Raw genomic sequence first — 72,089 nt, 5'->3', positions numbered from 1 at the left:
GAACACACAAATTGCGTCGCGATTCAATACATCGTCCTCCGGCCGACCTGTCTCCAAGGGTCTATTGCTGCCTCGGGCACCTTATGGTCGATCTCCTGTGAGTCTAGATTTTCGAATCCGACGCAAAAATGACAGTTAATTGTAACGTTCAGAGCCTGTTAATGACGATGGAACACACAAATTGCGTCGCGATTCAATACATCGTCCTCCGGCCGACCTGTCTCCAAGGGTCTGTTGCTGCTTCGGGCACCTTATGGTCGATCTCCTGTGAGTCTAGATTTTCGAATCCGACGCAAAACTGACAGTTAATTGTAAGGTTCAGAGCCTGTTAATGACGATGTAACACACAAATTGCGTCGCGATTCAATACATCGTCCTCCGGCCGACCTGTCTCCAAGGGTCTATTGCTGTCTCGGGCACCTTATGGTCGATCTCCTGTGAGTCTAGATTTTCGAATCCGACGCAAAACTGACAGTTAATTGTAACGTTCAGAGCCTGTTAATGACGATGGAACACACAAATCACGTTGCGATTCAATACATGATCCTCCAGCCGACTTGTCTCCAAGGGTCTAGTGCTGCCTCGGGCACCTTATGGTCGTTCTCCTGTGAGTCTAGATTTTCGAATCCGACGCAAAACTGACAGTTAATTGTAAGGTTCAGAGCCTGTTAATGACGATGGAAGACACAAATTGCGTCGCGATTCAATACATCGTCCTCCGGCCGACCTGTCTCCAAGGGTCTATTGCTGTCTCGGGCACCTTATGGTCGATCTCCTGTGAGTCTAGATTTTCGAATCCGACGCAAAACTGACAGTTAATTGTAACGTTCAGAGCCTGTTAATGACGATGGAACACACAAATCACGTTGCGATTCAATACATGATCCTCCAGCCGACTTGTCTCCAAGGGTCTAGTGATGCCTCGGGCACCTTATGGTCGTTCTCCTGTGAGTCTAGATTTTCGAATCCGACGCAAAACTGACAGTTTATTGTAAGGTTCAGAGCCTGTTAATGACGATGGAAGACACAAATGGCGTCGCGATTCAATACATCGTCCTCCGGCCGACCTGTCTCCAAGGGTCTATTGCAGCCTCGGGCACCTTATGGTCGATCTCCTGTGAGTCTAGATTTTCGAATCCGACGCAAAACTGACAGTTAATTGTAACGTTCAGGGCCTGTTAATGACGATGGAACACACAAATTGCGTCGCGATTCAATACATCGTCCTCCGGCCGACCTGTCTCCAAGGGTCTATTGCTGCCTCGGGCACCTTAAGGTCGATCTCCTGTGAGTCTAGATTATCGAATCCGACGCAAAACTGACAGTTAATTGTAACGTTCAGAGCCTGTTAATGACGATGGAACACACAAATTGCGTCGCGATTCAATACATCGTCCTCCAGCCGACTTGTCTCCAAGGGTCTATTGCTGCCTCGGGCACCTTATGGTCGATCTCCTGTGAGTCTAGATTTTCGAATCCGACGCAAAACTGACAGTTAATTGTAACGTTCAGTGTCTGTTAATGACGATGGAACACACAAATTGCGTCGCGATTCAATACATCGTCCTCCGGCCGACCTGTCTCCAAGGGTCTATTGCTGCCTCGGGCACCTTATGGTCGATCTCCTGTGAGTCTAGATTTTCGAATCCGACGCAAAACTGACAGTTAATTGTGACGTTCAGAGCCTGTTAATGACGATGGAACACACAAATCCCGTCGCGATTCAATACATCGTCCTCCGGCCGACCTGTCTCCAAGGGTCTATTGCTGCCTCGGGCACCTTATGGTCGATCTCCTGTGAGTCTAGATTTTCGAATCCGACGCAAAAATGACAGTTAATTGTAACGTTCAGAGCCTGTTAATGACGATGGAACACACAAATCCAGTCGCGATTCAATACATCGTCCTCCGGCCGACCTGTCTCCAAGGGTCTGTTGCTGCTTCGGGCACCTTATGGTCGATCTCCTGTGAGTCTAGATTTTCGAATCCGACGCAAAACTGACAGTTAATTGTAAGGTTCAGAGCCTGTTAATGACGATGTAACACACAAATTGCGTCGCGATTCAATACATCGTCCTCCGGCCGACCTGTCTCCAAGTGTCTATTGCTGCCTCGGGCACCTTACGGTCGTTCTCCTGTGAGTCTAGACTTTCGAATCCGACGCAAAACTGACAGTTAATTGTAACGTTCAGAGCATCTTAATGACAATGGAACACACAAATCGCGTCGCGATTCAATACATCGTCCTCCGGCCGACCTGTCTCCAAGGGTCTATTGCTGCCTCGGGCACCTTATGGTCGATCTCCTGTGAGTCTAGATTTTCGAATCCGACGCAAAACTGACAGTTAATTGTAACGTTCAGAGCCTGTTAATGACGATGGAAGACACAAATCCCGTCGCGATTCAATACATCGTCCTCCGTCCGACCTGTCTCCAAGGGTCTGTTGCTGCTTCGGGCACCTTATGGTCGATCTCCTGTGAGTCTAGATTTTCGAATCCGACGCAAAACTGACTGTTAATTGTAAGGTTCAGAGCCTGTTAATGACGATGTAACACACAAATTGCGTCGCGATTCAATACATCGTCCTCCGGCCGACCTGTCTCCAAGGGTCTATTGCTGTCTCGGGCACCTTATGGTCGATCTCCTGTGAGTCTAGATTTTCGAATCCGACGCAAAACTGACAGTTAATTGTAACGTTCAGAGCCTGTTAATGACGATGGAACACACAAATCGCGTCGCGATTCAATACATCGTCCTCCAGCCGACTTGTCTCCAAGGGTCTAGTTCTGCCTCGGGCACCTTATGGTCGTTCTTTGTGAGTCTAGATTTTCGAATCCGACGCAAAACTGACAGTTAATTGTAAAGTTCAGAGCCTGTTAATGACGTTGGAACACACAAATTGCGTCGCGATTCAATACATCGTCCTCCTGCCGACCTGTCTCCAAGGGTCTATTCCTGCCTCGGGCACCTTATGGTCGATCTCCTGTGAGTCTAGATTTTCGAATCCGACGCAAAACTGACAGTTAATTGTAACGTTCAGAGCCTGTTCATGACGATGGAACACACAAATTGCGTCGCGATTCAATACATCGTCCTCCGGCCGACCTGTCTCCAAGGGTCTATTGCTGCCTCGGGCACCTTATGGTCGATCTCCTGTGAGTCTAGATTTTTGAATCCGACGCAAAACTGACAGTTAATTGTAACGTTCAGAGCCTGTTAATGACGATGGAACACACAAATCCCGTCGCGATTCAATACATCGTCCTCCGGCCGACCTGTCTCCAAGGGTCTATTGCTGCCTCGGGCACCTTATGGTCGATCTCCTGTGAGTCTAGATTTTCGAATCCGACGCAAAAATGACAGTTAATTGTAACGTTCAGAGCCTGTTAATGACGATGGAACACACAAATCCCGTCGCGATTCAATACATCGTCCTCCGGCCGACCTGTCTCCAAGGGTCTGTTGCTGCTTCGGGCACCTTATGGTCGATCTCCTGTGAGTCTAGATTTTCGAATCCGACGCAAAACTGACAGTTAATTGTAAGGTTCAGAGCCTGTTAATGACGATGTAACACACAAATTGCGTCGCGATTCAATACATCGTCCTCCGGCCGACCTGTCTCCAAGGGTCTATTGCTGTCTCGGGCACCTTATGGTCGATCTCCTGTGAGTCTAGATTTTCGAATCCGACGCAAAACTGACAGTTAATTGTAACGTTCAGAGCCTGTTAATGACGATGGAACACACAAATCACGTTGCGATTCAATACATGATCCTCCAGCCGACTTGTCTCCAAGGGTCTAGTGCTGCCTCGGGCACCTTATGGTCGTTCTCCTGTGAGTCTAGATTTTCGAATCCGACGCAAAACTGACAGTTAATTGTAACGTTCAGAGCCTGTTAATGACGATGGAAGACACAAATTGCGTCGCGATTCAATACATCGTCCTCCGGCCGACCTGTCTCCAAGGGTCTATTGCAGCCTCGGGCACCTTATGGTCGATCTCCTGTGAGTCTAGATTTTCGAATCCGACGCAAAACTGACAGTTAATTGTAACGTTCAGGGCCTGTTAATGACGATGGAACACACAAATTGCGTCGCGATTCAATACATCGTCGTCCGGCCGACATGTCTCCAAGGGTCTATTGCTGCCTCGGGCACCTTAAGGTCGATCTCCTGTGAGTCTAGATTATCGAATCCGACGCAAAACTGACAGTTAATTGTAACGTTCAGAGCCTGTTAATGACGATGGAACACACAAATTGCGTCGCGATTCAATACATCGTCCTCCAGCCGACTTGTCTCCAAGGGTCTATTGCTGACTCGGGCACCTTATGGTCGATCTCCTGTGAGTCTAGATTTTCGAATCCGACGCAAAACTGACAGTTAATTGTAACGTTCAGTGCCTGTTAATGACGATGGAACACACAAATTGCGTCGCGATTCAATACATCGTCCTCCGGCCGACCTGTCTCCAAGTGTCTATTGCTGCCTCGGGCACCTTATGGTCGATCTCCTGTGAGTCTAGATTTTCGAATCCGACGCAAAACTGACAGTTAATTGTAACGTTCAGAGCCTGTTAATGACGATGGAACACACAAATCCCGTCGCGATTCAATACATCGTCCTCCGGCCGACCTGTCTCCAAGGGTCTATTGCTGCCTCGGGCACCTTATGGTCGATCTCCTGTGAGTCTAGATTTTCGAATCCGACGCAAAACTGACAGTTAATTGTAACGTTCAGAGCCTGTTAATGACGATGGAACACACAAATCGCGTCGCGATTCAATACATCGTCCTCCAGCCGACTTGTCTCCAAGGGTCTAGTGCTGCCTCGGGCACCTTATGGTCGTTCTTCTGTGAGTCTAGATTTTCGAATCCGACGCAAAACTGACAGTTAATTGTAACGTTCAGAGCCTGTTAATGACGTTGGAACACACAAATTGCGTCGCGATTCAATACATCGTCCTCCGGCCGACCTATCTCCAAGGGTCTATTGCTGCCTCGGGCACCTTATGGTCGATCTCCTGTGAGTCTAGATTTTCGAATCCGACGCAAAACTGACAGTTAATTGTAACGTTCAGAGCCTCTTAATGACGATGGAAAACACAAATCGCGTCGCGATTCAATACATCGTCCTCCAGCCGACTTGTGTCCAAGGGTCTAGTGCTGCCTCTGGCACCTTATGGTCGTTCTCCTGTGAGTCTAGATTTTTCGAATCCGACGCAAAACTGACAGTTAATCGTATGGTTCAGAGCCTCTTAATGACAATGGAACACACAAATTGCGTCGCGATTCAATACATCGTCCTCCGGCCGACCTGTCTCCAAGGGTCTATTGCTGCCTCGGGCACCTTAAGGTCGATCTCCTGTGAGTCTAGATTTTCGAATCCGACGCAAAACTGACAGTTAATTGTAACGTTCAGAACCTGTTAATGACGATGTAACACACAAATTCCGTCGCGATTCAATACATCGTCCTCCAGCCGCCTTGTCTCCAAGGGTCTACTGCTGCCTCGGACGCCTTATGGTCGTTCTCCTGTGAGTCTAGATTTTCGAATCCGACGCAAAACTGACAGTTAATTGTAAGGTTCAGAGCCTCTTAATGACAATGGAACACACAAATTGCGTCGCGATTCAATACATCGTCCTCCGGCCGACCTTTCTCCAGGGGTCTAGTGCTGCCTCGGACACCTTATGGTCGTTCTCCTGTGAGTCTAGATTTTCGAATCCGACTCGAAACTGACAGTTAATTGTAACGTTCAGCGCCTGTTAATGACGATGGAACACACAAATCGCGTCGCGATTCAATACATCGTCCTCCAGCCGACTTGTCTCCAAGGGTCTTGTGCTGCCTCGGGCACCTTATGGTCGTTCTTCTGTGAGTCTAGATTTTCGGGTCCGACGCAAAACTGACAGTTAATTGTAACGTTCAGAGCCTCTTAATGACGATGTAACACACAAATTGCGTCGCGATTCAATACATCGTCTTCCGGCCGACCTGTCTCCAAGGGTCTATTGCTGCCTCGGGCACCTTATGGTCGATCTCCTGTGAGTCTAGATTTTCGAATCCGACTCGAAACTGACAGTTAATTGTAACGTTCAGCGCCTGTTAATGACGATGGAACACACAAATCGCGTCGCGATTCAATACATCGTCCTCCAGCCGACTTGTCTCCAAGGGTCTATTGCTGCCTCGGGCACCTTATTTTCGTTCTTCTGTGAGTCTAGAATTTCGAATCCGACGCAAAACTGACAGTTAATTGTAACGTTCAGAGCCTGTTAATGACGATGGAACACACAAATCGCGTTGCGATTCAATACATCGTCCTCCGGCCGACCTGTCTCCAAGGGTCTATTGCTGCCTCGGGCACCTTATGGTCGATCTCCTGTGAGTCTAGATTTTCGAATCCGACGCAAAACTGACAGTTAATTGTAACGTTCAGAGCCTGTTAATGACGATGGAACACACAAATCGCGTCGCGATTCAATACATCGTCGTCCAGCCGACTTGTCTCCAAGGGTCTAGTGCTGCCTCGGGCACCTAATGGTCGTTCTCCTGTGAGTCTAGATTTTCGAATCCGACGCAAAACTGACAGTTAATTGTAAGGTTCAGAGCCTGTTAAGGGCGATGGAACACACAAATTGCGTCGCGATTCAATACATCGTCCTCCAGCCGACTTGTCTCCAAGGGTCTAGTGCTGCCTCGGACAGCTTATGGTCGTTCACCTGTGAGTCTAGATTTTCGAATCCGACGCAAAACTGACTGTTAATTGTAAGGTTCAGAGACTCCTAATGACAATGGAACACACAAAACGCGTCGCGATTCAATACATCGTCCTCCGGCCGACCTGTCTCCAAGGGTCTAGTGCTGCCTCGGGCACCTTATGGTCGTTCTTCTGTGAGTCTAGATTTTCGAATCCGACGCAAAACTGACAGTGAATTGTAAGGTTCAGAGCCTGTTAATGACGATGGAACACACAAATTGCGTCGCGATTCAATACATCGTCCACCAGCCGACTTGTCTCCAAGGGTCTAGTGCTGCCTCGGGCACCTGATGGTCGTTCTTCTGTGAGGCTAGATTTTCGAATCCGACGCAAAACTGACAGTTAATTGTAACGTTCAGAGCCTGTTAATGACGATGGAACACACAAATTGCGTCGCGATTCAATACATCGTCCTCCAGCCGACTTGTCTCCAAGGGTCTAGTGCTGCCTCGGACACCGTATGGTCGTTCTCCTGTGAGTCTAGATTTTCGAATCCGACGCAAAACTGACAGTTAATTGTAAGGTTCAGAGCCTCTTAATGACAATGGAACACAAATATCGCGTCGCGATTCAATACATCGTCCTCCGGCCGACCTGTCTCCAAGTGTCTATTGCTGCCTCTGGCACCTTATGGTCGATCTCCTTTCGAATCCGACGCAGTTAATTGTAACGTTCAGAGCCTGTCAATGACGATGGAACACACAAATTGCGTCGCGATGCAATACATCGTCCTCCAGCAGACCTGTCTCCAAGGGTCTAGTGCTGCCTCGGACACCTTATGGTCGTTCTCCTGTGAGTCTAGATTTTCGAATCCGACGCAAAACTGACAGTTAATTGTAAGGTTCAGAGCCTCTTAATGGCAATGGAACACACAAATCGCGTCGCGATTCAATACATCGTCCTCCGGCCGACCTGTCTCCAAGGGTCTATTGCTGTCTCGGGCACCTTATGGTCGATCTCCTGTGAGTCTAGATTTTCGAATCCGACGCAAAACTGACAGTTAATTGTAACGTTCAGAGCCTGTTAATGACGGTGGAACACACAAATCACGTCGCGATTCAATACATCATCCTCCAGCCGACTTGTCTCCAAGGGTCTAGTGCTGCCTCGGGCACCTTATGGTCGCTCTCCTGTGAGTCTAGATTTTCGAATCCGACGCAAAACTGACAGTTAATTGTAAGGTTCAGAGCCTGTTAATGACGATATAACACACAAATTGCGTCGCGATTCAATACATCGTCCTCCGGCCGACCTCTCTCCAAGTGTCTATTGCTGCCTCGGGCACCTTACGGTCGTTCTCCTGTGAGTCTAGACTTTCGAATCCGACGCAAAACTGACAGTTAATTGTAACGTTCAGAGCATCTTAATGACAAAGGAACACACAAATCGCGTCGCGATTCAATACATCGTCCTCCGGCCGACCTGTCCCCAAGGGTCTATTGCTGCCTCGGGCACCTTATGGTCGATCTCCTGTGAGTCTAGATTTTCGAATCCGACGCAAAACTGACAGTTAATTGTAACGTTCAGAGCCTGTTAATGACGATGGAACACACAAATCCCGTCGCGATTCAATACATCGTCCTCCGGCCGACCTGTCTCCAAGGGTCTGTTGCTGCTTCGGGCACCTTATGGTCGATCTCCTGTGAGTCTAGATTTTCGAATCCGACGCAAAACTGACAGTTAATTGTAACGTTCAGAGCCTGTTAATGACGATGTAACACACAAATTGCGTCGCGATTCAATACATCGTCCTCCGGCCGACCTGTCTCCAAGGGTCTATTGCAGCCTCGGGCACCTTATGGTCGATCTCCTGTGAGTCTAGATTTTCGAATCCGACGCAAAACTGACAGTTAATTGTAACGTTCAGGGCCTGTTAATGACGATGGAACACACAAATTGCGTCGCGATTCAATACATCGTCCTCCGGCCGACATGTCTCCAAGGGTCTATTGCTTCCTCGGGCACCTTAAGGTCGATCTCCTGTGAGTCTAGATTATCGAATCCGACGCAAAACTGACAGTTAATTGTAACGTTCAGAGCCTGTTAATGACGATGGAACACACAAATTGCGTCGCGATTCAATACATCGTCCTCCAGCCGACTTGTCTCCAAGGGTCTATTGCTGCCTCGGGCACCTTATGGTCGATCTCCTGTGAGTCTAGATTTTCGAATCCGACGCAAAACTGACAGTTAATTGTAACGTTCAGTGCCTGTTAATGACGATGGAACACACAAATTGCGTCGCGATTCAATACATCGTCCTCCGGCCGACCTGTCTCCAAGGGTCTATTGCTGCCTCGGGCACCTTATGGTCGATCTCCTGTGAGTCTAGATTTTCGAATCCGACGCAAAACTGACAGTTAATTGTAACGTTCAGAGCCTGTTAATGACGATGGAACACACAAATCCCGTCGCGATTCAATACATCGTCCTCCGGCCGACCTGTCTCCAAGGGTCTATTGCTGCCTCGGGCACCTTATGGTCGATCTCCTGTGAGTCTAGATTTTCGAATCCGACGCAAAAATGACAGTTAATTGTAACGTTCAGAGCCTGTTAATGACGATGGAACACACAAATCCCGTCGCGATTCAATACATCGTCCTCCGGCCGACCTGTCTCCAAGGGTCTGTTGCTGCTTCGGGCACCTTATGGTCGATCTCCTGTGAGTCTAGATTTTCGAATCCGACGCAAAACTGACAGTTAATTGTAAGGTTCAGAGCCTGTTAATGATGATGTAACACACAAATTGCGTCGCGATTCAATACATCGTCCTCCGGCCGACCTGTCTCCAAGGGTCTATTGCTGTCTCGGGCACCTTATGGTCGATCTCCTGTGAGTCTAGATTTTCGAATCCGACGCAAAACTGACAGTTAATTGTAACGTTCAGAGCCTGTTAATGACGATGGAAGACACAAATTGCGTCGCGATTCAATACATCGTCCTCCGGCCGACCTGTCTCCAAGGGTCTATTGCAGCCTCGGGCACCTTACGGTCGATCTCCTGTGAGTCTAGATTTTCGAATCCGACGCAAAACTGACAGTTAATTGTAACGTTCAGGGCCTGTTAATGACGATGGAACACACAAATTGCGTCGCGATTCAATACATCGTCGTCCGGCCGACATGTCTCCAGGGGTCTATTGCTGTCTCTGGCACCTTAAGGTCGATCTCCTGTGAGTCTAGATTATCGAATCCGACGCAAAACTGACAGTTAATTGTAACGTTCAGAGCCTGTTAATGACGATGGAACACACAAATTGCGTCGCGATTCAATACATCGTCCTCCGGCCGACCTGTCTCCAAGTGTGTATTGCTGCCTCGGGCACCTTATGGTCGATCTCCTGTCAGTCTAGATTTTCGAATCCGACGCAAAACTGACAGTTAATTGTAACGTTCAGAGCCTGTTAATGACGATGGAACACACAAATCCCGTCGCGATTCAATACATCGTCCTCCGGCCGACCTGTCTCCAAGGGTCTATTGCTGCCTCGGGCACCTTATGGTCGATCTCCTGTGAGTCTAGATTTTCGAATCCGACGCAAAACTGACAGTTAATTGTAACGTTCAGGGCCTGTTAATGACGATGGAACACACAAATTGCGTCGCGATTCAATACATCGTCCTCCGGCCGACCTGTCTCCAAGGGTCTATTGCAGCCTCGGGCACCTTATGGTCGATCTCCTGTGAGTCTAGATTTTCGAATCCGACGCAAAACTGACAGTTAATTGTAACGTTCAGGGCCTGTTAATGACGATGGAACACACAAATTGCGTCGCGATTCAATACATCGTCCTCCGGCCGACATGTCTCCAAGGGTCTATTGCTGCCTCGGGCACCTTAAGGTCGATCTCCTGTGAGTCTAGATTATCGAATCCGACGCAAAACTGACAGTTAATTGTAACGTTCAGAGCCTGTTAATGACGATGGAACACACAAATTGCGTCGCGATTCAATACATCGTCCTCCAGCCGACTTGTCTCCAAGGGTCTATTGCTGCCTCGGGCACCTTATGGTCGATCTCCTGTGAGTCTAGATTTTCGAATCCGACGCAAAACTGACAGTTAATTGTAACGTTCAGTGCCTGTTAATGACGATGGAACACACAAATTGCGTCGCGATTCAATACATCGTCCTCCGGCCGACCTGTCTCCAAGGGTCTATTGCTGCCTCGGGCACCTTATGGTCGATCTCCTGTGAGTCTAGATTTTCGAATCCGACGCAAAACTGACAGTTAATTGTAACGTTCAGAGCCTGTTAATGACGATGGAACACACAAATCCCGTCGCGATTCAATACATCGTCCCCCGGCCGACCTGTCTCCAAGGGTCTATTGCTGCCTCGGGCACCTTATGGTCGATCTCCTGTGAGTCTAGATTTTCGAATCCGACGCAAAAATGACAGTTAATTGTAACGTTCAGAACCTGTTAATGACGATGTAACACACAAATTCCGTCGCGATTCAATACATCGTCCTCCAGCCGCCTTGTCTCCAAGGGTCTACTGCTGCCTCGGACGCCTTATGGTCGTTCTCCTGTGAGTCTAGATTTTCGAATCCGACGCAAAACTGACAGTTAATTGTAAGGTTCAGAGCCTCTTAATGACAATGGAACACACAAATTGCGTCGCGATTCAATACATCGTCCTCCGGCCGACCTTTCTCCAGGGGTCTAGTGCTGCCTCGGACACCTTATGGTCGTTCTCCTGTGAGTCTAGATTTTCGAATCCGACTCGAAACTGACAGTTAATTGTAACGTTCAGCGCCTGTTAATGACGATGGAACACACAAATCGCGTCGCGATTCAATACATCGTCCTCCAGCCGACTTGTCTCCAAGGGTCTTGTGCTGCCTCGGGCACCTTATGGTCGTTCTTTAGTGAGTCTAGATTTTCGGGTCCGACGCAAAACTGACAGTTAATTGTAACGTTCAGAGCCTCTTAATGACGATGGAACACACAAATTGCGTCGCGATTCAATACATCGTCTTCCGGCCGACCTGTCTCCAAGGGTCTATTGCTGCCTCGGGCACCTTATGGTCGATCTCCTGTGAGTCTAGATTTTCGAATCCGACTCGAAACTGACAGTTAATTGTAACGTTCAGCGCCTGTTAATGACGATGGAACACACAAATCGCGTCGCGATTCAATACATCGTCCTCCAGCCGACTTGTCTCCAAGGGTCTATTGCTGCCTCGGGCACCTTATTTTCGTTCTTCTGTGAGTCTAGAATTTCGAATCCGACGCAAAACTGACAGTTAATTGTAACGTTCAGAGCCTGTTAATGACGATGGAACACACAAATCGCGTTGCGATTCAATACATCGTCCTCCGGCCGACCTGTCTCCAAGGGTCTATTGCTGCCTCGGGCACCTTATGGTCGATCTCCTGTGAGTCTAGATTTTCGAATCCGACGCAAAACTGACAGTTAATTGTAACGTTCAGAGCCTGTTAATGACGATGGAACACACAAATCGCGTCGCGATTCAATACATCGTCGTCCAGCCGACTTGTCTCCAAGGGTCTAGTGCTGCCTCGGGCACCTAATGGTCGTTCTCCTGTGAGTCTAGATTTTCGAATCCGACGCAAAACTGACAGTTAATTGTAAGGTTCAGAGCCTGTTAAGGGCGATGGAACACACAAATTGCGTCGCGATTCAATACATCGTCCTCCAGCCGACTTGTCTCCAAGGGTCTAGTGCTGCCTCGGACAGCTTATGGTCGTTCACCTGTGAGTCTAGATTTTCGAATCCGACGCAAAACTGACTGTTAATTGTAAGGTTCAGAGACTCCTAATGACAATGGAACACACAAAACGCGTCGCGATTCAATACATCGTCCTCCGGCCGACCTGTCTCCAAGGGTCTAGTGCTGCCTCGGGCACCTTATGGTCGTTCTTCTGTGAGTCTAGATTTTCGAATCCGACGCAAAACTGACAGTGAATTGTAAGGTTCAGAGCCTGTTAATGACGATGGAACACACAAATTGCGTCGCGATTCAATACATCGTCCTCCAGCCGACTTGTCTCCAAGGGTCTAGTGCTGCCTCGGGCACCTGATGGTCGTTCTTCTGTGAGGCTAGATTTTCGAATCCGACGCAAAACTGACAGTTAATTGTAACGTTCAGAGCCTGTTAATGACGATGGAACACACAAATTGCGTCGCGATTCAATACATCGTCCTCCAGCCGACTTGTCTCCAAGGGTCTAGTGCTGCCTCGGACACCGTATGGTCGTTCTCCTGTGAGTCTAGATTTTCGAATCCGACGCAAAACTGACAGTTAATTGTAAGGTTCAGAGCCTCTTAATGACAATGGAACACAAATATCGCGTCGCGATTCAATACATCGTCCTCCGGCCGACCTGTCTCCAAGTGTCTATTGCTGCCTCTGGCACCTTATGGTCGATCTCCTTTCGAATCCGACGCAGTTAATTGTAACGTTCAGAGCCTGTCAATGACGATGGAACACACAAATTGCGTCGCGATGCAATACATCGTCCTCCAGCAGACCTGTCTCCAAGGGTCTAGTGCTGCCTCGGACACCTTATGGTCGTTCTCCTGTGAGTCTAGATTTTCGAATCCGACGCAAAACTGACAGTTAATTGTAAGGTTCAGAGCCTCTTAATGGCAATGGAACACACAAATCGCGTCGCGATTCAATACATCGTCCTCCGGCCGACCTGTCTCCAAGGGTCTATTGCTGTCTCGGGCACCTTATGGTCGATCTCCTGTGAGTCTAGATTTTCGAATCCGACGCAAAACTGACAGTTAATTGTAACGTTCAGAGCCTGTTAATGACGGTGGAACACACAAATCACGTCGCGATTCAATACATCATCCTCCAGCCGACTTGTCTCCAAGGGTCTAGTGCTGCCTCGGGCACCTTATGGTCGCTCTCCTGTGAGTCTAGATTTTCGAATCCGACGCAAAACTGACAGTTAATTGTAAGGTTCAGAGCCTGTTAATGACGATATAACACACAAATTGCGTCGCGATTCAATACATCGTCCTCCGGCCGACCTCTCTCCAAGTGTCTATTGCTGCCTCGGGCACCTTACGGTCGTTCTCCTGTGAGTCTAGACTTTCGAATCCGACGCAAAACTGACAGTTAATTGTAACGTTCAGAGCATCTTAATGACAAAGGAACACACAAATCGCGTCGCGATTCAATACATCGTCCTCCGGCCGACCTGTCCCCAAGGGTCTATTGCTGCCTCGGGCACCTTATGGTCGATCTCCTGTGAGTCTAGATTTTCGAATCCGACGCAAAACTGACAGTTAATTGTAACGTTCAGAGCCTGTTAATGACGATGGAACACACAAATCCCGTCGCGATTCAATACATCGTCCTCCGGCCGACCTGTCTCCAAGGGTCTGTTGCTGCTTCGGGCACCTTATGGTCGATCTCCTGTGAGCCTAGATTTTCGAATCCGACGCAAAACTGACAGTTAATTGTAACGTTCAGAGCCTGTTAATGACGATGTAACACACAAATTGCGTCGCGATTCAATACATCGTCCTCCGGCCGACCTGTCTCCAAGGGTCTATTGCAGCCTCGGGCACCTTATGGTCGATCTCCTGTGAGTCTAGATTTTCGAATCCGACGCAAAACTGACAGTTAATTGTAACGTTCAGGGCCTGTTAATGACGATGGAACACACAAATTGCGTCGCGATTCAATACATCGTCCTCCGGCCGACATGTCTCCAAGGGTCTATTGCTTCCTCGGGCACCTTAAGGTCGATCTCCTGTGAGTCTAGATTAATGAATCCGACGCAAAACTGACAGTTAATTGTAACGTTCAGAGCCTGTTAATGACGATGGAACACACAAATTGCGTCGCGATTCAATACATCGTCCTCCAGCCGACTTGTCTCCAAGGGTCTATTGCTGCCTCGGGCACCTTATGGTCGATCTCCTGTGAGTCTAGATTTTCGAATCCGACGCAAAACTGACAGTTAATTGTAACGTTCAGTGCCTGTTAATGACGATGGAACACACAAATTGCGTCGCGATTCAATACATCGTCCTCCGGCCGACCTGTCTCCAAGGGTCTATTGCTGCCTCGGGCACCTTATGGTCGATCTCCTGTGAGTCTAGATTTTCGAATCCGACGCAAAACTGACAGTTAATTGTAACGTTCAGAGCCTGTTAATGACGATGGAACACACAAATCCCGTCGCGATTCAATACATCGTCCTCCGGCCGACCTGTCTCCAAGGGTCTATTGCTGCCTCGGGCACCTTATGGTCGATCTCCTGTGAGTCTAGATTTTCGAATCCGACGCAAAAATGACAGTTAATTGTAACGTTCAGAGCCTGTTAATGACGATGGAACACACAAATCCCGTCGCGATTCAATACATCGTCCTCCGGCCGACCTGTCTCCAAGGGTCTGTTGCTGCTTCGGGCACCTTATGGTCGATCTCCTGTGAGTCTAGATTTTCGAATCCGACGCAAAACTGACAGTTAATTGTAAGGTTCAGAGCCTGTTAATGACGATGTAACACACAAATTGCGTCGCGATTCAATACATCGTCCTCCGGCCGACCTGTCTCCAAGGGTCTATTGCTGTCTCGGGCACCTTATGGTCGATCTCCTGTGAGTCTAGATTTTCGAATCCGACGCAAAACTGACAGTTAATTGTAACGTTCAGAGCCTGTTAATGACGATGGAAGACACAAATTGCGTCGCGATTCAATACATCGTCCTCCGGCCGACCTGTCTCCAAGGGTCTATTGCAGCCTCGGGCACCTTATGGTCGATCTCCTGTGAGTCTAGATTTTCGAATCCGACGCAAAACTGACAGTTAATTGTAACGTTCAGGGCCTGTTAATGACGATGGAACACACAAATTGCGTCGCGATTCAATACATCGTCGTCCGGCCGACATGTCTCCAGGGGTCTATTGCTGTCTCTGGCACCTTAAGGTCGATCTCCTGTGAGTCTAGATTATCGAATCCGACGCAAAACTGACAGTTAATTGTAACGTTCAGAGCCTGTTAATGACGATGGAACACACAAATTGCGTCGCGATTCAATACATCGTCCTCCGGCCGACCTGTCTCCAAGTGTGTATTGCTGCCTCGGGCACCTTATGGTCGATCTCCTGTCAGTCTAGATTTTCGAATCCGACGCAAAACTGACAGTTAATTGTAACGTTCAGAGCCTGTTAATGACGATGGAACACACAAATCCCGTCGCGATTCAATACATCGTCCTCCGGCCGACCTGTCTCCAAGGGTCTATTGCTGCCTCGGGCACCTTATGGTCGATCTCCTGTGAGTCTAGATTTTCGAATCCGACGCAAAACTGACAGTTAATTGTAACGTTCAGGGCCTGTTAATGACGATGGAACACACAAATTGCGTCGCGATTCAATACATCGTCCTCCGGCCGACCTGTCTCCAAGGGTCTATTGCAGCCTCGGGCACCTTATGGTCGATCTCCTGTGAGTCTAGATTTTCGAATCCGACGCAAAACTGACAGTTAATTGTAACGTTCAGGGCCTGTTAATGACGATGGAACACACAAATTGCGTCGCGATTCAATACATCGTCCTCCGGCCGACATGTCTCCAAGGGTCTATTGCTGCCTCGGGCACCTTAAGGTCGATCTCCTGTGAGTCTAGATTATCGAATCCGACGCAAAACTGACAGTTAATTGTAACGTTCAGAGCCTGTTAATGACGATGGAACACACAAATTGCGTCGCGATTCAATACATCGTCCTCCAGCCGACTTGTCTCCAAGGGTCTATTGCTGCCTCGGGCACCTTATGGTCGATCTCCTGTGAGTCTAGATTTTCGAATCCGACGCAAAACTGACAGTTAATTGTAACGTTCAGTGCCTGTTAATGACGATGGAACACACAAATTGCGTCGCGATTCAATACATCGTCCTCCGGCCGACCTGTCTCCAAGGGTCTATTGCTGCCTCGGGCACCTTATGGTCGATCTCCTGTGAGTCTAGATTTTCGAATCCGACGCAAAACTGACAGTTAATTGTAACGTTCAGAGCCTGTTAATGACGATGGAACACACAAATCCCGTCGCGATTCAATACATCGTCCCCCGGCCGACCTGTCTCCAAGGGTCTATTGCTGCCTCGGGCACCTTATGGTCGATCTCCTGTGAGTCTAGATTTTCGAATCCGACGCAAAAATGACAGTTAATTGTAACGTTCAGAGCCTGTTAATGACGATGGAACACACAAATCCCGTCGCGATTCAATACATCGTCCTCCGGCCGACCTGTCTCCAAGGGTCTGTTGCTGCTTCGGGCACCTTATGGTCGATCCCCTGTGAGTCTAGATTTTCGAATCCGACGCAAAACTGACAGTTAATTGTAAGGTTCAGAGCCTGTTAATGACGATGTAACACACAAATTGCGTCGCGATTCAATACATCGTCCTCCGGCCGACCTGTCTCCAAGGGTCTATTGCTGTCTCGGGCACCTTATGGTCGATCTCCTGTGAGTCTAGATTTTCGAATCCGACGCAAAACTGACAGTTAATTGTAACGTTCAGAGCCTGTTAATGACGATGGAACACACAAATCACGTTGCGATTCAATACATGATCCTCCAGCCGACTTGTCTCCAAGGGTCTAGTGCTGCCTCGGGCACCTTATGGTCGTTCTCCTGTGAGTCTAGATTTTCGAATCCGACGCAAAACTGACAGTTAATTGTAAGGTTCAGAGCCTGTTAATGACGATGGAAGACACAAATTGCGTCGCGATTCAATACATCGTCCTCCGGCCGACCTGTCTCCAAGGGTCTATTGCAGCCTCGGGCACCTTATGGTCGATCTCCTGTGAGTCTAGATTTTCGAATCCGACGCAAAACTGACAGTTAATTGTAACGTTCAGGGCCTGTTAATGACGATGGAACACACAAATTGCGTCGCGATTCAATACATCGTCGTCCGGCCGACATGTCTCCAAGGGTCTATTGCTGTCTCTGGCACCTTAAGGTCGATCTCCTGTGAGTCTAGATTTTCGAATCCGACGCAAAACTGACAGTTAATTGTAACGTTCAGAGCCTGTTAATGACGATGGAACACACAAAAGGCGTCGCGATTCAATACATCGTCCTCCAGCCGATATGTCTCCAAGGGTCTAGTGCTGCCTCGGGCACCTTATGGTCGTTCTCCTGTGAGTCTAGATTTTCGAATCCGACTCGAAACTGACAGTTAATTGTAACGTTCAGCGCCTGTTAATGACGATGGAACACACAAATAGCGTCGCGATTCAATACATCGTCCTCCAGCCGACTTGTCTCCAAGGGTGTAGTGCTGCCTCGGGCACCTTATGGTCGTTCATCTGTGAGTCTAGATTTTCGGGTCCGACGCAAAACTGACAGTTAATTGTAACGTTCAGAGCCTCTTAATGACGATGGAACACACAAATTGCGTCGCGATTCAATACATCGTCTTCCGGCCGACCTGTCTCCAAGGGTCTATTGCTGCCTCGGGCACCTTATGGTCGATCTCCTGTGAGTATAGATTTTCGAATCCGACTCGAAACTGACAGTTAATTGTAACGTTCAGCGCCTGTTAATGACGATGGAACACACAAATCGCGTCGCGATTCAATACATCGTCCTCCAGCCGACTTGTCTCCAAGGGTCTAGTGCTGCCTCGGGCACCTTATGGTCGTTCTTCTGTGAGTCTAGATTTTCGAATCCGACGCAAAACTGACAGTTAATTGTAACGTTCAGAGCCTGTTAATGACGATGGAACACACAAATCGCGTTGCGATTCAATACATCGTCCTCCGGCCGACCTGTCTCCAAGGGTCTATTGCTGCCTCGGGCACCTTATGGTCGATCTCCTGTGAGTCTAGATTTTCGAATCCGACGCAAAACTGACAGTTAATTGTAACGTTCAGAGCCTGTTAATGACGATGGAACACACAAATCGCGTCGCGATTCAATACATCGTCCTCCAGCCGACTTGTCTCCAAGGGTCTAGTGCTGCCTCGGGCACCTAATGGTCGTTCTCCTGTGAGTCTAGATTTTCGAATCCGACGCAAAACTGACAGTTAATTGTAAGGTTCAGAGCCTGTTAATGGCGATGGAACACACAAATTGCGTCGCGATTCAATACATCGTCCTCCAGCCGACTTGTCTCCAAGGGTCTAGTGCTGCCTCGGACAGCTTATGGTCGTTCACCTGTGAGTCTAGATTTTCGAATCCGACGCAAAACTGACTTAATTGTAAGGTTCAGAGACTCCTAATGACAATGGAACACACAAAATGCGTCGCGATTCAATACATCGTCCTCCGGCCGACCTGTCTCCAAGGGTCTAGTGCTGCCTCGGGCACCTTATGGTCGTTCTTCTGTGAGTCTAGATTTTCGAATCCGACGCAAAACTGACAGTTAATTGTAACGTTCAGAGCCTGTTAATGACGATGGAACAAAATGGCGTCGCGATTCAATACATCGTCCTCCAGCCGACTTGTCTCCAAGGGTCTAGTTCTGCCTCGGGCACCTTATGGTCGTTCTTTGTGAGTCTAGATTTTCGAATCCGACGCAAAACTGACAGTTAATTGTAAAGTTCAGAGCCTGTTAATGACGTTGGAACACACAAATTGCGTCGCGATTCAATACATCGTCCTCCGGCCGACCTGTCTCCAAGGGTCTATTGCTGCCTCGGGCACCTTAAGGTCGATCTCCTGTGAGTCTAGATTTTCGAATCCGACGCAAAACTGACAGTTAATTGTAACGTTCAGAGCCTGTTAATGACGATGGAACACACAAATCGCGTCGCGATTCAATACATCGTCCTCCAGCCGACTTGTCTCCAAGGGTCTAGTGCTGCCTCGGGCACCTAATGGTCTTTCTCCTGTGAGTCTAGATTTTCGAATCCGACGCAAAACTGACAGTTAATTGTAAGGTTCTGATCCTGTTAATGACGATGGAACACACAAATTGCGTCGCGATTCAATACATCGTCCTCCGGCCGACCTGTCTCCAAGGGTCTATTGCTGCCTGGGCACCTTATGGTCCATCTCCTGTGAGTCTAGATTTTCGAATCCGACGCAAAACTGACAGTTAATTGTAAGGTTCAGAGCCTGTTATTGACGATGGGACACACAAATTGCGTCGCGATTCAATACATCGTCCTCCAGCCGACTTGTCTCCAAGGGTCTATTGCTGCCTCGGGCACCTTATGGTCGATCTCCTGTGAGTCTAGATTTTCGAATCCGACACAAAACTGACAGTTAATTGTAACGTTCAGAGCCTGTTAATGACGATGGAACACACAAATCGCGTTGCGATTCAATACATCGTCCTCCGGCCGACCTGTCTCCAAGGGTCTATTGCTGCCTCGGGCACCTTATGGTCGATCTCCTGTGAGTCTAGATTTTCGAATCCGACGCAAAACTGACAGTTAATTGTAAGGTTCAGAGCCTGTTAATGACGTTGGAACACACAAATTGCGTCGCGATTCAATACATCGTCCTCCGGCCGACCTATCTCCAAGGGTCTATTGCTGCCTCGGGCACCTTATGGTCGATCTCCTGTGAGTCTAGATTTTCGAATCCGACGCAAAACTGACAGTTAATTGTAACGTTCAGAGCCTGTTAATGACGATGGAACACACAAATCGCGTCGCGAATCAATACATCGTCCTCCAGCCGACTTGTCTCCAAGGGTCTAGTGCTGCCTCGGGCACCTTATGGTCGTTCTCCTGTGAGTCTAGATTTTTAGAATCCGACGCAAAACTGACAGTTAATCGTATGGTTCAGAGCCTCTTAATGACAATGGAACAATCAAATTGCGTCGCGATTCAATACATCGTCCTCCGGCCGACCTGTCTCCAAGGGTCTATTGCTGCCACGGGCACCTTAAGGTCGATCTCCTGTGAGTCTAGATTTTCGAATCCGACGCAAAACTGACAGTTAATTGTAACGTTCAGAGCCTGTTAATGACGATGGAACACACAAATTGCGTCGCGATTCAATACATCGTCCTCCAGCCGACGTGTCTCCAAGGGTCTATTGCTGCCTCGGGCACCTTATGGTCGATCTCCTGTGAGTCTAGATTTTCGAATCCGACGCAAAACTGACAGTTAATTGTAACGTTCAGTGCCTGTTAATGACGATGGAACACACAAATTGCGTCGCGATTCAATACATCGTCCTCCGGCCGACCTGTCTCCAAGGGTCTATTGCTGCCTCGGGCACCTTATGGTCGATCTCCTGTGAGTCTAGATTTTCGAATCCGACGCAAAACTGACAGTTAATTGTAACGTTCAGAGCCTCTTAATGACGATGGAACACACAAATTGCGTCGCGATTCAATACATCGTCCTCCGGCCGACCTGTCTCCAAGGGTCTATTGCTGCCTCGGGCACCTTATGGTCGATCTCCTGTGAGTCTAGATTTTCGAATCCGACGCAAAAATGACAGTTAATTGTAACGTTCAGAGCCTGTTAATGACGATGGAACACACAAATCCCGTCGCCATTCAATACATCGTCCTCCGGCCGACCTGTCTCCAAGGGTCTATTGCTGCCTCGGGCACCTTATGGTCGATCTCCTGTGAGTCTAGATTTTCGAATCCGACGCCAAACTGACAGTTAATTGTAACGTTCAGAGCCTGTTAATGACGATTTAACAAAATGGCGTCGCGATTCAATACATCGTCCTCCAGCCGACTTGTCTCCAAGGATCTAGTTCTGCCTCGGGCACCTTATGGTCGTTCATCTGTGAGTCTAGATTTTCGGGTCCGACGCAAAACTGACAGTTAATTGTAACGTTCAGAGCCTCTTAATGACGATGGAACACACAAATTGCGTCGCGATTCAATACATCGTCTTCCGGCCGACCTGTCTCCAAGGGTCTATTGCTGCCTCGGGCACCTTATGGTCGTTCTCCTGTGAGTCTAGATTTTTAGAATCCGACGCAAAACTGACAGTTAATCGTATGGTTCAGAGCCTCTTAATGACAATGGAACACACAAATTGCGTCGCGATTCAATACATCGTCCTCCGGCCGACCTGTCTCCAAGGGTCTATTGCTGCCTCGGGCACCTTAAGGTCGATCTCCTGTGAGTCTAGATTTTCGAATCCGACGCAAAACTGACAGTTAATTGTAACGTTCAGAGGCTGTTAATGACGATGGAACACACAAATTGCGTCGCGATTCAATACATCGTCCTCCAGCCGACTTGTCTCCAAGGGTCTATTGCTGCCTCGGGCACCTTATGGTCGATCTCCTGTGAGTCTAGATTTTCGAATCCGACGCAAAACTGACAGTTAATTGTAACGTTCAGTGCCTGTTAATGACGATGGAACACACAAATTGCGTCGCGATTCAATACATCGTCCTCCGGCCGACCTGTCTCCAAGGGTCTATTGCTGCCTCGGGCACCTTATGGTCGATCTCCTGTGAGTCTAGATTTTCGAATCCGACGCAAAACTGACAGTTAATTGTAACGTTCAGAGCCTCTTAATGACGATGGAACACACAAATTGCGTCGCGATTCAATACATCGTCCTCCGGCCGACCTGTCTCCAAGGGTCTATTGCTGCCTCGGGCACCTTATGGTCGATCTCCTGTGAGTCTAGATTTTCGAATCCGACGCAAAAATGACAGTTAATTGTAACGTTCAGAGCCTGTTAATGACGATGGAACACACAAATTGCGTCGCCATTCAATACATCGTCCTCCGGCCGACCTGTCTCCAAGGGTCTATTGCTGCCTCGGGCACCTTATGGTCGATCTCCTGTGAGTCTAGATTTTCGAATCCGACGCAAAACTGACAGTTAATTGTAACGTTCAGAGCCTGTTAATGACGATGGAACAAAATGGCGTCGCGATTCAATACATCGTCCTCCAGCCGACTTGTCTCCAAGGGTCTAGTGCTGCCTCGGGCACCTAATGGTCTTTCTCCTGTGAGTCTAGATTTTCGAATCCGACGCAAAAATGACAGTTAATTGTAACGTTCAGAGCCTGTTAATGACGATGGAACACACAAATCCCGTCGCCATTCAATACATCGTCCTCCGGCCGACCTGTCTCCAAGGGTCTATTGCTGCCTCGGGCACCTTATGGTCGATCTCCTGTGAGTCTAGATTTTCGAATCCGACGCAAAACTGACAGTTAATTGTAACGTTCAGAGCCTGTTAATGACGATGGAACACACAAATCGCGTCGCGATTCAATACATCGTCCTCCAGCCGACTTGTCTCCAAGGGTCTAGTGCTGCCTCGGGCACCTAATGGTCTTTCTCCTGTGAGTCTAGATTTTCGAATCCGACGCAAAACTGACAGTTAATTGTAAGGTTCTGATCCTGTTAATGACGATGGAACACACAAATTGCGTCGCGATTCAATACATCGTCCTCCGGCCGACCTGTCTCCAAGGGTCTATTGCTGCCTGGGCACCTTATGGTCGATCTCCTGTGAGTCTAGATTTTCGAATCCGACGCAAAACTGACAGTTAATTGTAAGGTTCAGAGCCTGTTAATGACGATGGGACACACAAATTGCGTCGCGATTCAATACATCGTCCTCCAGCCGACTTGTCTCCAAGGGTCTATTGCTGCCTCGGGCACCTTATGGTCGATCTCCTGTGAGTCTAGATTTTCGAATCCGACACAAAACTGACAGTTAATTGTAACGTTCAGAGCCTGTTAATGACGATGGAACACACAAATCGCGTTGCGATTCAATACATCGTCCTCCGGCCGACCTGTCTCCAAGGGTCTATTGCTGCCTCGGGCACCTTATGGTCGATCTCCTGTGAGTCTAGATTTTCGAATCCGACGCAAAACTGACAGTTAATTGTAAGGTTCAGAGCCTGTTAATGACGTTGGAACACACAAATTGCGTCGCGATTCAATACATCGTCCTCCGGCCGACCTATCTCCAAGGGTCTATTGCTGCCTCGGGCACCTTATGGTCGATCTCCTGTGAGTCTAGATTTTCGAATCCGACGCAAAACTGACAGTTAATTGTAACGTTCAGAGCCTGTTAATGACGATGGAACACACAAATCGCGTCGCGAATCAATACATCGTCCTCCAGCCGACTTGTCTCCAAGGGTCTAGTGCTGCCTCGGGCACCTTATGGTCGTTCTCCTGTGAGTCTAGATTTTTAGAATCCGACGCAAAACTGACAGTTAATCGTATGGTTCAGAGCCTCTTAATGACAATGGAACACACAAATTGCGTCGCGATTCAATACATCGTCCTCCGGCCGACCTGTCTCCAAGGGTCTATTGCTGCCTCGGGCACCTTAAGGTCGATCTCCTGTGAGTCTAGATTTTCGAATCCGACGCAAAACTGACAGTTAATTGTAACGTTCAGAGCCTGTTAATGACGATGGAACACACAAATTGCGTCGCGATTCAATACATCGTCCTCCAGCCGACTTGTCTCCAAGGGTCTATTGCTGCCTCGGGCACCTTATGGTCGATCTCCTGTGAGTCTAGATTTTCGAATCCGACGCAAAACTGACAGTTAATTGTAACGTTCAGTGCTTGTTAATGACGATGGAACACACAAATTGCGTCGCGATTCAATACATCGTCCTCCGGCCGACCTGTCTCCAAGGGTCTATTGCTGCCTCGGGCACCTTATGGTCGATCTCCTGTGAGTCTAGATTTTCGAATCCGACGCAAAACTGACAGTTAATTGTAACGTTCAGAGCCTCTTAATGACGATGGAACACACAAATTGCGTCGCGATTCAATACATCGTCCTCCGGCCGACCTGTCTCCAAGGGTCTATTGCTGCCTCGGGCACCTTATGGTCGATCTCCTGTGAGTCTAGATTTTCGAATCCGACGCAAAAATGACAGTTAATTGTAACGTTCAGAGCCTGTTAATGACGATGGAACACACAAATCCCGTCGCCATTCAATACATCGTCCTCCGGCCGACCTGTCTCCAAGGGTCTATTGCTGCCTCGGGCACCTTATGGTCGATCTCCTGTGAGTCTAGATTTTCGAATCCGACGCAAAACTGACAGTTAATTGTAACGTTCAGAGCCTGTTAATGACGATGGAACAAAATGGCGTCGCGATTCAATACATCGTCCTCCAGCCGACTTGTCTCCAAGGATCTAGTTCTGCCTCGGGCACCTTATGGTCGTTCATCTGTGAGTCTAGATTTTCGGGTCCGACGCAAAACTGACAGTTAATTGTAACGTTCAGAGCCTCTTAATGACGATGGAACACACAAATTGCGTCGCGATTCAATACATCGTCTTCCGGCCGACCTGTCTCCAAGGGTCTATTGCTGCCTCGGGCACCTTATGGTCGATCTCCTGTGAGTATAGATTTTCGAATCCGACTCGAAACTGACAGTTAATTGTAACGTTCAGCGCCTGTTAATGACGATGGAACACACAAATCGCGTCGCGATTCAATACATCGTCCTCCAGCCGACTTGTCTCCAAGGGTCCAGTGCTGCCTCGGGCACCTTATGGTCGTTCTTCTGTGAGTCTAGATTTTCGAATCCGACGCAAAACTGACAGTTAATTGTAACGTTCAGAGCCTGTTAATGACGATGGAACACACAAATCGCGTCGCGATTCAATACATCGTCCTCCAGCCGACTTGTCTCCAAGGGTCTAGTGCTGCCTCGGGCACCTAATGGTCGTTCTCCTGTGAGTCTAGATTTTCGAATCCGACGCAAAACTGACAGTTAATTGTAAGGTTCAGAGCCTGTTAATGGCGATGGAACACACAAATTGCGTCGCGATTCAATACATCGTCCTCCAGCCGACTTGTCTCCAAGGGTCTAGTGCTGCCTCGGACAGCTTATGGTCGTTCACCTGTGAGTCTAGATTTTCGAATCCGACGCAAAACTGACTTAATTGTAAGGTTCAGAGACTCCTAATGACAATGGAACACACAAAATGCGTCGCGATTCAATACATCGTCCTCCGGCCGACCTGTCTCCAAGGGTCTAGTGCTGCCTCGGGCACCTTATGGTCGTTCTTCTGTGAGTCTAGATTTTCGAATCCGACGCAAAACTGACAGTGAATTGTAAGGTTCAGAGCCTTTTAATGACGATGGAACACACAAATTGCGTCGCGATTCAATACATCGTCCTCCAGCCGACTTGTCTCCAAGGGTCTAGTGCTGCCTCGGGCACCTGATGGTCGTTCTCCTGTGAGGCTAGATTTTCGAATCCGACGCAAAACTTACAGTTAATTGTAAGGTTCAGAGCCTCTTAATGACAATGGAACACACAAATCGCGTCGCGATTCAATACGTCGTCCTCCGGCCGACCTGTCTCCAAGGATCTATTGCTGCCTCGGGCACCTTATGGTCGATCTCCTGTGAGTCTAGATTTTCGAATCCGACGCAAAACTATCAGTTAATTGTAACGTTCAGAGCCTGTTAATGACGATGGAACACACAAATTGCGTCGCGATTCAATACATCGTCCTCCAGCCGACTTGTCTCCAAGGGTCTAGTGCTGCCTCGGACACCGTATGGTCGTTCTCCTGTGAGTCTAGATTTTCGAATCCGACGCAAAACTGACAGTTAATTGTAAGGTTCAGAGCCTCTTAATGACAATGGAACACAAATATCGCGTCGCGATTCAATACATCGTCCTCCGCCCGACCTGTCTCCAAGTGTCTATTGCTGCCTCTGGCACCTTATGGTCGATCTCCTTTCGAACCCGACGCAGTTAATTGTAACGTTCAGAGCCTGTTAATGACGATGGAACACACAAATTGCGTCGCGATGCAATACATCGTCCTCCAGCAGACCTGTCTCCAAGGGTCTAGTGCTGCCTCGGACACCTTATGGTCGTTCTCCTGTGAGTCTAGATTTTCGAATCCGACGCAAAACTGACAGTTAATTGTAAGGTTCAGAGCCTCTTAATGACAATGGAACACACAAATCGCGTCGCGATTCAATACATCGTCCTCCGGCCGACCTGTCTCCAAGGGTCTATTGCTGTCTCGGGCACCTTATGGTCGATCTCCTGTGAGTCTAGATTTTCGAATCCGACGCAAAACTGACAGTTAATTGTAACGTTCAGAGCCTGTTAATGACGATGGAACACACAAATCACGTCGCGATTCAATACATCATCCTCCAGCCGACTTGTCTCCAAGGGTCTAGTGCTGCCTCGGGCACCTTATGGTCGTTCTCCTGTGAGTCTAGATTTTCGAATCCGACGCAAAACTGACAGTTAATTGTAAGGTTCAGAGCCTGTTAATGATGGAAGACACAAATTACGTCGCGATTGAATACATAGTCCTCCGGCCGACATGTCTCCAAGGGTCTATTGCTGCCTCAGGCACCTTATGGTCGATCTCCTGTGAGTCTAGATTTTCGAATCCGACGCAAAACTACCAGTTAATTGTAACGTTCAGAGCCTCTTAATGACGATGGAACACACAAATTGCGTCGCGATTCAATACATCGTCCTCCGGCCGACCTGTCTCCAAGGGTCTATTGCTGCCTCGGGCACCTTATGGTCGATCTCCTGTCAGTCTAGATTTTCGAATCCGACGCAAAACTGACAGTTAATTGTAACGTTCAGAGCCTGTTAATGACGATGGAACACACAAATCCCGTCGCGATTCAATACATCGTCCTCCGGCCGACCTGTCTCCAAGGGTCTATTGCTGCCTCGGGCACCTTATGGTCGATCTCCTGTGAGTCTAGATTTTCGAATCCGACGCAAAACTGACAGTTAATTGTAACGTTCAGAGCCTGTTAATGACGATGGAACAAAATAGCGTCGCGATTCAATACATCGTCCTCCAGCCGACTTGTCTCCAAGGGTCTAGTTCTGCCTCGGGCACCTTATGGTCGTTGTTTGTGAGTCTAGATTTTCGAATCCGACGCAAAACTGACAGTTAATTGTAAAGTTCAGAGCCTGTTAATGACGTTGGAACACACAAATTGCGTCGCGATTCAATACATCGTCCTCCGGCCGACCTGTCTCCAAGGGTCTATTGCTGCCTCGGGCACCTTAAGGTCGATCTCCTGTGAGTCTAGATTTTCGAATCCGACGCAAAACTGACAGTTAATTGTAACGTTCAGAGCCTGTTAATGACGATGGAACACACAAATCGCGTCGCGATTCAATACATCGTCCTCCAGCCGACTTGTCTCCAAGGGTCTAGTGCTGCCTCGGGCACCTAATGGTCTTTCTCCTGTGAGTCTAGATTTTCGAATCCGACGCAAAACTGACAGTTAATTGTAAGGTTCTGATCCTGTTAATGACGATGGAACACACAAATTGCGTCGCGATTCAATACATCGTCCTCCGGCCGACCTGTCTCCAAGGGTCTATTGCTGCCTGGGCACCTTATGGTCGATCTCCTGTGAGTCTAGATTTTCGAATCCGACGCAAAACTGACAGTTAATTGTAAGGTTCAGAGCCTGTTAATGACGATGGGACACACAAATTGCGTCGCGATTCAATACATCGTCCTCCAGCCGACTTGTCTCCAAGGGTCTATTGCTGCCTCGGGCACCTTATGGTCGATCTCCTGTGAGTCTAGATTTTCGAATCCGACACAAAACTGACAGTTAATTGTAACGTTCAGAGCCTGTTAATGACGATGGAACACACAAATCGCGTTGCGATTCAATACATCGTCCTCCGGCCGACCTGTCTCCAAGGGTCTATTGCTGCCTCGGGCACCTTATGGTCGATCTCCTGTGAGTCTAGATTTTCGAATCCGACGCAAAACTGACAGTTAATTGTAAGGTTCAGAGCCTGTTAATGACGTTGGAACACACAAATTGCGTCGCGATTCAATACATCGTCCTCCGGCCGACCTATCTCCAAGGGTCTATTGCTGCCTCGGGCACCTTATGGTCGATCTCCTGTGAGTCTAGATTTTCGAATCCGACGCAAAACTGACAGTTAATTGTAACGTTCAGAGCCTGTTAATGACGATGGAACACAAAAATCGCGTCGCGAATCAATACATCGTCCTCCAGCCGACTTGTCTCCAAGGGTCTAGTGCTGCCTCGGGCACCTTATGGTCGTTCTCCTGTGAGTCTAGATTTTTAGAATCCGACGCAAAACTGACAGTTAATCGTATGGTTCAGAGCCTCTTAATGACAATGGAACACACAAATTGCGTCGCGATTCAATACATCGTCCTCCGGCCGACCTGTCTCCAAGGGTCTATTGCTGCCTCGGGCACATTAAGGTCGATCTCCTGTGAGTCTAGATTTTCGAATCCGACGCAGAACTGACAGTTAATTGTAACGTTCAGAGCCTGTTAATGACGATGGAACACACAAATTGCGTCGCGATTCAATACATCGTCCTCCAGCCGACTTGTCTCCAAGGGTCTATTGCTGCCTCGGGCACCTTATGGTCGATCTCCTGTGAGTCTAGATTTTCGAATCCGACGCAAAACTGACAGTTAATTGTAACGTTCAGTGCCTGTTAATGACGATGGAACACACAAATTGCGTCGCGATTCAATACATCGTCCTCCGGCCGACCTGTCTCCAAGGGTCTATTGCTGCCTCGGGCACCTTATGGTCGATCTCCTGTGAGTCTAGATTTTCGAATCCGACGCAAAACTGACAGTTAATTGTAACGTTCAGAGCCTCTTAATGACGATGGAACACACAAATTGCGTCGCGATTCAATACATCGTCCTCCGGCCGACCTGTCTCCAAGGGTCTATTGCTGCCTCGGGCACCTTATGGTCGATCTCCTGTGAGTCTAGATTTTCGAATCCGACGCAAAAATAACAGTTAATTGTAACGTTCAGAGCCTGTTAATGACGATGGAACACACAAATCCCGTCGCCATTCAATACATCGTCCTCCGGCCGACCTGTCTCCAAGGGTCTATTGCTGCCTCGGGCACCTAATGGTCGATCTCCTGTGAGTCTAGATTTTCGAATCCGACGCAAAACTGACAGTTAATTGTAACGTTCAGAGCCTGTTAATGACGATGGAACAAAATGGCGTCGCGATTCAATACATCGTCCTCCAGCCGACTTGTCTCCAAGGATCTAGTTCTGCCTGGGGAACCTTATGGTCGTTCTTTGTGAGTCTAGATTGTGGAATCCGACGCAAAACTGACAGTTAATTGTAAAGTTCAGAGCCTGTTAATGACGTTGGAACACACAAATTGCGTCGCGATTCAATACATCGTCCTCCGGCCGACCTGTCTCCAAGGGTCTATTCCTGCCTCGGGCACCTTATGGTCGATCTCCTGTGAGTCTAGATTTTCGAATCCGACGCAAAACTGACAGTTAATTGTAACGTTCAGAGCCTTTTCATGACGATGGAACACACAAATTGCGTCGCGATTCAATACATCGTCCTCCGGCCGACCTGTCTCCAAGGGTCTATTGCTGCCTCGGGCACCTTAAGGTCGATCTCCTGTGAGTCTAGATTTTCGAATCCGACGCAAAACTGACAGTTAATTGTAACGTTCAGAGCCTGTTAATGACGATGGAACAAAATGGCGTCGCGATTCAATACATCGTCCTCCAGCCGACTTGTCTCCAAGGATCTAGTTCTGCCTCGGGCACCTTATGGTCGTTCTTTGTGAGTCTAGATTTTCGAATCCGACGCAAAACTGACAGTTAATTGTAAAGTTCAGAGCCTGTTAATGACGTTGGAACACACAAATTGCGTCGCGATTCAATACATCGTCCTCCGGCCGACCTGTCTCCAAGGGTCTATTCCTGCCTCGGGCACCTTATGGTCGATCTCCTGTGAGTCTAGATTTTCGAATCCGACGCAAAACTGACAGTTAATTGTAACGTTCAGAGCCTTTTCATGACGATGGAAGACACAATTTGCGTCGCGATTCAATACATCGTCCTCCGGCCGACCTGTCTCCAAGGGTCTATTGCTGCCTCGGGCGCCTTAAGGTCGATCTCCTGTGACTCTAGATTTTCGAATCCGACGCAAAACTGACAGTTAATTGTAACGTTCAGAGCCTGTTAATGACGATGGAACACACAAATCGCGTCGCGATTCAATACATCGTCCTCCAGCCGACTTGTCTCCAAGGGTCTAGTGCTGCCTCGGGCACCTAATGGTCTTTCTCCTGTGAGTCTAGATTTTCGAATCCGACGCAAAACTGACAGTTAATTGTAAGGTTCAGATCCTGTTAATGACGATGGAACACACAAATTGCGTCGCGATTCAATACATCGTCCTCCGGCCGACCTGTCTCCAAGGGTCTATTGCTGCCTGGGCACCTTATGGTCGATCTCCTGTGAGTCTAGATTTTCGAATCCGACGCAAAACTGACAGTTAATTGTAAGGTTCAGAGCCTGTTAATGACGATGGGACACACAAATTGCGTCGCGATTCAATACATCGTCCTCCAGCCGACTTGTCTCCAAGGGTCTATTGCTGCCTCGGGCACCTTATGGTCGATCTCCTGTGAGTCTAGATTTTCGAATCCGACACAAAACTGACAGTTAATTGTAACGTTCAGAGCCTGTTAATGACGATGGAACACACAAATCGCGTTGCGATTCAATACATCGTCCTCCGGCCGACCTGTCTCCAAGGGTCTATTGCTGCCTCGGGCACCTTATGGTCGATCTCCTGTGAGTCTAGATTTTCGAATCCGACGCAAAACTGACAGTTAATTGTAAGGTTCAGAGCCTGTTAATGACGTTGGAACACACAAATTGCGTCGCGATTCAATACATCGTCCTCCGGCCGACCTATCTCCAAGGGTCTATTGCTGCCTCGGGCACCTTATGGTCGATCTCCTGTGAGTCTAGATTTTCGAATCCGACGCAAAACTGACAGTTAATTGTAACGTTCAGAGCCTGTTAATGACGATGGAACACACAAATCGCGTCGCGAATCAATACATCGTCCTCCAGCCGACTTGTCTCCAAGGGTCTAGTGCTGCCTCGGGCACCTTATGGTCGTTCTCCTGTGAGTCTAGATTTTTAGAATCCGACGCAAAACTGACAGTTAATCGTATGGTTCAGAGCCTCTTAATGACAATGGAACACACAAATTGCGTCGCGATTCAATACATCGTCCTCCGGCCGACCTGTCTCCAAGGGTCTATTGCTGCCTCGGGCACCTTAAGGTCGATCTCCTGTGAGTCTAGATTTTCGAATCCGACGCAAAACTGACAGTTAATTGTAACGTTCAGAGCCTCTTAATGACGATGGAACACACAAATTGCGTCGCGATTCAATACATCGTCCTCCAGCCGACTTGTCTCCAAGGGTCTATTGCTGCCTCGGGCACCTTATGGTCGATCTCCTGTGAGTCTAGATTTTCGAATCCGACGCAAAACTGACAGTTAATTGTAACGTTCAGTGCCTGTTAATGACGATGGAACACACAAATTGCGTCGCGATTCAATACATCGTCCTCCGGCCGACCTGTCTCCAAGGGTCTATTGCTGCCTCGGGCACCTTATGGTCGATCTCCTGTGAGTCTAGATTTTCGAATCCGACGCAAAACTGACAGTTAATTGTAACGTTCAGAGCCTGATAATGGCGATGGAACACACAAATTGCGTCGCGATTCAATACATCGTCCTCCGGCCGACCTGTCTCCAAGGGTCTATTGCTGCCTCGGGCACCTTATGGTCGATCTCCTGTGAGTCTAGATTTTCGAATCCGACGCAAAAATGACAGTTAATTGTAACGTTCAGAACCTGTTAATGACGATGGAACACACAAATCCCGACGCCATTCAATACATCGTCCTCCGGCCGACCTGTCTCCAAGGGTCTATTGCTGCCTCGGGCACCTAATGGTCGATCTCCTGTGAGTCTAGATTTTCGAATCCGACGCAAAACTGACAGTTAATTGTAACGTTCAGAGCCTGTTAATGACGATGGAACAAAATGGCGTCGCGATTCAATACATCGTCCTCCAGCCGACTTGTCTCCAAGGATCTAGTTCTGCCTCGGGCACCTTATGGTCGTTCTTTGTGAGTCTAGATTGTGGAATCCGACGCAAAACTGACAGTTAATTGTAAAGTTCAGAGCCTGTTAATGACGTTGGAACACACAAATTGCGTCGCGATTCAATACATCGTCCTCCGGCCGACCTGTCTCCAAGGGTCTATTCCTGCCTCGGGCACCTTATGGTCGATCTCCTGTGAGTCTAGATTTTCGAATCCGACGCAAAACTGACAGTTAATTGTAACGTTCAGAGCCTTTTCATGACGATGGAACACACAAATTGCGTCGCGATTCAATACATCGTCCTCCGGCCGACCTGTCTCCAAGGGTCTATTGCTGCCTCGGGCACCTTAAGGTCGATCTCCTGTGACTCTAGATTTTCGAATCCGACGCAAAACTGACAGTTAATTGTAACGTTCAGAGCCTGTTAATGACGATGGAACACACAAATCGCGTCGCGATTCAATACATCGTCCTCCAGCCGACTTGTCTCCAAGGGTCTAGTGCTGCCTCGGGCACCTAATGGTCTTTCTCCTGTGAGTCTAGATTTTCGAATCCGACGCAAAACTGACAGTTAATTGTAAGGTTCAGATCCTGTTAATGACGATGGAACACACAAATTGCGTCGCGATTCAATACATCGTCCTCCGGCCGACCTGTCTCCAAGGGTCTATTGCTGCCTGGGCACCTTATGGTCGATCTCCTGTGAGTCTAGATTTTCGAATCCGACGCAAAACTGACAGTTAATTGTAAGGTTCAGAGCCTGTTAATGACGATGGGACACACAAATTGCGTCGCGATTCAATACATCGTCCTCCAGCCGACTTGTCTCCAAGGGTCTATTGCTGCCTCGGGCACCTTATGGTCGATCTCCTGTGAGTCTAGATTTTCGAATCCGACACAAAACTGACAGTTAATTGTAACGTTCAGAGCCTGTTAATGACGATGGAACACACAAATCGCGTTGCGATTCAATACATCGTCCTCCGGCCGACCTGTCTCCAAGGGTCTATTGCTGCCTCGGGCACCTTATGGTCGATCTCCTGTGAGTCTAGATTTTCGAATCCGACGCAAAACTGACAGTTAATTGTAAGGTTCAGAGCCTGTTAATGACGTTGGAACACACAAATTGCGTCGCGATTCAATACATCGTCCTCCGGCCGACCTATCTCCAAGGGTCTATTGCTGCCTCGGGCACCTTATGGTCGATCTCCTGTGAGTCTAGATTTTCGAATCCGACGCAAAACTGACAGTTAATTGTAACGTTCAGAGCCTGTTAATGACGATGGAACACACAAATCGCGTCGCGAATCAATACATCGTCCTCCAGCCGACTTGTCTCCAAGGGTCTAGTGCTGCCTCGGGCACCTTATGGTCGTTCTCCTGTGAGTCTAGATTTTTAGAATCCGACGCAAAACTGACAGTTAATCGTATGGTTCAGAGCCTCTTAATGACAATGGAACACACAAATTGCGTCGCGATTCAATACATCGTCCTCCGGCCGACCTGTCTCCAAGGGTCTATTGCTGCCTCGGGCACCTTAAGGTCGATCTCCTGTGAGTCTAGATTTTCGAATCCGACGCAAATCTGACAGTTAATTGTAACGTTCAGAGCCTCTTAATGACGATGGAACACACAAATTGCGTCGCGATTCAATACATCGTCCTCCAGCCGACTTGTCTCCAAGGGTCTATTGCTGCCTCGGGCACCTTATGGTCGATCTCCTGTGAGTCTAGATTTTCGAATCCGACGCAAAACTGACAGTTAATTGTAACGTTCAGTGCCTGTTAATGACGATGGAACACACAAATTGCGTCGCGATTCAATACATCGTCCTCCGGCCGACCTGTCTCCAAGGGTCTATTGCTGCCTCGGGCACCTTATGGTCGATCTCCTGTGAGTCTAGATTTTCGAATCCGACGCAAAACTGACAGTTAATTGTAACGTTCAGAGCCTGATAATGGCGATGGAACACACAAATTGCGTCGCGATTCAATACATCGTCCTCCGGCCGACCTGTCTCCAAGGGTCTATTGCTGCCTCGGGCACCTTATGGTCGATCTCCTGTGAGTCTAGATTTTCGAATCCGACGCAAAAATGACAGTTAATTGTAACGTTCAGAGCCTGTTAATGACGATGGAACACACAAATCCCGACGCCATTCAATACATCGTCCTCCGGCCGACCTGTCTCCAAGGGTCTATTGCTGCCTCGGGCACCTAATGGTCGATCTCCTGTGAGTCTAGATTTTCGAATCCGACGCAAAACTGACAGTTAATTGTAACGTTCAGAGCCTGTTAATGACGATGGAACAAAATGGCGTCGCGATTCAATACATCGTCCTCCAGCCGACTTGTCTCCAAGGATCTAGTTCTGCCTCGGGCACCTTATGGTCGTTCTTTGTGAGTCTAGATTGTGGAATCCGACGCAAAACTGACAGTTAATTGTAAAGTTCAGAGCCTGTTAATGACGTTGGAACACACAAATTGCGTCGCGATTCAATACATCGTCCTCCGGCCGACCTGTCTCCAAGGGTCTATTCCTGCCTCGGGCACCTTATGGTCGATCTCCTGTGAGTCTAGATTTTCGAATCCGACGCAAAACTGACAGTTAATTGTAACGTTCAGAGCCTTTTCATGACGATGGAACACACAAATTGCGTCGCGATTCAATACATCGTCCTCCGGCCGACCTGTCTCCAAGGGTCTATTGCTGCCTCGGGCACCTTAAGGTCGATCTCCTGTGAGTCTAGATTTTCGAATCCGACGCAAAACTGACAGTTAATTGTAACGTTCAGAGCCTGTTAATGACGATGGAACAAAATGGCGTCGCGATTCAATACATCGTCCTCCAGCCGACTTGTCTCCAAGGATCTAGTTCTGCCTCGGGCACCTTATGGTCGTTCTTTGTGAGTCTAGATTTTCGAATCCGACGCAAAACTGACAGTTAATTGTAAAGTTCAGAGCCTGTTAATGACGTTGGAACACACAAATTGCGTCGCGATTCAATACATCGTCCTCCGGCCGACCTGTCTCCAAGGGTCTATTCCTGCCTCGGGCACCTTATGGTCGATCTCCTGTGAGTCTAGATTTTCGAATCCGACGCAAAACTGACAGTTAATTGTAACGTTCAGAGCCTTTTCATGACGATGGAAGACACAATTTGCGTCGCGATTCAATACATCGTCCTCCGGCCGACCTGTCTCCAAGGGTCTATTGCTGCCTCGGGCGCCTTAAGGTCGATCTCCTGTGACTCTAGATTTTCGAATCCGACGCAAAACTGACAGTTAATTGTAACGTTCAGAGCCTGTTAATGACGATGGAACACACAAATCGCGTCGCGATTCAATACATCGTCCTCCAGCCGACTTGTCTCCAAGGGTCTAGTGCTGCCTCGGGCACCTAATGGTCTTTCTCCTGTGAGTCTAGATTTTCGAATCCGACGCAAAACTGACAGTTAATTGTAAGGTTCAGATCCTGTTAATGACGATGGAACACACAATTTGCGTCGCGATTCAATACATCGTCCTCCGGCCGACCTGTCTCCAAGGGTCTATTGCTGCCTGGGCACCTTATGGTCGATCTCCTGTGAGTCTAGATTTTCGAATCCGACGCAAAACTGACAGTTAATTGTAAGGTTCAGAGCCTGTTAATGACGATGGGACACACAAATTGCGTCGCGATTCAATACATCGTCCTCCAGCCGACTTGTCTCCAAGGGTCTAGTGCTGCCTCGGACAGCTTATGGTCGTTCACCTGTGAGTCTAGATTTTCGAATCCGACGCAAAACTGACAGTTAATTGTAAGGTTCAGAGACTCTTAATGACAATGGAACACACAAATCGCGTCGCGATTCAATACATCGTCCTCCGGCCGACCTGTCTCCAAGGGTCTATTGCTGCCTCGGGCACCTTATGGTCGATCTCCTGTGAGTCTAGATTTTCGAATCCGACACAAAACTGACAGTTAATTGTAACGTTCAGAGCATGTTAATGACGATGGAACACACAAATCGCGTTGCGATTCAATACATCGTCCTCCGGCCGACCTGTCTCCAAGGGTCTATTGCTGCCTCGGGCACCTTATGGTCGATCTTCTGTGAGTCTAGATTTTCGAATCCGACGCAAAACTGACAGTAAATTGTAAGGTTCAGAGCCTGTTAATGACGTTGGAACACACAAATTGCGTCGCGATTCAATACATCGTCCTCCGGCCGACCTATCTCCAAGGGTCTATTGCTGCGTCGGGCACCTTATGGTCGATCTCCTGTGAGTCTAGATTTTCCGAATCCGACGCAAAACTGACAGTTAATAGTATGGTTCAGAGCCTCTTAATGACAATGGAACACACAAATTGCGTCGCGATTCAATACATCGTCCTCCGGCCGACCTGTCTCCAAGGGTCTATTGCTGCCTGGGGCACCTTAAGGTCGATCTCCTGTGAGTCTAGATTTTCGAATCCGACGCAAAACTGACAGTTAATTCTAACGTTCAGAGCCTGTTAATGACGATGTAACACACAAATTCCGTCGCGATTCAATATTCGTCCTCCAGCCGACTTGTCTCCAAGGTTCTATTGCTGCCTCGGACACCTTATGGTCGTTCTCCTGTGAGTCTAGATTTTCGAATCCGACGCAAAACTGACAGTTAATTGTAAGGTTCAGAGCCTCTTAATGACAATGGAACACACAAATTGCGTCGCGATTCAATACATCGTCCTCCGGCCGTCCTGTCTCCAAGGGTCTAGTCCTGCCTCGGACACCTTATGGTCGTTCTCCTGTGAGTCTAGATTTTCGAATCCGACTCGAAACTGACAGTTAATTGTAACGTTCAGCGCCTGTTAATGATGATGGAACACACAAATCCCGTAGCGATTCAATACATCGTCCTCCGGCCGACCTGTCTCCAAGGGTCTATTGCTGCCTCGGGCACCTTATGGTCGATCTCCTGTGAGATTTTCGAATCCGACGCAAAACTGACAGTTAATTGTAACGTTCAGAGCCTGTTAATGACGATGGAACACACAAATCGCGTTGCGATTCAATACATCGTCCTCCGGCCGACCTGTCTCCAAGGGTCTATTGCTGCCTCGGGCACCTTATGGTCGATCTCCTGTGAGTCTAGATTTTCGAATCCGACGCAAAACTGACAGTTAATTGTAAGGTTCAGAGCCTGTTAATGACGTTGGAACACACAAATTGCGTCGCGATTCAATACATCGTCCTCCGGCCGACCTATCTCCAAGGGTCTATTGCTGCCTCGGGCACCTTATGGTCGATCTCCTGTGAGTCTAGATTTTCGAATCCGACGCAAAACTGACAGTTAATTGTAACGTTCAGAGCCTGTTAATGACGATGGAACACACAAATCGCGTCGCGATTCAATACATCGTCCTCAAGCCGACTTGTCTCCAAGGGTCTAGTGCTGCCTCGGGCACCTTATGGTAGTTCTCCTGTGAGTCTAGATTTTTCGAATCCGACGTAAAACTGACAGTTAATCGTATGGTTCAGAGCCTCTTAATGACAATGGAACACACAAATTGCGTCGCGATTCAATACATCGTCCTCCGGCCGACCTGTCTCCAAGGGTCTATTGCTGCCTCGGGCACCTTAAGGTCGATCTCCTGTGAGTCTAGATTTTCGAATCCGACGCAAAACTGACAGTTAATTGTAAGGTTCAGAGCCTGTTAATGACGATGTAACACACAAATTCCGTCGCGATTCAATACATCGTCCTCCAGCCGACTTGTCTCCAAGGTTCTAGTGCTGCCTCGGACACCTTATGGTCGTTCTCCTGTGAGTCTAGATTTTCGAATCCGACGCAAAACTGACAGTTAATTGTAAGGTTCAGAGCCTCTTAATGACAATGGAACACACAAATTGCGTCGCGATTCAATACATCGTCCTCCGGCTGTCCTGTCTCCAAGGGTCTAGTCCTGCCTCGGACACCTTATGGTCGTTCTCCTGTGAGTCTAGATTTTCGAATCCGACTCGAAACTGACAGTTAATTGTAACGTTCAGCGCCTGTTAATGACGATGGAACACACAAATCGCGTCGCGATTCAATACATCGTCCTCCAGCCGACTTGTCTCCAAGGGTCTAGTGCTGCCTCGGGCACCTTATGGTCGTTCTTCTGTGAGTCTAGATTTTCGAATCCGACGCAAAACTGACAGTTAATTGTAATGTTCAGAGCCTCTTAATGACGATGGAACACACAAATTGTGTCGCGATTCAATACATCGTCCTCCGGCCGACCTGTCTCCAAGGGTCTATTGCTGCCTCGGGCACCTTATGGTCGATCTCCTGTGAGTCTAGATTTTTGAATCCGACGCAAAACTGACAGTTAATTGTAACGTTCAGAGCCTGTTAATGACGATGGAACACACAAATCCCGTAGCGATTCAATACATCGTCCTCCGGCCGACCTGTCTCCAAGGGTCTATTGCTGCCTCGGGCACCTTATGGTCGATCTCCTGTGAGTCTAGATTTTCGAATCATACGCAAAACTGACAGTTAATTGTAACGTTCAGTGTCTGTTAATGACGATGGAACACAGAAATCGCGTCGCGATTCAATACATCGTCCTCCGGCCGACCTGTCTCCTAGGGTCTATTGCTGCCTCGGTCACCTTATGGTCGATCTCCTGTGAGTCTAGATTTTCGAATCCGACGCAAAAATGACAGTTAATTGTAACGTTCAGAGCCTGTTAATGACGATGGAACAAAATGGCGTCGCGATTCAATACATCGTCCTCCAGCCGACTTGTCTCCAAGGATCTAGTTCTGCCTCGGGCACCTTATGGTCGTTCTTTGTGAGTCTAGATTTTCGAATCCGACGCAAAACTGACAGTTAATTGTAAAGTTCAGAGCCTGTTAATGACGTTGGAACACACAAATTGCGTCGCGATTCAATACATCGTCCTCCGGCAGACCTGTCTCCAAGGGTCTATTCCTGCCTCGGGCACCTTATGGTCGATCTCCTGTGAGTCTAGATTTTCGAATTCGACGCAAAACTGACAGTTAATTGTAACGTTCAGAGCCTTTTCATGACGATGGAACACACAAATTGCGTCGCGATTCAATACATCGTCCTCCGGCCGACCTGTCTCCAAGGGTCTATTGCTGCCTCGGGCACCTTAAGGTCGATCTCCTGTGAGTCTAGATTTTCGAATCCGACGCAAAACTGACAGTTAATTGTAACGTTCAGAGCCTGTTAATGACGATGGAACGAAATGGCGTCGCGATTCAATACATCGTCCTCCAGCCGACTTGTCTCCAAGGATCTAGTTCTGCCTCGGGCACCTTATGGTCGTTCTTTGTGAGTCTAGATTTTCGAATCCGACGCAAAACTGACAGTTAATTGTAAAGTTCAGAGCCTGTTAATGACGTTGGAACACACAAATTGCGTCGCGATTCAATACATCGTCCTCCGGCCGACCTGTCTCCAAGGGTCTATTCCTGCCTCGGGCACCTTATGGTCGATTTCCTGTGAGTCTAGATTTTCGAATCCGACGCAAAACTGACAGTTAATTGTAACGTTCAGAGCCTTTTCATGACGATGGAAGACACAAATTGCGTCGCGATTCAATACATCGTCCTCCGGCCGACCTGTCTCCAAGGGTCTATTGCTGCCTCGGGCACCTTAAGGTCGATCTCCTGTGACTCTAGATTTTCGAATCCGACGCAAAACTGACAGTTAATTGTAACGTTCAAAGCCTGTTAATGACGATGGAACACACAAATCGCGTCGCGATTCAATACATCGTCCTCCAGCCGACTTGTCTCCAAGGGTCTAGTGCTGCCTCGGGCACCTAATGGTCTTTCTCCTGTGAGTCTAGATTTTCGAATCCGACGCAAAACTGACAGTTAATTGTAAGGTTCAGATCCTGTTAATGACGATGGAACACACAAATTGCGTCGCGATTCAATACATCGTCCTCCGGCCGACCTGTCTCCAAGGGTCTATTGCTGCCTGGGCACCTTATGGTCGATCTCCTGTGAGTCTAGATTTTCGAATCCGACGCAAAACTGACAGTTAATTGTAAGGTTCAGAGCCTGTTAATGACGATGGGACACACAAATTGCGTCGCGATTCAATACATCGTCCTCCAGCCGACTTGTCTCCAAGGGTCTAGTGCTGCCTCGGACAGCTTATGGTCGTTCACCTGTGAGTCTAGATTTTCGAATCCGACGCAAAACTGACAGTTAATTGTAAGGTTCAGAGACTCTTAATGACAATGGAACACACAAATCGCGTCGCGATTCAATACATCGTCCTCCGGCCGACCTGTCTCCAAGGGTCTATTGCTGCCTCGGGCACCTTATGGTCGATCTCCTGTGAGTCTAGATTTTCGAATCCGACACAAAACTGACAGTTAATTGTAACGTTCAGAGCCTGTTAATGACGATGGAACACACAAATCGCATTGCGATTCAATACATCGTCCTCCGGCCGACCTGTCTCCAAGGGTCTATTGCTGCCTCGGGCACCTTATGGTCGATCTTCTGTGAGTCTAGATTTTCGAATCCGACGCAAAACTGACAGTTAATTGTAAGGTTCAGAGCCTGTTAATGACGTTGGAACACACAAATTGCGTCGCGATTCAATACATCGTCCTCCGGCCGACCTATCTCCAAGGGTCTATTGCTGCCTCGGGCACCTTATGGTCGATCTCCTGTGAGTCTAGATTTTCCGAATCCGACGCAAAACTGACAGTTAATCGTATGGTTCAGAGCCTCTTAATGACAATGGAACACACAAATTGCGTCGCGATTCAATACATCGTCCTCCGGCCGACCTGTCTCCAAGGGTCTATTGCTGCCTGGGGCACCTTAAGGTCGATCTCCTGTGAGTCTAGATTTTCGAATCCGGCGCAAAACTGACAGTTAATTGTAACGTTCAGAGCCTGTTAATGACGATGTAACACACAAATTCCGTCGCGATTCAATAAATCGTCCTCCAGCCGACTTGTCTCCAAGGTTCTAGTGCTGCCTCGGACACCTTATGGTCGTTCTCCTGTGAGTCTAGATTTTCGAATCCGACGCAAAACTGACAGTTAATTGTAAGGTTCAGAGCCTCCTCATGACAATGGAACACACAAATTGCGTCGCGATTCGATACATCGTCCTCCGGCCGTCCTGTCTCCAAGGGTCTAGTCCTGCCTCGGACACCTTATGGTCGTTCTCCTGTGAGTCTAGATTTTCGAATCCGACTCGAAACTGACAGTTAATTGTAACGTTCAGCGCCTATTAATGACGATGGAACACACAAATCGCGTCGCGATTCAATACATCGTCCTCCAGCCGACTTGTCTCCAAGGGTCTAGTGCTGCCTCGGGCACCTTACGGTCGTTCTTCTGTGAGTCTAGATTTTCGAATCCGACGCAAAACTGACAGTTAATTGTAATGTTCAGAGCCTCTTAATGACGATGGAACACACAAATTGTGTCGCGATTCAATACATCGTCCTCCGGCCGACCTGTCTCCAAGGGTCTATTGCTGCCTCGGGCACCTTATGGTCGATCTCCTGTGAGTCTAGATTTTTGAATCCGACGCAAAACTGACAGTTAATTGTAACGTTCAGAGCCTGTTAATGACGATGGAACACACAAATTACGTCGCGATTCAATACATCGTCCTCCGGCCGACCTGTCTCCAAGGGTCTATTGCTGCCTCGGGCACCTTATGGTCGATCTCCTGTGAGTCTAGATTTTCGAATCCGACACAAAACTGACAGTTAATTGTAACGTTCAGAGCCTGTTAATGACGATGGAACACAGAAATCGCGTTGCGATTCAATACATCGTCCTCCGGCCGACCTGTCTCCAAGGGTCTATTGCTGCCTCGGGCACCTTATGGTCGATCTCCTGTGAGTCTAGATTTTCGAATCCGACGCAAAACTGACAGTTAATTGTAAGGTTCAGAGCCTGTTAATGACGTTGGAACACACAAATTGCGTCGCGATTCAATACATCGTCCTCCGGCCGACCTATCTCCAAGGGTCTATTGCTGCCTCGGGCACCTTATGGTCGATCTCCTGTGAGTCTAGATTTTCGAATCCGACGCAAAACTGACAGTTAATTGTAACGTTCAGAGCCTGTTAATGACGATGGAACACACAAATCGCGTCGCGATTCAATACATCGTCCTCCAGCCGACTTGTCTCCAAGGGTCTAGTACTGCCTCGGGCACCTTATGGTCGTTCTCCTGTGAGTCTAGATTTTTCGAATCCGACGTAAAACTGACAGTTAATCGTATGGTTCAGAGCCTCTTAATGACAATGGAACACACAAATTGCGTCGCGATTCAATACATCGTCCTCCGGCCGACCTGTCTCCAAGGGTCTATTGCTGCCTCGGGCACCTTAAGGTCGATCTCCTGTGAGTCTAGATTTTCGAATCCGACGCAAAACTGACAGTTAATTGTAAGGTTCAGAGCCTGTAAATGACGATGTAACACACAAATTCCGTCGCGATTCAATACATCGTCCTCCAGCCGACTTGTCTCCAAGGTTCTAGTGCTGCCTCGGACACCTTATGGTCGTTCTCCTGTGAGTCTAGATTTTCGAATCCGACGCAAAACTAACAGTTAATTGTAAGGTTCAGAGCCTCTTAATGACAATGGAACACACAAATTGCGTCGCGATTCAATACATCGTCCTCCGGCTGTCCTGTCTCCAAGGGTCTAGTCCTGCCTCGGACACCTTATGGTCGTTCTCCTATGAGTCTAGATTTTTGAATCCGACTCGAAACTGACAGTTAATTGTAACGTTCAGCGCCTGTTAATGACGATGGAACACACAAATCGCGTCGCGATTCAATACATCGTCCTCCAGCCGACTTGTCTCCAAGGGTCTAGTGCTGCCTCGGGCACCTTATGGCCGTTCTTCTGTGAGTCTAGATTTTCGAATCCGACGCAAAACTGACAGTTAATTGTAATGTTCAGAGCCTCTTAATGACGATGGAACACACAAATTGTGTCGCGATTCAATACATCGTCCTCCGGCCGACCTGTCTCCAAGGGTCTATTGCTGCCTCGGGCACCTTATGGTCGATCTCCTGTGAGTCTAGATTTTTGAATCCGACGCAAAACTGACAGTTAATTGTAACGTTCAGAGCCTGTTAATGACGATGGAACACACAAATCCCGTAGCGATTCAATACATCGTCCTCCGGCCGACCTGTCTCCAAGGGTCTATTGCTGCCTCGGGCACCTTATGGTCGATCTCCTGTGAGTCTAGATTTTCGAATCCGACGCAAAACTGACAGTTAATTGTAACGTTCAGAGCCTCTTAATGACAATGGAACACACAAATCGCGTCGCGATTCAATACATCGTCCTCCGGCCGACCTGTCTCCAAGGGTCTATTGCTGCCTCGGGCACCTTATGGTTGATCTCCTGTGAGTCTAGATTTTCGAATCCGACGCAAAACTGACAGTTAATTGTAACGTTCAGAGCCTGTTAATGACGATGGAACACACAAATCGCGTCGCGATTCAATACATCGTCCTCCAGCCGACTTGTCTCCAAGGGTCTAGTGCTGCCTCGGGCACCTATTGGTCGTTCTCCTGTGAGTCTAGATTTTCGAATCCGACGCAAAACTGACAGTTAATTGTAAGGTTCAGAGCCTGTTAATGGCGATGGAACACACAAATTGCGTCGCGATTCAATACATCGTCCTCCAGCCGACTTGTCTCCAAGGGTCTAGTGCTGCCTCGGACAGCTTATGGTCGTTCACCTGAGTCTAGATTTTCGAATCCGACGCAAAACTGACAGTTAATTGTAAGGTTCAGAGACTCCTAATGACAATGGAACACACAAATCGCGTCGCGATTCAATACATCGTCCTCCGGCCGACCTGTCTCCAAGGGTCTATTGCTGCCTCGGGCACCTTATGGTCGATCTCCTGTGAGTCTAGATTTTCGAATCCGACGCAAAACTGACAGTTAATTGTAACGTTCAGAGCCTGTTAATGATGATGGAACACACAAATCGCGTCGCGATTCAATACATCGTCCACCGGCCGACCTGTCTCCAAGGGTCTATTGCTGCCTCGGTCACCTTATGGTCGTTCTCCTGTGAGTCTAGATTTTCGAATCCGACGCAAAACTGACAGTTAATTGTAAGGTTCAGAGCCTGTTAATGATGGAAGACACAAATTACGTCGCGATTCAATACATAGTCCTCCGGCCGACATGTCTCCAAGGGTCTATTGCTACCTCGGGCACCTTATGGTCGATCTCCTGTGAGTCTAGATTTTCGAATCCGACGCAAAACTGACAGTTAATTGTAACGTTCAGAGCCTGTTAATGACGATGGAACACACAAATTGCGTCGCGATTCAATACATCGTCCTCCGGCCGACCTGTCTCCAAGGGTCTATTGCTGCCTCGGGCACCTTATGGTCGATCTCCTGTGAGTCTAGATTTTCGAATCCGACGCAAAACTGACAGTTAATTGTAACGTTCAGAGCCTCTTAATAACGATGGAACACACAAATTGCGTCGCGATTCAATACATCGTCCTCCGGCCGACCTGTCTCCAAGGGTCTATTGCTGCCTCGGGCACCTTATGGTCGATCTCCTGTGAGTCTAGATTTTCGAATCCGACGCAAAACTGACAGTTAATTGTAACGTTCAGAGCCTGTTAATGACGATGGAACACACAAATCCCGTCGCGATTCAATACATCGTCCTCCGGCCGACCTGTCTCCAAGGGTCTATTGCTGCCTCGGGCACCTTATGGTCGATCTCCTGTGAGTCTAGATTTTCGAATCCGACGCAAAACTGACAGTTAATTGTTACGTTCAGAGCCTGTTAATGACGATGGAACACACAAATCGCGTCGCGATTCAATACATCGTCCTCCAGCCGACTTGTCTCCAAGGGTCTAGTTCTGCCTCGGGCACCTTATGGTCGTTCTTTGTGAGTCTAGATTTTCGAATCCGACGCAAAACTGACAGTTAATTGTAAAGTTCAGAGCCTGTTAATGACGTTGGAACACACAAATTGCGTCGCGATTCAATACATCGTCCTCCGGCCGACCTGTCTCCTAGGGTCTATTCCTGTCTCGGGCACCTTATGGTCGATCTCCTGTGAGTCTAGATTTTCGAATCCGACGCAAAACTGACAGTTAATTGTAACGTTCAGAGCCTGTTCATGACGATGGAACACACAAATTGCGTCGCGATTCAATACATCGTCCTCCGGCCGACTTGTCTCCAAGGGTCTATTGCTGCCTCGGGCACCTTATGGTCGATCTCCTGTGAGTCTAGATTTTTGAATCCGACGCAAAACTGACAGTTAATTGTAACGTTCAGAGCCTGTTAATGACGATGGAACACACAAATCCCGTAGCGATTCAATACATCGTCCTCCGGCCGACCTGTCTCCAAGGGTCTATTGCTGCCTCGGGCACCTTATGGTCGATATCCTGTGAGTCTAGATTTTCGAATCCGACGCAAAACTGACAGTTAATTGTAACGTTCAGAGCCTCTTAATGACAATGGAACACACAAATCGCGTCGCGATTCAATACATCGTCCTCCGGCCGACCTGTCTCCAAGGGTCTATTGCTGCCTCGGGCACCTTATGGTTGATCTCCTGTGAGTCTAGATTTTCGAATCCGTCGCAAAACTGACAGTTAATTGTAACGTTCAGAGCCTGTTAATGACGATGGAACACACAAATCGCGTCGCGATTCAATACATCGTCCTCCAGCCGACTTGTCTCCAAGGGTCTAGTGCTGCCTCGGGCACCTAATGGTCGTTCTCCTGTGAGTCTAGATTTTCGAATCCGACGCAAAACTGACAGTTAATTGTAAGGTTCAGAGCCTGATAATGGCGATGGAACACACAAATTGCGTCGCGATTCAATACATCATCCTCCAGCCGACTTGTCTCCAAGGGTCTAGTGCTGCCTCGGACAGCTTATGGTCGTTCACCTGTGAGTCTAGATTTTCGAATCCGACGCAAAACTGACAGTTAATTGTAAGGTTCAGAGACTCCTAATGACAATGGAACACACAAATCGCGTCGCGATTCAATACATCGTCCTCCGGCCGACCTGTCTCCAAGGGTCTATTGCTGCCTCGGTCACCTTATGGTCGATCTCCTGTGAGTCTAGATTTTCGAATCCGACGCAAAACTGACAGTTAATTGTAACGTTCAGAGCCTGTTAATGATGATGGAACACACAAATCGCGTCGCGATTCAATACGTCGTCCACCGGCCGACCTGTCTCCAAGGGTCTATTGCTGCCTCGGTCACCTTATGGTCGTTCTCCTGTGAGTCTAGATTTTCGAATCCGACGCAAAACTGACAGTTAATTGTAAGGTTCAGAGCCTGTTAATGATGGAAGACACAAATTACGTCGTGATTCAATACATAGTCCTCCGGCCGACATGTCTCCAAGGGTCTATTGCTACCTCGGGCACCTTATGGTCGATCTCCTGTGAGTCTAGATTTTCGAATCCGACGCAAAACTGACAGTTAATTGTAACGTTCAGAGCCTGTTAATGACGATGGAACACACAAATTGCGTCGCGATTCAATACATCGTCCTCCGGCCGACCTGTCTCCAAGGGTCTATTGCTGCCTCGGGCACCTTAAGGTCGATCTCCTGTGAGTCTAGATTTTCGAATCCGACGCAAAACTGACAGTTAATTGTAACGTTCAGAGCCTGTTAATGACGATGGAACACACAAATTGCGTCGCGATTCAATACATCGTCCTCCAGCCGACTTGTCTCCAAGGGTCTATTGCTGCCTCGGGCACCTTATGGTCGATCTCCTGTGAGTCTAGATTTTCGAATCCGACGCAAAACTGACAGTTAATTGTAACGTTCAGTGCCTGTTAATGACGATGGAACACACAAATTGCGTCGCGATTCAATACATCGTCCTCCGGCCGACCTGTCTCCAAGGGTCTATTGCTGCCTCGGGCACCTTATGGTCGATCTCCTGTGAGTCTAGATTTTCGAATCCGACGCAAAAATGACAGTTAATTGTAACGTTCAGAGCCTCTTAATGACGATGGAACACACAAATTGCGTCGCGATTCAATACATCGTCATCCGGCCGACCTGTCTCCAAGGGTCTATTGCTGCCTCGGGCACCTTATGGTCGATCTCCTGTGAGTCTAGATTTTCGAATCCGACGCAAAACTGACAGTTAATTGTAACGTTCAGACCCTGTTAATGACGATGGAACACACAAATCCCGTCGCGATTCAATACATCGTCCTCCGGCCGACCTGTCTCCAAGGGTCTATTGCTGCCTCGGGCACCTTATGGTCGATCTCCTGTGAGTCTAGATTTTCGAATCCGACGCAAAACTGACAGTTAATTGTTACGTTCAGAGCCTGTTAATGACGATGGAACACACAAATCGCATCGCGATTCAATACATCGTCCTCCAGCCGACTTGTCTCCAAGGGTCTAGTTCTGCCTCGGGCACCTTATGGTCGTTCTTTGTGAGTCTAGATTTTCGAATCCGACGCAAAACTGACAGTTAATTGTAAAGTTCAGAGCCTGTTAATGACGTTGGAACACACAAATTGCGTCGCGATTCAATACATCGTCCTCCGGCCGACCTGTCTCCAAGGGTCTATTCCTGCCTCGGGCACCTTATGGTCGATCTCCTGTGAGTCTAGATTTTCGAATCCGACGCAAAACCGACAGTTAATTGTAACGTTCAGAGCCTGTTCATGACGATGGAACACACAAATTGCGTCGCGATTCAATACATCGTCCTCCGGCCGACCTGTCTCCAAGGGTCTATTGCTGCCTCGGGCACCTTATGGTCGATCTCCTGTGAGTCTAGATTTTTGAATCCGACGCAAAACTGACAGTTAATTGTAACGTTCAGAGCCTGTTAATGACGATGGAACACACAAATTGTGTCGCGATTCAATACATCGTCCTCCGGCCGACCTGTCTCCAAGGGTCTATTGCTGCCTCGGGCACCTTATGGTCGATCTCCTGTGAGTCTAGATTTTCGAATCCGACACAAAACTGACAGTTAATTGTAACGTTCAGAGCCTGTTAATGACGATGGAACACACAAATCGCGTTGCGATTCAATACATCGTCCTCCGGCCGACCTGTCTCCAAGGGTCTATTGCTGTCTCGGGCACCTTATGGTCGATCTCCTGTGAGTCTAGATTTTCGAATCCGACGCAAAACTGACAGTTAATTGTAAGGTTCAGAGCCTGTTAATAACGATGGAACACACAAATTGCGTCGCGATTCAATACATCGTCCTCCGGCCGACCTGTCTCCAAGGGTCTATTGCTGCCTCGGGCACCTTATGGTCGATCTCCTGTGAGTCTAGATTTTCGAATCCGACGCAAAACTGACAGTTAATTGTAACGTTCAGAGCCTGTTAATGACGATGGAACACACAAATTGCGTCGCGATTCAATACATCGTCCTCCGGCCGACCTGTCTCCAAGGGTCTATTGCTGCCTCGGGCACCTTATGGTCGATCTCCTGTGAGTCTAGATTTTCGAATCCGACGCAAAACTGACAGTTAATTGTAACGTTCAGAGCCTCTTAATAACGATGGAACACACAAATTGCGTCGCGATTCAATACATCGTCCTCCGGCCGACCTGTCTCCAAGGGTCTATTGCTGCCTCGGGCACCTTATGGTCGATCTCCTGTGAGTCTAGATTTTCGAATCCGACGCAAAACTGACAGTTAATTGTAACGTTCAGAGCCTGTTAATGACGATGGAACACACAAATCCCGTCGCGATTCAATACATCGTCCTCCGGCCGACCTGTCTCCAAGGGTCTATTGCTGCCTCGGGCACCTTATGGTCGATCTCCTGTGAGTCTAGATTTTCGAATCCGACGCAAAACTGACAGTTAATTGTTACGTTCAGAGCCTGTTAATGACGATGGAACACACAAATCGCGTCGCGATTCAATACATCGTCCTCCAGCCGACTTGTCTCCAAGGGTCTAGTTCTGCCTCGGGCACCTTATGGTCGTTCTTTGTGAGTCTAGATTTTCGAATCCGACGCAAAACTGACAGTTAATTGTAAAGTTCAGAGCCTGTTAATGACGTTGGAACACACAAATTGCGTCGCGATTCAATACATCGTCCTCCGGCCGACCTGTCTCCTAGGGTCTATTCCTGTCTCGGGCACCTTATGGTCGATCTCCTGTGAGTCTAGATTTTCGAATCCGACGCAAAACTGACAGTTAATTGTAACGTTCAGAGCCTGTTCATGACGATGGAACACACAAATTGCGTCGCGATTCAATACATCGTCCTCCGGCCGACTTGTCTCCAAGGGTCTATTGCTGCCTCGGGCACCTTATGGTCGATCTCCTGTGAGTCTAGATTTTTGAATCCGACGCAAAACTGACAGTTAATTGTAACGTTCAGAGCCTGTTAATGACGATGGAACACACAAATCCCGTAGCGATTCAATACATCGTCCTCCGGCCGACCTGTCTCCAAGGGTCTATTGCTGCCTCGGGCACCTTATGGTCGATATCCTGTGAGTCTAGATTTTCGAATCCGACGCAAAACTGACAGTTAATTGTAACGTTCAGAGCCTCTTAATGACAATGGAACACACAAATCGCGTCGCGATTCAATACATCGTCCTCCGGCCGACCTGTCTCCAAGGGTCTATTGCTGCCTCGGGCACCTTATGGTTGATCTCCTGTGAGTCTAGATTTTCGAATCCGTCGCAAAACTGACAGTTAATTGTAACGTTCAGAGCCTGTTAATGACGATGGAACACACAAATCGCGTCGCGATTCAATACATCGTCCTCCAGCCGACTTGTCTCCAAGGGTCTAGTGCTGCCTCGGGCACCTAATGGTCGTTCTCCTGTGAGTCTAGATTTTCGAATCCGACGCAAAACTGACAGTTAATTGTAAGGTTCAGAGCCTGATAATGGCGATGGAACACACAAATTGCGTCGCGATTCAATACATCATCCTCCAGCCGACTTGTCTCCAAGGGTCTAGTGCTGCCTCGGACAGCTTATGGTCGTTCACCTGTGAGTCTAGATTTTCGAATCCGACGCAAAACTGACAGTTAATTGTAAGGTTCAGAGACTCCTAATGACAATGGAACACACAAATCGCGTCGCGATTCAATACATCGTCCTCCGGCCGACCTGTCTCCAAGGGTCTATTGCTGCCTCGGTCACCTTATGGTCGATCTCCTGTGAGTCTAGATTTTCGAATCCGACGCAAAACTGACAGTTAATTGTAACGTTCAGAGCCTGTTAATGATGATGGAACACACAAATCGCGTCGCGATTCAATACGTCGTCCACCGGCCGACCTGTCTCCAAGGGTCTATTGCTGCCTCGGTCACCTTATGGTCGTTCTCCTGTGAGTCTAGATTTTCGAATCCGACGCAAAACTGACAGTTAATTGTAAGGTTCAGAGCCTGTTAATGATGGAAGACACAAATTACGTCGTGATTCAATACATAGTCCTCCGGCCGACATGTCTCCAAGGGTCTATTGCTACCTCGGGCACCTTATGGTCGATCTCCTGTGAGTCTAGATTTTCGAATCCGACGCAAAACTGACAGTTAATTGTAACGTTCAGAGCCTGTTAATGACGATGGAACACACAAATTGCGTCGCGATTCAATACATCGTCCTCCGGCCGACCTGTCTCCAAGGGTCTATTGCTGCCTCGGGCACCTTAAGGTCGATCTCCTGTGAGTCTAGATTTTCGAATCCGACGCAAAACTGACAGTTAATTGTAACGTTCAGAGCCTGTTAATGACGATGGAACACACAAATTGCGTCGCGATTCAATACATCGTCCTCCAGCCGACTTGTCTCCAAGGGTCTATTGCTGCCTCGGGCACCTTATGGTCGATCTCCTGTGAGTCTAGATTTTCGAATCCGACGCAAAACTGACAGTTAATTGTAACGTTCAGTGCCTGTTAATGACGATGGAACACACAAATTGCGTCGCGATTCAATACATCGTCCTCCGGCCGACCTGTCTCCAAGGGTCTATTGCTGCCTCGGGCACCTTATGGTCGATCTCCTGTGAGTCTAGATTTTCGAATCCGACGCAAAAATGACAGTTAATTGTAACGTTCAGAGCCTCTTAATGACGATGGAACACACAAATTGCGTCGCGATTCAATACATCGTCATCCGGCCGACCTGTCTCCAAGGGTCTATTGCTGCCTCGGGCACCTTATGGTCGATCTCCTGTGAGTCTAGATTTTCGAATCCGACGCAAAACTGACAGTTAATTGTAACGTTCAGACCCTGTTAATGACGATGGAACACACAAATCCCGTCGCGATTCAATACATCGTCCTCCGGCCGACCTGTCTCCAAGGGTCTATTGCTGCCTCGGGCACCTTATGGTCGATCTCCTGTGAGTCTAGATTTTCGAATCCGACGCAAAACTGACAGTTAATTGTTACGTTCAGAGCCTGTTAATGACGATGGAACACACAAATCGCATCGCGATTCAATACATCGTCCTCCAGCCGACTTGTCTCCAAGGGTCTAGTTCTGCCTCGGGCACCTTATGGTCGTTCTTTGTGAGTCTAGATTTTCGAATCCGACGCAAAACTGACAGTTAATTGTAAAGTTCAGAGCCTGTTAATGACGTTGGAACACACAAATTGCGTCGCGATTCAATACATCGTCCTCCGGCCGACCTGTCTCCAAGGGTCTATTCCTGCCTCGGGCACCTTATGGTCGATCTCCTGTGAGTCTAGATTTTCGAATCCGACGCAAAACCGACAGTTAATTGTAACGTTCAGAGCCTGTTCATGACGATGGAACACACAAATTGCGTCGCGATTCAATACATCGTCCTCCGGCCGACCTGTCTCCAAGGGTCTATTGCTGCCTCGGGCACCTTATGGTCGATCTCCTGTGAGTCTAGATTTTTGAATCCGACGCAAAACTGACAGTTAATTGTAACGTTCAGAGCCTGTTAATGACGATGGAACACACAAATTGTGTCGCGATTCAATACATCGTCCTCCGGCCGACCTGTCTCCAAGGGTCTATTGCTGCCTCGGGCACCTTATGGTCGATCTCCTGTGAGTCTAGATTTTCGAATCCGACACAAAACTGACAGTTAATTGTAACGTTCAGAGCCTGTTAATGACGATGGAACACACAAATCGCGTTGCGATTCAATACATCGTCCTCCGGCCGACCTGTCTCCAAGGGTCTATTGCTGTCTCGGGCACCTTATGGTCGATCTCCTGTGAGTCTAGATTTTCGAATCCGACGCAAAACTGACAGTTAATTGTAAGGTTCAGAGCCTGTTAATAACGATGGAACACACAAATTGCGTCGCGATTCAATACATCGTCCTCCGGCCGACCTGTCTCCAAGGGTCTATTGCTGCCTCGGGCACCTTATGGTCGATCTCCTGTGAGTCTAGATTTTCGAATCCGACGCAAAACTGACAGTTAATTGTAACGTTCAGAGCCTGTTAATGACGATGGAACACACAAATTGCGTCGCGATTCAATACATCGTCCTCCGGCCGACCTGTCTCCAAGGGTCTATTGCTGCCTCGGGCACCTTATGGTCGATCTCCTGTGAGTCTAGATTTTCGAATCCGACGCAAAACTGACAGTTAATTGTTACGTTCAGAGCCTGTTAATGACGATGGAACACACAAATCGCGTCGCGATTCAATACATCGTCCTCCAGCCGACTTGTCTCCAAGGGTCTAGTTCTGCCTCGGGCACCTTATGGTCGTTCTTTGTGAGTCTAGATTTTCGAATCCGACGCAAAACTGACAGTTAATTGTAAAGTTCAGAGCCTGTTAATGACGTTGGAACACACAAATTGCGTCGCGATTCAATACATCGTCCTCCGGCCGACCTGTCTCCTAGGGTCTATTCCTGTCTCGGGCACCTTATGGTCGATCTCCTGTGAGTCTAGATTTTCGAATCCGACGCAAAACTGACAGTTAATTGTAACGTTCAGAGCCTGTTCATGACGATGGAACACACAAATTGCGTCGCGATTCAATACATCGTCCTCCGGCCGACTTGTCTCCAAGGGTCTATTGCTGCCTCGGGCACCTTATGGTCGATCTCCTGTGAGTCTAGATTTTTGAATCCGACGCAAAACTGACAGTTAATTGTAACGTTCAGAGCCTGTTAATGACGATGGAACACACAAATCCCGTAGCGATTCAATACATCGTCCTCCGGCCGACCTGTCTCCAAGGGTCTATTGCTGCCTCGGGCACCTTATGGTCGATATCCTGTGAGTCTAGATTTTCGAATCCGACGCAAAACTGACAGTTAATTGTAACGTTCAGAGCCTCTTAATGACAATGGAACACACAAATCGCGTCGCGATTCAATACATCGTCCTCCGGCCGACCTGTCTCCAAGGGTCTATTGCTGCCTCGGGCACCTTATGGTTGATCTCCTGTGAGTCTAGATTTTCGAATCCGTCGCAAAACTGACAGTTAATTGTAACGTTCAGAGCCTGTTAATGACGATGGAACACACAAATCGCGTCGCGATTCAATACATCGTCCTCCAGCCGACTTGTCTCCAAGGGTCTAGTGCTGCCTCGGGCACCTAATGGTCGTTCTCCTGTGAGTCTAGATTTTCGAATCCGACGCAAAACTGACAGTTAATTGTAAGGTTCAGAGCCTGATAATGGCGATGGAACACACAAATTGCGTCGCGATTCAATACATCGTCCTCCAGCCGACTTGTCTCCAAGGGTCTAGTGCTGCCTCGGACAGCTTATGGTCGTTCACCTGTGAGTCTAGATTTTCGAATCCGACGCAAAACTGACAGTTAATTGTAAGGTTCAGAGACTCCTAATGACAATGGAACACACAAATCGCGTCGCGATTCAATACATCGTCCTCCGGCCGACCTGTCTCCAAGGGTCTATTGCTGCCTCGGTCACCTTATGGTCGATCTCCTGTGAGTCTAGATTTTCGAATCCGACGCAAAACTGACAGTTAATTGTAACGTTCAGAGCCTGTTAATGATGATGGAACACACAAATCGCGTCGCGATTCAATACGTCGTCCACCGGCCGACCTGTCTCCAAGGGTCTATTGCTGCCTCGGTCACCTTATGGTCGTTCTCCTGTGAGTCTAGATTTTCGAATCCGACGCAAAACTGACAGTTAATTGTAAGGTTCAGAGCCTGTTAATGATGGAAGACACAAATTACGTCGTGATTCAATACATAGTCCTCCGGCCGACATGTCTCCAAGGGTCTATTGCTACCTCGGGCACCTTATGGTCGATCTCCTGTGAGTCTAGATTTTCGAATCCGACGCAAAACTGACAGTTAATTGTAACGTTCAGAGCCTGTTAATGACGATGGAACACACAAATTGCGTCGCGATTCAATACATCGTCCTCCGGCCGACCTGTCTCCAAGGGTCTATTGCTGCCTCGGGCACCTTAAGGTCGATCTCCTGTGAGTCTAGATTTTCGAATCCGACGCAAAACTGACAGTTAATTGTAACGTTCAGTGCCTGTTAATGACGATGGAACACACAAATTGCGTCGCGATTCAATACATCGTCCTCCGGCCGACCTGTCTCCAAGGGTCTATTGCTGCCTCGGGCACCTTATGGTCGATCTCCTGTGAGTCTAGATTTTCGAATCCGACGCAAAAATGACAGTTAATTGTAACGTTCAGAGCCTCTTAATGACGATGGAACACACAAATTGCGTCGCGATTCAATACATCGTCATCCGGCCGACCTGTCTCCAAGGGTCTATTGCTGCCTCGGGCACCTTATGGTCGATCTCCTGTGAGTCTAGATTTTCGAATCCGACGCAAAACTGACAGTTAATTGTAACGTTCAGACCCTGTTAATGACGATGGAACACACAAATCCCGTCGCGATTCAATACATCGTCCTCCGGCCGACCTGTCTCCAAGGGTCTATTGCTGCCTCGGGCACCTTATGGTCGATCTCCTGTGAGTCTAGATTTTCGAATCCGACGCAAAACTGACAGTTAATTGTTACGTTCAGAGCCTGTTAATGACGATGGAACACACAAATCGCATCGCGATTCAATACATCGTCCTCCAGCCGACTTGTCTCCAAGGGTCTAGTTCTGCCTCGGGCACCTTATGGTCGTTCTTTGTGAGTCTAGATTTTCGAATCCGACGCAAAACTGACAGTTAATTGTAAAGTTCAGAGCCTGTTAATGACGTTGGAACACACAAATTGCGTCGCGATTCAATACATCGTCCTCCGGCCGACCTGTCTCCAAGGGTCTATTCCTGCCTCGGGCACCTTATGGTCGATCTCCTGTGAGTCTAGATTTTCGAATCCGACGCAAAACCGACAGTTAATTGTAACGTTCAGAGCCTGTTCATGACGATGGAACACACAAATTGCGTCGCGATTCAATACATCGTCCTCCGGCCGACCTGTCTCCAAGGGTCTATTGCTGCCTCGGGCACCTTATGGTCGATCTCCTGTGAGTCTAGATTTTTGAATCCGACGCAAAACTGACAGTTAATTGTAACGTTCAGAGCCTGTTAATGACGATGGAACACACAAATTGTGTCGCGATTCAATACATCGTCCTCCGGCCGACCTGTCTCCAAGGGTCTATTGCTGCCTCGGGCACCTTATGGTCGATCTCCTGTGAGTCTAGATTTTCGAATCCGACACAAAACTGACAGTTAATTGTAACGTTCAGAGCCTGTTAATGACGATGGAACACACAAATCGCGTTGCGATTCAATACATCGTCCTCCGGCCGACCTGTCTCCAAGGGTCTATTGCTGTCTCGGGCACCTTATGGTCGATCTCCTGTGAGTCTAGATTTTCGAATCCGACGCAAAACTGACAGTTAATTGTAAGGTTCAGAGCCTGTTAATGACGTTGGAACACACAAATTGCGTCGCGATTCAATACATCGTCCTCCGGCCGACCTATCTCCAAGGGTCTATTGCTGCCTCGGGCACCTTATGGTCGATCTCCTGTGAGTCTAGATTTTCGAATCCGACGCAAAACTGACAGTTAATTGTAACGTTCAGAGCCTGTTAATGACGATGGAACACACAAATCGCGTCGCGATTCAATACATCGTCCTCCAGCCGACTTGTCTCCAAGGGTCTAGTGCTGCCTCGGGCACCTTATGGTCGTTCTCCTGTGAGTCTAGATTTTTCGAATCCGACGCAAAACTGACAGTTAATCGTATGGTTCAGAGCCTCTTAATGACAATGGAACACACAAATTGCGTTGCGATTCAATACATCGTCCTCCGGCCGACCTCTCTCCAAGGGTCTATTGCTGCCTCGGGCACCTTAAGGTCGATCTCCTGTGAGTCTAGATTTTCGAATCCGACGCAAATCTGACAGTTAATTGTAAGATTCAGAGCCTGTTAATGACGATGTAACACACAAATTCCGTCGCGATTCAATACATCGTCCTCCAGCCGACTTGTCTCCAAGGTTCTAGTGCTGCCTCGGACACCTTATGGTCGACTTCCTGTGAGTCTAGATTTTCGAATCCGACGCAAAACTGACAGTTAATTGTAAGGTTCAGAGCCTCTTGATGACAATGGAACACACAAATTGCGTCGCGATTCAATACATCGTCCTCCGGCCGTCCTGTCTCCAAGGGTCTAGTCCTTTCTCGGACACCTTATGGTCGTTCTCCTGTGAGTCTAGATTTTCGAATCCGACTCGAAACTGACAGTTAATTGTAACGTTCAGCGCCTGTTAATGACGATGGAACACACAAATCGCGTCGCGATTCAATACATCGTCCTCCAGCCGACTTGTCTCCAAGGGTCTAGTGCTGCCTCGGGCACCTTATGGTCGTTCTTCTGTGAGTCTAGATTTTCGAATGCGACGGAAAACTGACAGTTAATTGTAATGTTCAGAGCCTCTTAATGACGATGGAACACACAAATTGTGTCGCGATTCAATACATCGTCCTCCGGCCGACCTGTCTCCAAGGGTCTATTGCTGCCTCGGGCACCTTATGGTCGATCTCCTGTGAGTCTAGATTTTTGAATCCGACGCAAAACTGACAGTTAATTGTAACGTTCAGAGCCTGTTAATGACGATGGAACACACAAATCCCGTAGCGATTCAATACATCGTCCTCCGGCCGACCTGTCTCCAGGGGTCTATTGCTGCCTCGGGCACCTTATGGTCGATCTCCTGTGAGTCTAGATTTTCGAATCCGACGCAAAACTGACAGTTAATTGTAACGTTCAGAGCCTCTTAATGACAATGGAACACACAAATCGTGTCGCGATTCAATACATCGTCCTCCGGCCGACCTGTCTCCAAGGGTCTATTGCTGCCTCGGGCACCTTATGGTTGATCTCCTGTGAGTCTAGATTTTCGAATCCGACGCAAAACTGACAGTTAATTGTAACGTTCAGAGCCTGTTCATGACGATGGAACACACAAATTACGTCGCGATTCAATACATCGTCCTCCGGCCGACCTGTCTCCAAGGGTCTATTGCTGCCTCGGGCACCTTATGGTCGATCTCCTGTGAGTCTAGATTTTCGAATCCGTCGCAAAACTGACAGTTAATTGTAACGTTCAGAGCCTGTTAATGACGATGGAACACACAAATCGCGTCGCGATTCAATACATCGTCCTCCAGCCGACTTGTCTCCAAGGGTCTAGTGCTGCCTCGGGCACCTAATGGTCGTTCTCCTGTGAGTCTAGATTTTCGAATCCGACGCAAAACTGACAGTTAATTGTAAGGTTCAGAGCCTGTTAATGGCGATGGAACACACAAATTGCGTCGCGATTCAATACATCGTCCTCCAGCCGACTTGTCTCCAAGGGTCTAGTGCTGCCTCGGACAGCTTATGGTCGTTCACCTGTGAGTCTAGATTTTCGAATACGACGCAAAACTGACAGTTAATTGTAAGGTTCAGAGACTCCTAATGACAATGGAACACACAAATCGCGTCGCGATTCAATACATCGTCCTCCGGCCGACCTGTCTCCAAGGGTCTATTGCTGCCTCGGTCACCTTATGGTCGATCTCCTGTGAGTCTAGATTTTCGAATCCGACGCAAAACTGACAGTTAATTGTAACGTTCAGAGCCTGTTAATGATGATGGAACACACAAATCGCGTCGCGATTCAATACATCGTCCACCGGCCGACCTGTCTCCAAGGGTCTATTGCTGCCTCGGTCACCTTATGGTCGTTCTCCTGTGAGTCTAGATTTTCGAATCCGACGCAAAACTGACAGTTAATTGTAAGGTTCAGAGCCTGTTAATGATGGAAGACACAAATTACGTCGCGATTCAATACATAGTCCTCCGGCCGACATGTCTCCAAGGGTCTATTGCTACCTCGGGCACCTTATGGTCGATCTCCTGTGAGTCTAGATTTTCGAATCCGACGCAAAACTGACAGTTAATTGTAACGTTCAGAGCCTGTTAATGACGATGGAACACACAAATTGCGTCGCGATTCAATACATCGTCCTCCGGCCGACCTGTCTCCAAGGGTCTATTGCTGCCTCGGGCACCTTAAGGTCGATCTCCTGTGAGTCTAGATTTTCGAATCCGACGCAAAACTGACAGTTAATTGTAACGTTCAGAGCCTGTTAATGACGATGGAACACACAAATCCCGTAGCGATTCAATACATCGTCCTCCGGCCGACCTGTCTCCAGGGGTCTATTGCTGCCTCGGGCACCTTATGGTCGATCTCCTGTGAGTCTAGATTTTCGAATCCGACGCAAAACTGACAGTTAATTGTAACGTTCAGAGCCTCTTAATGACAATGGAACACACAAATCGTGTCGCGATTCAATACATCGTCCTCCGGCCGACCTGTCTCCAAGGGTCTATTGCTGCCTCGGGCACCTTATGGTTGATCTCCTGTGAGTCTAGATTTTCGAATCCGACGCAAAACTGACAGTTAATTGTAACGTTCAGAGCCTGTTCATGACGATGGAACACACAAATTACGTCGCGATTCAATACATCGTCCTCCGGCCGACCTGTCTCCAAGGGTCTATTGCTGCCTCGGGCACCTTATGGTCGATCTCCTGTGAGTCTAGATTTTCGAATCCGTCGCAAAACTGACAGTTAATTGTAACGTTCAGAGCCTGTTAATGACGATGGAACACACAAATCGCGTCGCGATTCAATACATCGTCCTCCAGCCGACTTGTCTCCAAGGGTCTAGTGCTGCCTCGGGCACCTAATGGTCGTTCTCCTGTGAGTCTAGATTTTCGAATCCGACGCAAAACTGACAGTTAATTGTAAGGTTCAGAGCCTGTTAATGGCGATGGAACACACAAATTGCGTCGCGATTCAATACATCGTCCTCCAGCCGACTTGTCTCCAAGGGTCTAGTGCTGCCTCGGACAGCTTATGGTCGTTCACCTGTGAGTCTAGATTTTCGAATACGACGCAAAACTGACAGTTAATTGTAAGGTTCAGAGACTCCTAATGACAATGGAACACACAAATCGCGTCGCGATTCAATACATCGTCCTCCGGCCGACCTGTCTCCAAGGGTCTATTGCTGCCTCGGTCACCTTATGGTCGATCTCCTGTGAGTCTAGATTTTCGAATCCGACGCAAAACTGACAGTTAATTGTAACGTTCAGAGCCTGTTAATGATGATGGAACACACAAATCGCGTCGCGATTCAATACATCGTCCACCGGCCGACCTGTCTCCAAGGGTCTATTGCTGCCTCGGTCACCTTATGGTCGTTCTCCTGTGAGTCTAGATTTTCGAATCCGACGCAAAACTGACAGTTAATTGTAAGGTTCAGAGCCTGTTAATGATGGAAGACACAAATTACGTCGCGATTCAATACATAGTCCTCCGGCCGACATGTCTCCAAGGGTCTATTGCTACCTCGGGCACCTTATGGTCGATCTCCTGTGAGTCTAGATTTTCGAATCCGACGCAAAACTGACAGTTAATTGTAACGTTCAGAGCCTGTTAATGACGATGGAACACACAAATTGCGTCGCGATTCAATACATCGTCCTCCGGCCGACCTGTCTCCAAGGGTCTATTGCTGCCTCGGGCACCTTAAGGTCGATCTCCTGTGAGTCTAGATTTTCGAATCCGACGCAAAACTGACAGTTAATTGTAACGTTCAGAGCCTGTTAATGACGATGGAACACACAAATTGCGTCGCGATTCAATACATCGTCCTCCAGCCGACTTGTCTCCAAGGGTTCTATTGCTGCCTCGGGCACCTTATGGTCGATCTCCTGTGAGTCTAGATTTTCGAATCCGACGCAAAACTGACAGTTAATTGTAACGTTCAGTGCCTGTTAATGACGATGGAACACACAAATTGCGTCGCGATTCAATACATCGTCCTCCGGCCGACCTGTCTCCAAGGGTCTATTGCTGCCTCGGGCAGCTTATGGTCGATCTCCTGTGAGTCTAGATTTTCGAATCCGACGCAAAACTGACAGTTAATTGTAACGTTCAGAGCCTCTTAATGACGATGGAACACACAAATTGCGTCGCGATTCAATACATCGTCCTCCGGCCGACCTGTCTCCAAGGGTCTATTGCTGCCTCGGACACCTTATGGTCGATCTCCTGTGAGTCTAGATTTTCGAATCCGACGCAAAACTGACAGTTAATTGTAACGTTCAGAGCCTGTTAATGACGATGGAACACACAAATCCCGTCGCGATTCAATACATCGTCCTCCAGCCGACCTGTCTCCAAGGGTCTATTGCTGCCTCGGGCACCTTATGGTCGATCTCCTGTGAGTCTAGATTTTCGAATCCGACGCAAAACTGACAGTTAATTGTAACGTTCAGAGCCTGTTAATGACGATGGAACACACAAATCGCGTCGCGATTCAATACATCGTCCTCCAGCCGACTTGTCTCCAAGGGTCTAGTTCTGCCTCGGGCACCTTATGGTCGTTCTTTGTGAGTCTAGATTTTCGAATCCGACGCAAAACTGACAGTTAATTGTAAAGTTCAGAGCCTGTTAATGACGTTGGAACACACAAATTGCGTCGCGATTCAATACATCGTCCTCCGGCCGACCTGTCTCCAAGGGTCTATTCCTGCCTCGGGCACCTTATGGTCGATCTCCTGTGAGTCTAGATTTTCGAATCCGACGCAAAACTGACAGTTAATTGTAACGTTCAGAGCCTCTTAATGACGATGGAACACACAAATCGCGTCGCGATTCAATACATCGTCCTCCAGCCGACTTGTCTCCAAGGGTCTAGTTCTGCCTCGGGCACCTTATGGTCGTTCTTTGTGAGTCTAGATTTTCGAATCCGACGCAAAACTGACAGTTAATTGTAAGGTTCAGAGCCTGTTAATGACGTTGGAACACACAAATTGCGTCGCGATTCAATACATCGTCCTCCGGCCGACCTGTCTCCAAGGGTCTATTCCTGCCTCGGGCACCTAATGGTCTTTCTCCTGTGTGTCTAGATTTTCGAATCCGACGCGAAACTGACAGTTAATTGTAAGGTTCAGATCCTGTTAATGACGATGGAACACACAAATTGCGTCGCGATTCAATACATCGTCCTCCGGCCGACCTGTCTCCAAGGGTCTATTGCTGCCTGGGCACCTTATGGTCGATCTCCTGTGAGTCTAGATTTTCGAATCCGACGCAAAACTGACAGTTAATTGTAAGGTTCAGAGCCTGTTAATGACGATGGGACACACAAATTGCGTCGCGATTCAATACATCGTCCTCCAGCCGACTTGTCTCCAAGGGTCTAGTGCTGCCTCGGACAGCTTATGGTCGTTCACCTGTGAGTCTAGATTTTCGAATCCGACGCAAAACTGACAGTTAATTGTAAGGTTCAGAGACCCTTAATGACAATGGAACACACAAATCGCGTCGCGATTCAATACATCGTCCTCCGGCCGACCTGTCTCCAAGGGTCTATTGCTGCCTCGGGCACCTTATGGTCGATCTCCTGTGAGTCTAGATTTTCGAATCCGAGACAAAACTGACAGTTAATTGTAACGTTCAGAGCCTGTTAATGACGATGGAACACACAAATCGCGTTGCGATTCAATACATCGTCCTCCGGCCGACCTGTCTCCAAGGGTCTATTGCTGCCTCGGGCACCTTTTGGTCGATCTCCTGTGAGTCTAGATTTTCGAATCCGACGCAAAACTGACAGTTAATTGTAAGGTTCAGAGCCTGTTAATGACGTTGGAACACACAAATTGCGTCGCGATTCAATACATCGTCCTCCGGCCGACCTATCTCCAAGGGTCTATTGCTGCCTCGGGCACCTTATGGTCGATCTCCTGTGAGTCTAGATTTTCGAATCCGACGCAAAACTGACAGTTAATTGTAACGTTAAGAGCCTGTTAATGACGATGGAACACACAAATCGCGTCGCGATTCAATACATCGTCCTCCAGCCGACTTGTCTCCAAGGGTCTAGTGCTGCCTCGGGCACCTTATGGTCGTTCTCCTGTGAGTCTAGATTTTTCGAATCCGACGCAAAACTGACAGTTAATCGTATGGTTCAGAGCCTCTTAATGACAATGGAACACACAAATTGCGTCGCGATTCAATACATCGTCCTCCGGCCGACCTGTCTCCAAGGGTCTATTGCTGCCTCGGGCACCTTAAGGTCGATCTCCTGTGAGTCTAGATTTTCGAATCCGACGCAAAACTGACAGTTAATTGTAACGTTCAGAGCCTGTTAATGACGATGTAACACACAAATTCCGTCGCGATTCAATACATCGTCCTCCAGCCGACTTGTCTCCAAGGTTCTAGTGCTGCCTCGGACACCTTATGGTCGTTCTCCTGTGATTCTAGATTTTCGAATCCGACGCAAAACTGACAGTTAATTGTAAGGTTCAGAGCCTCTTAATGACAATGAAACACACAAATTGCGTCGCTATTCAATACATCGTCCTCCGGCCGTCCTGTCTCCAAGGGTCTAGTCCTGCCTCGGACACCTTATCGTCGTTCTCCTGTGAGTCTAGATTTTCGAATCCGACTCGAAACTGACAGTTAATTGTAACGTTCAGCGCCTGTTAATGACGATGGAACACACAAATCGCGTCGCGATTCAATACATCGTCCTCCAGCCGACTTGTCTCCAAGGGTCTAGTGCTGCCTCGGGCACCTTATGGTCGTTCTTCTGTGAGTCTAGATTTTCGAATCCGACGCAAAACTGACAGTTAATTGTAATGTTCAGAGCCTCTTAATGACGATGGAACACACAAATTGCGTCGCGATTCAATACATCGTCCTCCGGCCGACCTGTCTCCAAGGGTCTATTGCTGCCTCGGGCACCTTATGGTCGATCTCCTGTGAGTCTAGATTTTTGAATCCGACGCAAAACTGACAGTTAATTGTAACGTTCAGAGCCTGTTAATGACGATGGAACACACAAGTCCCGTAGCGATTCAATACATCGTCCTCCGGCCGACCTGTCTCCAAGGGTCTATTGCTGCCTCGGGCACCTTATGGTCGATCTCCTGTGAGTCTAGATTTTCGAATCCGACGCAAAACTGACAGTTAATTGTAACGTTCAGAGCCTGTTACTGACGATGGAACACACAAGTCGCGTTGCGATTCAATACATCGTAGTCCAGCCGACCTGTCTCCAAGGGTCTATTGCTGCCTCGGGCACCTTATGGTCGATCTCCTGTGAGTCTAGATTTTCGAATCCGTCGCAAAACTGACAGTTAATTGTAACGTTCAGAGCCTGTTAATGACGATGGAACCCACAAATCGCGTCGCGATTCAATACATCGTCCTCCAGCCGACCTGTCTCCAAGGGTCTAGTGCTGCCTGGGGCACCTAATGGTCGTTCTCCTGTGAGTCTAGATTTTCGAATCCGACGCAAAACTGACAGTTAATTGTAAGGTTCAGATCCTGTTAATGGCGATGGAACACACAAATTGCGTCGCGATTCAATACATCGTCCTCCAGCCGACTTGTCTCCAAGGGTCTAGTGCTGCCTCGGACAGCTTATGGTCGTTCACCTGTGAGTCTAGATTTTCGAATCCGACGCAAAACTGACAGTTAATTGTAAGGTTCAGAGACTCCTAATGACAATGGAACACACAAATCGCGTCGCGATTCAATACATCGTCCTCCGGCCGACCTGTCTCCAAGGGTCTATTGCTGCCTCGGTCACCTTATGGTCGTTCTCCTGTGAGTCTAGATTTTCGAATCCGACGCAAAACTGACAGTTAATTGTAACGTTCAGAGCCTGTTCATGACGATGGAACACACAAATTGCGTCGCGATTCAATACATCGTCCTCCGGCCGACCTGTCTCCAAGGGTCTATTGCTGCCTCGGGCACCTTATGGTCGTTCTCCTGTGAGTCTAGACTTTTGAATCCGACGCAAAACTGACAGTGAATTGTAAGGTTCAGAGCCTGTTAATGACGATGGAACACACAAATTGCGTCGCGATTCAATACATCGTCCTCCAGCCGACTTGTCTCCAAGGGTCTAGTGGTGCCTCGGGCACCTGATGGTCGTTCTTCTGTGAGGCTAGATTTTCGAATCCGACGCAAAACTTACAGTTAATTGTAAGGTTCAGAGCCTCTTAATGACAATGGAACACACAAATCGCGTCGCGATTCAATACGTCGTCCTCCGGCCGACCTGTCTCCAAGGGTCTATTGCCGCCTCGGGCACCTTATGGTCGATCCCCTGTGAGCCTAGATTTTCGAATCCGACGCAAAACTGACAGTTAATTGCAACGTTCAGAGCCTGTTAATGACGATGGAACACACAAATTGCGTCGCGATTCAATACATCGTCCTCCAGCCGACTTGTCTCCAAGGGTCTAGTGCTGCCTCGGACACCGTATGGTCGTTCTCCTGTGAGTCTAGATTTTCGAATCCGACGCAAAACTGACAGTTATTTGTAAGGTTCAGAGCCTCTTAATGACAATGGAACACACAAATCGCGGCGCGATTCAATACATCGTCCTCCGGCCGACCTGTCTCCAAGGGTCTATTGCTGCCTCTGGCACCTTATGGTCGATCTCCTGTGAGTCTAGATTTTCGAATCAGACGCAAAACTGACAGTTAATTGTAACATTCAGAGCCTGTTCATGACGATGGAACACACAAATTACGTCGCGATTCAATACATCGTCCTCCGGCCGACCTGTCTCCAACGGTCTATTGCTGCCTCGGGCACCTTATGGTCGATCTCCTGTGAGTCTAGATTTTCGAATCCGTCGCAAAACTGACAGTTAATTGTAACGTTCAGAGCCTGTTAATGAGGATGGAACACACAAATCGCGTCGCGATTCAATACATCGTCCTCCAGCCGACTTGTCTCCAAGGGTCTAGTGCTGCCTCGGGCACCTAATGGTCGTTCTCCTGTGAGTCTAGATTTTCGAATCCGACGCAAAACTGACAGTTAATTGTAAGGTTCAGAGCCTGTTAATGGCGATGGAACCAACAAATTGCGTCGCGATTCAATACATCGTCCTCCAGCCGACTTGTCTCCAAGGGTCTAGTGCTGCCTCGGACAGCTTATGGTCGTTCACCTGTGAGTCTAGATTTTCGAATACGACGCAAAACTGACAGTTAATTGTAAGGTTCAGAGACTCCTAATGACAATGGAACACACAAATCGCGTCGCGATTCAATACATCGTCCTCCGGCCGACCTGTCTCCAAGGGTCTATTGCTGCCTCGGTCACCTTATGGTCGATCTCCTGTGAGTCTAGATTTTCGAATCCGACGCAAAACTGACAGTTAATTGTAACGTTCAGAGCCTGTTAATGATGATGGAACACACAAATCGCGTCGCGATTCAATACATCGTCCACCGGCCGACCTGTCTCCAAGGGTCTATTGCTGCCTCGGTCACCTTATGGTCGTTCTCCTGTGAGTCTAGATTTTCGAATCCGACGCAAAACTGACAGTTAATTGTAAGGTTCAGAGCCTGTTAATGATGGAAGACACAAATTACGTCGCGATTCAATACATAGTCCTCCGGCCGACATGTCTCCAAGGGTCTATTGCTACCTCGGGCACCTTATGGTCGATCTCCTGTGAGTCTAGATTTTCGAATCCGACGCAAAACTGACAGTTAATTGTAACGTTCAGAGCCTGTTAATGACGATGGAACACACAAATTGCGTCGCGATTCAATACATCGTCCTCCGGCCGACCTGTCTCCAAGGGTCTATTGCTGCCTCGGGCACCTTAAGGTCGATCTCCTGTGAGTCTAGATTTTCGAATCCGACGCAAAACTGACAGTTAATTGTAACGTTCAGAGCCTGTTAATGACGATGGAACACACAAATTGCGTCGCGATTCAATACATCGTCCTCCAGCCGACTTGTCTCCAAGGGTTCTATTGCTGCCTCGGGCACCTTATGGTCGATCTCCTGTGAGTCTAGATTTTCGAATCCGACGCAAAACTGACAGTTAATTGTAACGTTCAGTGCCTGTTAATGACGATGGAACACACAAATTGCGTCGCGATTCAATACATCGTCCTCCGGCCGACCTGTCTCCAAGGGTCTATTGCTGCCTCGGGCAGCTTATGGTCGATCTCCTGTGAGTCTAGATTTTCGAATCCGACGCAAAACTGACAGTTAATTGTAACGTTCAGAGCCTCTTAATGACGATGGAACACACAAATTGCGTCGCGATTCAATACATCGTCCTCCGGCCGACCTGTCTCCAAGGGTCTATTGCTGCCTCGGACACCTTATGGTCGATCTCCTGTGAGTCTAGATTTTCGAATCCGACGCAAAACTGACAGTTAATTGTAACGTTCAGAGCCTGTTAATGACGATGGAACACACAAATCCCGTCGCGATTCAATACATCGTCCTCCAGCCGACCTGTCTCCAAGGGTCTATTGCTGCCTCGGGCACCTTATGGTCGATCTCCTGTGAGTCTAATTTTCGAATCCGACGCAAAACTGACAGTTAATTGTAACGTTCAGAGCCTGTTAATGACGATGGAACACACAAATCGCGTCGCGATTCAATACATCGTCCTCCAGCCGACTTGTCTCCAAGGGTCTAGTTCTGCCTCGGGCACCTTATGGTCGTTCTTTGTGAGTCTAGATTTTCGAATCCGACGCAAAACTGACAGTTAATTGTAAAGTTCAGAGCCTGTTAATGACGTTGGAACACACAAATTGCGTCGCGATTCAATACATCGTCCTCCGGCCGACCTGTCTCCAAGGGTCTATTCCTGCCTCGGGCACCTTATGGTCGATCTCCTGTGAGTCTAGATTTTCGAATCCGACGCAAAACTGACAGTTAATTGTAAGGCTCAGATCCTGTTAATGACGATGGAACACACAAATTGCGTCGCGATTCAATACATCGTCCTCCGGCCGACCTGTCTCCAAGGGTCTATTGCTGCCTGGGCACCTTATGGTCGATCTCCTGTGAGTCTAGATTTTCGAATCCGACGCAAAACTGACAGTTAATTGTAACGTTCAGAGCCTGTTAATGACGATGTAACACACAAATTCCGTCGCGATTCAATACATCGTCCTCCAGCCGACTTGTCTCCAAGGTTCTAGTGCTGCCTCGGACACCTTATGGTCGTTCTCCTGTGATTCTAGATTTTCGAATCCGACGCAAAACTGACAGTTAATTGTAAGGTTCAGAGCCTCTTAATGACAATGAAACACACAAATTGCGTCGCTATTCAATACATCGTCCTCCGGCCGTCCTGTCTCCAAGGGTCTAGTCCTGCCTCGGACACCTTATCGTCGTTCTCCTGTGAGTCTAGATTTTCGAATCCGACTCGAAACTGACAGTTAATTGTAACGTTCAGCGCCTGTTAATGACGATGGAACACACAAATCGCGTCGCGATTCAATACATCGTCCTCCAGCCGACTTGTCTCCAAGGGTCTAGTGCTGCCTCGGGCACCTTATGGTCGTTCTTCTGTGAGTCTAGATTTTCGAATCCGACGCAAAACTGACAGTTAATTGTAATGTTCAGAGCCTCTTAATGACGATGGAACACACAAATTGCGTCGCGATTCAATACATCGTCCTCCGGCCGACCTGTCTCCAAGGGTCTATTGCTGCCTCGGGCACCTTATGGTCGATCTCCTGTGAGTCTAGATTTTTGAATCCGACGCAAAACTGACAGTTAATTGTAACGTTCAGAGCCTGTTAATGACGATGGAACACACAAGTCCCGTAGCGATTCAATACATCGTCCTCCGGCCGACCTGTCTCCAAGGGTCTATTGCTGCCTCGGGCACCTTATGGTCGATCTCCTGTGAGTCTAGATTTTCGAATCCGACGCAAAACTGACAGTTAATTGTAACGTTCAGAGCCTGTTACTGACGATGGAACACACAAGTCGCGTTGCGATTCAATACATCGTAGTCCAGCCGACCTGTCTCCAAGGGTCTATTGCTGCCTCGGGCACCTTATGGTCGATCTCCTGTGAGTCTAGATTTTCGAATCCGTCGCAAAACTGACAGTTAATTGTAACGTTCAGAGCCTGTTAATGACGATGGAACCCACAAATCGCGTCGCGATTCAATACATCGTCCTCCAGCCGACCTGTCTCCAAGGGTCTAGTGCTGCCTGGGGCACCTAATGGTCGTTCTCCTGTGAGTCTAGATTTTCGAATCCGACGCAAAACTGACAGTTAATTGTAAGGTTCAGATCCTGTTAATGGCGATGGAACACACAAATTGCGTCGCGATTCAATACATCGTCCTCCAGCCGACTTGTCTCCAAGGGTCTAGTGCTGCCTCGGACAGCTTATGGTCGTTCACCTGTGAGTCTAGATTTTCGAATCCGACGCAAAACTGACAGTTAATTGTAAGGTTCAGAGACTCCTAATGACAATGGAACACACAAATCGCGTCGCGATTCAATACATCGTCCTCCGGCCGACCTGTCTCCAAGGGTCTATTGCTGCCTCGGTCACCTTATGGTCGTTCTCCTGTGAGTCTAGATTTTCGAATCCGACGCAAAACTGACAGTTAATTGTAACGTTCAGAGCCTGTTCATGACGATGGAACACACAAATTGCGTCGCGATTCAATACATCGTCCTCCGGCCGACCTGTCTCCAAGGGTCTATTGCTGCCTCGGGCACCTTATGGTCGTTCTCCTGTGAGTCTAGACTTTTGAATCCGACGCAAAACTGACAGTGAATTGTAAGGTTCAGAGCCTGTTAATGACGATGGAACACACAAATTGCGTCGCGATTCAATACATCGTCCTCCAGCCGACTTGTCTCCAAGGGTCTAGTGGTGCCTCGGGCACCTGATGGTCGTTCTTCTGTGAGGCTAGATTTTCGAATCCGACGCAAAACTTACAGTTAATTGTAAGGTTCAGAGCCTCTTAATGACAATGGAACACACAAATCGCGTCGCGATTCAATACGTCGTCCTCCGGCCGACCTGTCTCCAAGGGTCTATTGCCGCCTCGGGCACCTTATGGTCGATCCCCTGTGAGCCTAGATTTTCGAATCCGACGCAAAACTGACAGTTAATTGCAACGTTCAGAGCCTGTTAATGACGATGGAACACACAAATTGCGTCGCGATTCAATACATCGTCCTCCAGCCGACTTGTCTCCAAGGGTCTAGTGCTGCCTCGGACACCGTATGGTCGTTCTCCTGTGAGTCTAGATTTTCGAATCCGACGCAAAACTGACAGTTATTTGTAAGGTTCAGAGCCTCTTAATGACAATGGAACACACAAATCGCGGCGCGATTCAATACATCGTCCTCCGGCCGACCTGTCTCCAAGGGTCTATTGCTGCCTCTGGCACCTTATGGTCGATCTCCTGTGAGTCTAGATTTTCGAATCAGACGCAAAACTGACAGTTAATTGTAACATTCAGAGCCTGTTCATGACGATGGAACACACAAATTACGTCGCGATTCAATACATCGTCCTCCGGCCGACCTGTCTCCAACGGTCTATTGCTGCCTCGGGCACCTTATGGTCGATCTCCTGTGAGTCTAGATTTTCGAATCCGTCGCAAAACTGACAGTTAATTGTAACGTTCAGAGCCTGTTAATGAGGATGGAACACACAAATCGCGTCGCGATTCAATACATCGTCCTCCAGCCGACTTGTCTCCAAGGGTCTAGTGCTGCCTCGGGCACCTAATGGTCGTTCTCCTGTGAGTCTAGATTTTCGAATCCGACGCAAAACTGACAGTTAATTGTAAGGTTCAGAGCCTGTTAATGGCGATGGAACCAACAAATTGCGTCGCGATTCAATACATCGTCCTCCAGCCGACTTGTCTCCAAGGGTCTAGTGCTGCCTCGGACAGCTTATGGTCGTTCACCTGTGAGTCTAGATTTTCGAATACGACGCAAAACTGACAGTTAATTGTAAGGTTCAGAGACTCCTAATGACAATGGAACACACAAATCGCGTCGCGATTCAATACATCGTCCTCCGGCCGACCTGTCTCCAAGGGTCTATTGCTGCCTCGGTCACCTTATGGTCGATCTCCTGTGAGTCTAGATTTTCGAATCCGACGCAAAACTGACAGTTAATTGTAACGTTCAGAGCCTGTTAATGATGATGGAACACACAAATCGCGTCGCGATTCAATACATCGTCCACCGGCCGACCTGTCTCCAAGGGTCTATTGCTGCCTCGGTCACCTTATGGTCGTTCTCCTGTGAGTCTAGATTTTCGAATCCGACGCAAAACTGACAGTTAATTGTAAGGTTCAGAGCCTGTTAATGATGGAAGACACAAATTACGTCGCGATTCAATACATAGTCCTCCGGCCGACATGTCTCCAAGGGTCTATTGCTACCTCGGGCACCTTATGGTCGATCTCCTGTGAGTCTAGATTTTCGAATCCGACGCAAAACTGACAGTTAATTGTAACGTTCAGAGCCTGTTAATGACGATGGAACACACAAATTGCGTCGCGATTCAATACATCGTCCTCCGGCCGACCTGTCTCCAAGGGTCTATTGCTGCCTCGGGCACCTTAAGGTCGATCTCCTGTGAGTCTAGATTTTCGAATCCGACGCAAAACTGACAGTTAATTGTAACGTTCAGAGCCTGTTAATGACGATGGAACACACAAATTGCGTCGCGATTCAATACATCGTCCTCCAGCCGACTTGTCTCCAAGGGTTCTATTGCTGCCTCGGGCACCTTATGGTCGATCTCCTGTGAGTCTAGATTTTCGAATCCGACGCAAAACTGACAGTTAATTGTAACGTTCAGTGCCTGTTAATGACGATGGAACACACAAATTGCGTCGCGATTCAATACATCGTCCTCCGGCCGACCTGTCTCCAAGGGTCTATTGCTGCCTCGGGCAGCTTATGGTCGATCTCCTGTGAGTCTAGATTTTCGAATCCGACGCAAAACTGACAGTTAATTGTAACGTTCAGAGCCTCTTAATGACGATGGAACACACAAATTGCGTCGCGATTCAATACATCGTCCTCCGGCCGACCTGTCTCCAAGGGTCTATTGCTGCCTCGGACACCTTATGGTCGATCTCCTGTGAGTCTAGATTTTCGAATCCGACGCAAAACTGACAGTTAATTGTAACGTTCAGAGCCTGTTAAT

Source organism: Schistocerca nitens, chromosome 4 (assembly GCF_023898315.1).
Source record: "Schistocerca nitens isolate TAMUIC-IGC-003100 chromosome 4, iqSchNite1.1, whole genome shotgun sequence".
NCBI classification, from domain to species: domain Eukaryota; kingdom Metazoa; phylum Arthropoda; class Insecta; order Orthoptera; family Acrididae; genus Schistocerca; species Schistocerca nitens.
Note: the sequence above shows the minus strand (reverse complement) of the source record.